The 72,089-nt window shown below is 39.4% G+C and overlaps 1 protein-coding gene across 1 annotated transcript; it reads right to left on the reverse strand.

Annotated features, from left to right (window-relative positions):
- Window positions 1-10,482: 10,482 nt before the first annotated feature.
- On the reverse strand, window positions 10,483-43,662 carry hs3st2 (heparan sulfate (glucosamine) 3-O-sulfotransferase 2). The gene is made up of 2 exons (XM_085454619.1): window positions 42,696-43,662; window positions 10,483-11,833 (listed from the first exon to the last, which is right to left on the reverse strand). Exons 1-2 carry the CDS (start codon window positions 43,202-43,204, stop codon window positions 11,215-11,217), a joined length of 1,128 nt encoding a protein of 375 aa, XP_085310745.1. The 5' UTR covers window positions 43,205-43,662; the 3' UTR covers window positions 10,483-11,214.
- Window positions 43,663-72,089: the final 28,427 nt, after the last annotated feature.

A 72,089-nucleotide genomic window follows, 5' to 3' on the forward strand; every position in this document is an offset into this window, starting at 1 on the left:
TATTTATATAAGAGCAACTGCAGAGCAAACATGATAAAATAAATCAATTCTCTGCTTCAGTCTCAGAGAAAATCCAGTACAAAACTCTTCAGTACAAGCTCTGTTTTCTGTTAAATATTTACATGCTGGGGAGTCGAAAAAGGTCCTGAAACTCATGATTACAAATTGAACTCTCATCTCAGAGTTGTTTCATCACCTTCTGTTACTATCCAAATAGTACGGCCATTAATAGAGGAGATTCTTGCCACGCTTTTCTGTCTTTTTGTGTACAACCAATGTTTTATTCAACTGAATCGTCTTACACAACTTTGATACTATAAGACAAAGGCTGACAATTGCAGTGGAGCTCACTGAAAGTCCCAGTTATGTCAGCAAACAGTAATCCTCATACATTTCGAACCCATGTAGAGTAACTTGTCATGCATTTCACATTGATTCTTTGTTGCTTGCATATAGCTGTAAAGCGCCTCTGCCAGCTACAAGCCATTAAGCTGCACCCATTTCACAGGCAGAGAGAACAGATGAGCCTTGTTATGTCTTTACCTTCTCTCTCAAGATTTCGAGGGTGTGTTTGAAATCATTCAGACTTAAATAACTGTACTTCCACACGAGGAGAACTGATGAAATCTGACATTAAATGGGTGATTTTCTCTCATTTGCAGAGAAGATTGTTGTTTTAAGTGTGCATTAACATATCATTTTAAGCTCTTAGCACGTAGTGTTGAAAAAAATGCCAAAATGAGGCATGCATTAACACACACTACCCGTGTCTTCTTTGGGTCTGTTCTAAATTTTTCTCAGCGTGGGGATATTGCCAAAGTTTAAATGCTTTCTATAAAATCAATAACTGTGCTGGAATAAGCAATGGATTGCAGAAAATCCTAGATGCATGAATTAATAAAACCATAAACATCCACATTAATCATATTCAGTCTTTAGAAGCACCAGACTTGTTTAATGATCAAAATACTTAAATCTTCGGGTTATCTGTCTATGATGAGCTGAAGAAAGTCTCATCTCGCTATAACTTCAACCACTTCTAATTGAAAAAGTCTCTGTGTGCCATAGCTTAATTAATTTTAATTCTCCTTTTCTTTATTTTTAGCCCTTATCTACGTACTACACTTAAAATCAATTATATATTTTTTAAATGGTCTCTGTGACCATTTCTTTGATGTATTTTTGTGTCTTAGTGAGCTGTTGTTCAAAGCAGTCATAATGTTTGAAAGTTGCTATTGATATAAACTTACTTTGGATGGCTGTAGCTTTCTGTTTGTGCCAAGTTTGTCATCTTTGAGGTTGTGTGCTTAATGTTAGAAATTTCTGATGAAAAGATCAATACTTCTTTCATATCTGTATTTTACAAATTCATAATAAAAATATGAATAATATTAATAAATGTCTGGCTTGCAGCTCCTCGTTAGCCCTGCTATTAGCACATTTTCTCTATGTAACCCAAGTGTAAAAACAATAATTTTAGCTATTGTCACTGAGTAATGTTTCTGGGCTTATACCATGAATCAAGTTTAACATACCTGTAATATCTGAAATATAATTACAATTGCTATTCTATTAAATTAATTAAATATGTTCATTAGTTTCTGTAAAACTGTTTTGGCCTTTTTCTTTCATCTGCAACCCAAGAAAACATAAAAATGGCAGCAATTAAAAGATGTGGGTGCCTTGTTTTAGGATGATGTCACTGTATTAAGGTTTATAGAACAATATTGCTTTAAACAGGAAAAAAGCATGAATAATGTTGCTGCTTAAAAGTTCTGTTTGTTGATTGAGGCTCAACAGAGAAAGACAAAAACTGTAGAATATCTTTCAAATGTATACACTCACTTACTGCCTGCTCACTGACATCCAGCGGCTTTTCCAGGAACGGACACTATTTTCCAGAGAACTGATTGATCTGTAGGTGGTGATTTCATACCCCTTGATCTCTTATCTACAGTATTACCTGCTCCTGAGTAGGTCTGCTGTGCAAGTTACCACTTCTTACCTCAGTAAGAAGTGAAACACCTTTGTAACCTTACGTTTTCTCAAATCCTGTTTATAATGCTGTGTTTCTTTTACCTCAGAAGTCGGATGTAGGAGCTGCGAGTAACGTCACTCCCAAATTGTTCACTTTTGAGAAGAATAGCAAAGAAAAGAAAAAATACAGATTTGTTTTGCTCCCTAGCAAGGTGAAGCCATTCATGCGTCACTAGAAATACAATGCCTCTTCTTTTTTTTTTAACAGATGCTGTATAGAGCCTTCTTGGAACTTTGGACTTTTTTCAGTTCAGTTCAATTCAAATTAGTTTCATTTACATAGCACCAAATCACAACGACAATCACCTTAAGGTGTTTTAAATTGTAAATAACGATCCTACAATAACACAGAAAAAACCACAACAATCAGACTAACCCCTCCAAGCAAGAGCTTGGCGACGATGGGAAGGAAAAACTCCCTTTTAACAGGAAGGAACCTCAGCAAGAAACCACACAACCAGGATCAGGGGAGGGGAGGCATCTGCTGCGACCAGGTGGGGTTGAGGGGAAAGACAATGTGGACGAGACGCAGAGATTAATAACAACTAATAATTAAATGCAAAGTGATGTATAACCAAAGTGAAAGCAGAGAGTGAAAAGATGTGAATGAAGAAGAACTGCTCAGTGCATCATGGGAAGCCCCCAGCTGTGCAGGCCTATTGGAGCATTAGTAAGGGAGGGCAGAAGAAAGTCTGAAAACTGAAGGCTCAAGCTTGTCTACTGTTTACATGCACTGCGGCCATCTTGGATGGTGATGTTGGAGATGTGCGACTTCTCCAAATTGGGACTTGGAAGTCTGGATTTCCAATTTCAAAGCAGCAGTAGTGCAGACCTCAGTGAGTTCTGTTTGTCAATCAGACAATCCTTAATTTGTCCCTAAATATGTGACACAGAGTGTAATACTTTGTTTGTCATGACCATTGTATGTGCGCGGTTTTAATTCATTATGTCTCTAGATCTATTTTAAATAACCCTGTTTGTCTGTTAGTTGTCTTCAGTGTTTTTTGGTACATCTTAGTTTTTCTTTGCATCTTTGACCTGTCCCTGCCTCTGTGATACCCTGATTATTTAAACCTGCTCCTAATTACCTTGGTATATTTACCCATTTATTTTCTTCTGTGTCCTTAGTTTGTTTTTCTCTCTCTCACCATTTAGTTGTTTTTAAGTCTGTCTTATCCTTTTTTTTTTTAAATCTTCAATTTGCTTTAAACTTGTATTTTTTTATTATTCCTTTCCTCTTTGTCTCAGCATCTACATTTATGTCCTTACACTGAACTACATAAAAAGCAGAATAGTTTGAAATCCAGATAGATGCCTCTCTCTCTTAAAAAAATAAAAAATCTTAAAACCAGTGAAAAACATTGATGCCCATTCTCCTTTGCATAAAGAAATATACTGCGCAGTCAAACAATCAAAGGCTATGAGGAAGAGTAATCGGGGCAGAGAGCTGGTTGGAGTGAGCAGCAAATATCTTAAAATATTTAATATGTGGGTTGGGGGTTGAGGGTTGCTGAAAGGCGAGACGGTAAAAGATAAGAGAAGGAGTTGGACTGAAACTGACTGAATGAGCCCATTTTCTCTGAAAGCATGAAAGTAATGACACAATGGAAATGCTTTAATAAGTCACATTACGCTAAAGCAGAGCCAGTGTGATTGCAAAAACCTTTGCTACAATCTAAGCTAATTTCTCTCTAGAATTCATCCCAGGCAGACAGAGGCAATCTCAGTGGCTTTGCATTTGCTCTGATTATTGTCTCCTGTTCTCCAAAGTAAGGCCATTAGTTCCACAATTACAGAGAGTTATATTCAAAAATGATTCCCCATTCCCCCCCTAAAATGCCTACACATTAAGGGTCAATGAGGCATTATATCAACAGAGCACGTCCTCATCCATGTTTATGACACTGATGGCATTTTGCTCATACCCTGAAAACAATCATGGCAGCTTTATAGTTCCATTTCATTAGAGATGCCTTCATAAATCTCAACCTTACATTAATAATTATGTCTGAACAAGCAGCACAAATATGCAGTATCATTCAAACAAGTCAAACACAAGTATAATTTTTATAATTTGTAATTGTAGTATAGAGACTAAGAGTTTAAATAGTGTACAGTTGTGCAAGCATTGTACTCATAGTGGGAGCAGAAGTGGTTGGGAGCGTTTGATAGATCACCTGATAGTGGGTGAGATATGTAAAGGAGCAAGTAAAAATGCTGTCCTCAAAGTTGTTGTTTTAGAAGCAGGAAAAATGGGCATGCATGAGGATTTAAACAAATTTAACAAGGATGGAACAACGGTGGTTCAGCAACAGACTCATGGGTGGCCAAGGCTCACTGATGCATATGGAGATTGCAGACTGGCCCCTGTGGTCTGATCCAACAGATGAGCTTCTGTGGCTCAAATTGCAGAAACATTTAATGCTGGTTATCAGAGAACATTATTTGAATGCACAGTCCAGAGCAGTTTGTTGTGCATGGGGCTACACAGCCACAGACCAGTTATGGTACCCATGCTCACCCCTGTCCAGCACCTAAAGCTCCAACAGTGAGCATCAGAACAGGACTATGGAGCAATGGAAGAAGGTTGCCTGGTCTGATTAATCATGGTTTTTTTTCATGTCTTTGGCAAGTACTACCTACCTAAACCAGACCACGTGGACTCTTTCATGGAATGGCTGTGACCTCTTTCAGCAGGATAATGTACCCTGCCACAAAGCTAAAGTGATCCAGGAATGGTTTGAGGTGCACAACAACACGTTTGAGGTGTTGACTTGACCTCCAAATTTCCAAGATCTCAGTCTGATTGAGCATCTAAAGGGATATGCTGGTCAAACAAGTCTGAGACCCATGGAGACCCAACCTCACAACTTACAGGACTGAAAGAATCTACTGCTAACATCTTGGTTCCAAATATCACAACACACCTTCAGGGGTCTAGTGGAGTCCATGCCTCCACTGGTCAGGCGTGTTTGGCAGCAAAACCAACGCAATATTATCGCAGATGGTCATAAGTTTATGCTTGGTATGCTTTTATCATATTCCAAAAGTATGAAAAAAGAAAAGGCACTATATAAATTATCATGCAATTCATACATTATATATTAGGACATAATAAAAATCATCTGGTCTTTAGCATGTCTTAAAATTACTTGAATACAATCTCTGATGAACACAAAGCACATGGCATATTACACACAGTCATTATTTATTGTACTAGGTGTATGTGAGAAATTATTGGCCAGCAGTAACAGTATTGAGATTACTAGTTCAGATGTTCTTTTTTTTTTTTTACTGGGAGTTAAGTTTATGTTTTTTTAAAATGATATTTTATTCATTTTCACCACCTGCTCAGTCTAAAAAAGTTTTCCGAAACTATGAGCTTCTTGTAACTGAGGCTGATGGGCTCTGGGATTTAGTAAGAAGAAGAAAAGTAGTGGAAGTTTGGGTCAGTGGTGGTCATTTGGCTGAGCTCCTTTTTTTTTGCTAAGCAATCTTGAACATGCTGCCAGGCACATTCACATAGCTGAAAAAGGTCTTAATTAACTAGTTCCAGACTACATTTATCAGGGATCCTGGAGAGTCAGTCTGTTATCATTGCGTACCTCTGCTTCTCCTTTGGGAGGTCCCTTGGGCACAGTCCTGTACACTGAACTGACTTTGTCTGTGATCCCACTTTTAAATGGAGAGCAGCGGGCAGAGCATATTCCTCTGACAACCCTGAATAGTTGCTCGTCTTCCAAAGCTGCCGCCTCTGTAACAGTTTGTCATGTGTTCTCTCAATGTTTTTATCAAAAAAATTAAAAAATAAATACAAATGGCAGTTTAGTTTTGAGCAGATTATTTGCAAATTTTAAATATTGCATTATATACTGACTTAAAGTACAGATTGTTGCTAAAAGACCGTTTACCAGATCTCTGTAAAGGAGGGGTTCAATGTATTTGGCAAATATGCTTTAGAGATTTTGAATTTCCCCCATTTTGAATTAAGATCAAATTACGATTTTTAACAGTATTGATACCAAGGATTCTATCTTTGTCTCCTCCAGCTGACACAAACTCAGAGATTGACACCTGGTGTGGTTGTATGGTACTGTATCCCATCTCCTTCAAGGTTCAAAAATGTGCATTTCTAGATGTATTGAGTTGCTGCCATGTGATTGGCTTATTAGATATTTGGGTAGCACTTTCTATCACAGCACAGTAATAAAGTGGTAATAGTAGATTAACAAGGAAGAAACACAATTTGATAATGTGGTATATTCTAAATTGTTACCATGCATTTATCAAAGTAGTAACCAAGTAATATCATGGTAACAGTGGTTACAGTTGATTTTATGTAATTGGATAATGAGGGCCCAAGAACTGGGGGTTATAATGTGGAAATACAGCTCGGTAATAAAGTGGTAATAGTAGGGTAACAAGGCCGAAACAATATTGTAATAATGTGGTAATTTCGAAGTTATTGCCACTCAATTAACTGTGGTAGTTTCTGTGTAATAAGCAGGAAACAGACCAGCAAAATGCAGACCTGCCTGTTTCTATTTAATAACATACTAATAACCTAGCAAACTGTAAATGTGTGTGATTATTACCTGGAAGCACAGGCATTCCTGATAAAGTAGCTGGTGAATGTAAATTCAGCACTGAACTAGTACCTATATGCATTTTTGTCTTATTTTTCCAGTAAAAATATCATCCAGAAGAACACTTCTGCAATGCTGTTGGCTGGAATGCAGTAGAGGTAGTTTCTTTTTGGTTGTTTGTTTTTTTCTCTTTCTTTTTAAGGAACATTTCCTTTCAATGATAAAGCCATTGATGGATAAAAATAAATGACCAAATCTTTTAATCAAATAAGCATTTTGCATTTACATTCTCATACTATCACAATTAAGATAATATATATATATATACTTGCATTTGTTTTATGGTATTTAATAATAAGTAATGTTTTAATGATTTGCATTAAAAAATGGGAATAGCTGAGTGATTCAGACATTGGTTTTTGGGTTTTTTCTCAATGTTACCATAAAGTTGATTTCTGTCCTGATATATAATAGTAGTGGTCTTTCATATTTCACAAGAGCAGTGTAATGCAAATCCCTTCTGTGCTTGCATTCGAAACAATATATTCGGTAGCCTCGAGGGTGGCTACCGACTGCAGCGGTCTCCTAGGAGCTGGTACGCATCTTCCACCACTACTGCTTAATTAGTTGAGTGTGTGCCTGGAGACCAGTTCTGCACTTGACCTTTCTGAAGGTAAGGCAAGCAGCACATGTTCAACAGACCAGAGGAAATGAGGTGAGGGGAAAGGTTTTTACATTGGTTAGTGGTGTGTGCATGTACATATAGTAGTTGTGCGTGTGTGGCTATGTTACTCCTCTTTCTCCCAAGAATGTGTAGTGCTCTTAATGGGAAGAATTTCATTAGTGCGGCACAAAAATTTGTCAGTGAAATTGCAGAGACATTTGAAACGTCCTCAGAAAATCCTAACATGCATCTGCAGTGGAAATAAATCAGTTTTGTACATCCTTTAATTTAGAGGAAAAGCTTGAAGTACTTGAAGATGCACAGTGATAGAACATATTCTAGGAAATACCTTGGGGAATGATGACATATTCAAACAGCGCATCGATGCAGGTAGAGGTTACCGCGTATGCCATTTTAGTATTTAATGAGATTTCATCTAGAGGGGTTTCTGGCTGCCAAGTTTCAAATCATCTAAAAGAAAGTCTGCTCTTCTCATTGTCCATCGAGAAAAGGGACATCCTCATTATCCTCCATGGCTTTGGCTCATTAAAGGGGACAAGGAGATGTATCCATATAAATACTGTCACACTATACCCCAAATGAAAAAAAAGACTTTTTGGGAGAAATTATACATTCCACCAAGAAACAAGGTGGAGATCAGTTTCCACTGCATGTGGAAATGTCAAGAAATTGAATATAAAACAAGGCACACTAGAGAGAACAAGTCTACAAATATTCTAACATTTTTTAATCATTTTATTGTTATTTATTTATTTATTTTTAGACAGGGTATATGAGCTAGAGAATATAAATAGCTGTTTTTCTTTAGATGTCTTACCTAAAATACAGTGGCACACACGCACAGATGATTGTGAAGTGTGTGAGAAGTTTCGAGGTTGAAATACAAGCTCAATAGACTTTTATAATGGCAGTTTCAAAAGCACTCTGCAGCTTTAGAGTCCACAAGAGGTGACTGTAAAAGACATATTTGAATTCTGCTTCGTTATTTATTTTTATTTAATAAAAAGGAAAATAAATGGACTCCATGGTAATGGATTTCAGTGTGTACGGCCAGACATTTCTGATGAGTAGCAGAGGTGTATTTTACCTGGGAGTCTTTCAAAGTTCATGACATTTACAAGAGCTTCTTTGGTATTTACTTTGAAGGTTAGAAAGGTTAGTCAGACAGCTTGTGAACCTTTGTTTCTTCATAATGAGGAGTTAATACAATATATACATCAATGAACTGTGTGCTTTGATCGCCGCAGCTACATCTGTGACATTGAAGGCGTAGGTTGTCTTAAAAAAAAAAAAAGAAGCAACAACAACAAAAATATAAATGTGGAAAAGCTATGTGGCCCAGTGCAATTTGTTGCATTTGGTTAAGGAAGCATGAATATTTCCAAAAAAGTTTATTATCTTTTAATAGAAGTCACACGGGGAAAAAAGTCATATTTAGGACTGATAACACATGAGAGTATTCATTGGGTATCATATGGTGGCAATGATGTGGGAGCTTTTCCTCAGCGCCATGTCATCAAGCTCTAAGCATTCTTGGGGAAAAGTTATAATTAACTGAGCAGAGATAAAGTTGAGCTTGTTGCTAAACTGGTGTGTCTGCTGATGGCTCACTAAGTAGCAGGCAGCTGAAGACAGCATTGGCAGGTTAATCAAAAATTAATGGGGAATATCACAAATGACAGTTTAAATACTGCCGTTGGCCGACGGACATGTACTGGTGGAGCACAGTCGGAATGCAAGTGAATATCTAATTTCCTTAATATGGAAGGTCACATTGTCACATTTGCACATTAGTCTAAGTGTGACTAGATAGAACTCCTGAATTTAAAGCCCTGTATCAGGAGATTAAACAATGAAAGTGAAACACCTATAGAAGAATTTACTGCTTTTCATATGCTAAATATGCAAGAACTAGTTTGAAAATTAGTACAGCAAATTGGTTCAGCCAGGATGTTTTCCTTGTATATATATATATATATATATATATATTCTATATTCTATATTCTAATATAGAATATTCTAATATGATCTACACTTTCAAGATGAAGCTATCCCGTGTCATTACTGTGAAACATCACTGAAAATGACACTGTGAGGCATTTTCATTTGTAGTTTCTATTAAGTTTAGCTGATGTCATGAAAAGTGTGTGTAATTTTTATTTGTAAAGTTTTAGATTCAGATATTTTCTGATTACATACAGCTGTGTGATAACACAATGCCCTAATCTTGCCCCTAGGAGTGGACATCCCACCAAATTCAGCCCAGGACCAGAGTGTGCAGTACTTAGAGAAACTGCAAAAAAACAAACAAACCCAAGAGCTATCTCAGACTCTACAGTCAGACTCTTTAAGCTCATCAGTACTTTTGAAGATTGACTTTTGTTTTCATTCATTTTCTCCTTTTTTTCCTGAGAATTTTGGAGTCATCAGTGGAAATCATTAATGACCACTCTGATTGGCTTCAGAGTGAAATTTATGTGGTTAATGTGGCCCTTGCATGGTATGTACCACCGGCAGATAGAGGAAGAGGCTGACATCCAGAAGTCCCACCAGTGGAACGGCATAACTAAGTGGCCGGCATAGTGTACAGGAACATCTGTGCCGGAGACGCCTCATAGGGTGGTTGAGAATGATCGATCTAAGATCCTGCGGGACTTCCAGACGAACAAAATGGTGGTGGCTAACCAACCAGACGAAGACGGCTGTAGTGATAGATGCAGCGATACTGAATGACAGCAATATCTGGAAGAAGGAACACAAAAAGCTGAAGAAGTACCAAGGGCTCAGAGAAGAGCTCGAGAAGATGTGGAGGGTGAAGATATCAGTGGCCCACTGGTAATCAGAGTACCTGGTATGGTGACTTCCATGCTAGGTGAGTGGCTCCAGCAGATCCCAGGAACAACATCGGAGATCTCTGTCCAGAAGAGTGCAGTCCTGGGAACAGCTAAGATACTGCGCAGGACCATCAAGCTCCCAGGCCTCTGGTAGAGGACCCGAGGTTGAAGGCAATACCACCCGCAGGGGCGAGAGGAGAATTTTTTTTGTTTTTTTTTTATCTCAATAGATAAGATGGTTGTGTATAAGTGATCTTGTGCTTTCTAACTGGGAAAAATGTCTTTATTATATCTCTATTATAAGATTATTCACACCAAGAATTTAAAAAAGATAAAACCTTGAATGCAGTCTTTTATTTTGATGATCACAACAAAAATGTAAACACAGCAAGAGCTGAATGAGTTCAGCAAATTCTAACCTTTATCAGTAATACAGAAGCCATTTTAATAAAGATGATGATTTTTATTCACATTTTATTTTTTTTATTCACACATTCTTAATTTTCCTTGCAAGCTTTTGTCAACAGTAAGGCAATAAAATGCATTGCAGAATAACTGACAGGCTGGTTTTATTATCGGTTTGGCGGTTTGCTGCGACATCATGTTGAGTGCTTTTTGACAGTAAAGACAGTGGTTCAGTTCCAGCAGAAATACTGAATAAATAAGCAATCTTGTTAATGAATATTCAAGCAATGCAATCTTTTTATGTCTGGTGTGACTAAATGACTAAGCCTTCTAATTCATTAAGAAGGTGTTGGCTACTTCTTAATGAATTAGTTAATGGAGAACTATTTGCATGTTAATGAATTCCTAATGCCATGTATGACAAGAAAACCGTGTTTGTATATATTAAGTGTTTTCTTAAAGAAATTTTTGTCCCCAGAATGATCGGGAATGTTGTGAAATCATTTCTATATTTAAGCTTTGAAGTCAGAGTTCTATATCATTTCTTTTAGATCTTTTCTTTAATCTACATATCTCAATAAACTTTTCTTTCAAATATTTTGTTAAAGATACATTTCTCCAGTGGTACAGACATTTTAATAAACAACACTCTCTCAATAAGGTACATTCAATCCCACTTGAAGTCTTGTCCTACAGTTTCATAGAATTTGATGTTAAATGGTCTATAAAACTCCTGCAGCTGTTCTATGACCTCCTCCTCAATCTGTACATGAGTCCTACCCTTGGATTTACCGAGGCATCGTGGCTGGCTGCTGCTCTCTGGTTTCTTCAGGCAGGGGAAACCTTTGGTTCGATTAAAGTAGAAGTGTTTGTCCGTAATAATTCGTTTCAGTCCCAAAAAGTCCTGGACACGTCCCATTTCCCCTGCTGGATCTGTTATCAGTCGCTCACCGCTCACAAAGTGCATTTGCGACAAGCGAAAGTATTGCAGCCAGTTCTCCAGGTGCACAATATACATCCCAATCCGAATGGCATTCCAGGAAGTATCAACAAGACCTAAGCTTCTGTTCTTAAAGGCCAGCTCTTCAAACGTGGGAATGTCAGGCTTCTTGGAAAGCGTCTGTGTGTAGTCAGAAATGGCTCTTGTGACTGGGTTACGCACCACAACGATCAGCTTGGTCTCATGGGACATGCTGGAAATGCGTCTGGGAGCCTCTCTGGTAACAAAGTAGCTGGGAGTCTTCTCTAATGTGATCTGGCTGTCTAGTGTACGTGGCATTAGTCCCCTGGGAAGAAAGAAAAAAAATAAAATTCACATGAATGAGTCACCAGGAGTTGTTATTTTCATGTCCAGGAATATTTCCACATGCTTTTATGTTTTATGACTGAACCCCCCCCCCCCCCACACACACACACATCTATCTTAGGTGGAAGTTTAAAGGCTGTCAGTTGGATCACAGAGCTAAAAAAAGTGGGTGTTCAAATATTTTTAGGCAAGCAGCAATTCCACAATGAGGAAGATCCAAAATCTTTAGTTAAGCATATTGTCATTAATAACAACCAAAATCAAAAGCACAAATTATGCATAATGGCAAATTGAAATTTAAACTTAGTGTGTCTCTAATTCTTTTTATTATAGTTATAAAGTTATTACTCACAAATATGTCTATTTTGGTCTTGCATTGAAAATATTAATTAATAATATAAGGAAAGAAGAAACAAAAAAAGCATTAATTAAATGTCAATGTCAAATCTTACTGACTTTTGTATAACAGCAAGAGAAAAATACAAAATATTTAAGAGCTAACAAAGAAAGTTGTCCGTCTTTTGCACTGCATTGTTAAAACAAACACCCAAATAAACACGGTGTGGATGTATTTGTTAGGCATTCGGTGCTGACAGGACAGCTTGTACAACCAAAACATGCATCATAATTATCATCATCATGCTGCCAAGATAATGGCTTTGCACATCCACAGGCAAATGATTTTATTCGTCCTATTTGTCACAAGAGTTTCCCTTCGCAGTGTAATATGTCATTCTGCTTTGGCACTTTGGTTCAATAAAAGTTGATTAATAACCATCTGGTGTTGGCTGTTGAGACAATGGATCCCCTGTTCACGATTCAGAGATCATCCATACTTCTCTATAGTTATGTCTTTGCTCTACATATTCAAGTGACTGCTGTAGCTTTGGCAAAATAACTCACCAATTTGATAGGAACAGCTCCGAGACAGTTCTTTTAAAATAGCCTTTTATGTTTATTATTACAGATTACAGAGTACCTGAAAACATAACATTAATATTTTGTGTCTGCAATATGTTTGATATTTGGTGGTTAGGACAAATGCTGGGTTGATGGCATGTTAAAAAGAATGCTTAAATGTCTGTACTGTAAATGTCTGTGAAGGGTCTCAGTCATCCAGGTCATCGTAGTCTAAGGAGCTTGGGGAAAAAAAGCGTTTGGGCTTATCTAAGTTTCTTGAAGACATTTCACCTCTCATCTGAGAAGCTTCTTCAGTTCTAAGAGCAATTGGTGGAGAGTCCCAGATGAAAGAAGCCATCTACGTCCACTGTGAACGACCCTGCTTGAACAGAGGGGGTGGCTCACGACACCAACTGTCTGCCATCTATGTGGAGATAAAGTATCGAATTTCAGGGGTGGGACCACGCCTCCAAACATGTTTCTTCCGGTTCTTATCTATATATGTTCCCCCAGTTCTACAAGCTGTTCATTCTCGTTTATGTGCCAATTCTTTAACTTCTTCGCTTCTATTTAGTACATGGGGATCTGCTAGGCCCGGGAGCCACCAGCAGTCCCCTTCGAGGCCTTCCCCAAACCGCTGCTCAATTCACGTCCAAGCCATTCACCTTCATCTACTAAAATGCTGTCTAACCTAAACGGAGGACGTGGGCCCAGCTAGTGAAAATCCAGCTTTGAGATCCCTTCCCAGACACCTTAACAGTCACTCACACATTGGGTCATTTGTTCTCAGTAATTCACATGATAGGGTGGGGCAAGGTCTCACAATCACCTGAAACCTTGGCTGATTGTGACCAACACCCGTTTTTACACCTTGGCTGTGATTAGGCAGAGGGACAACAGGGAGTCCAAGACCCTCTTAGTGACACTCCCAATAGGGCTTAAAATCTGGGACTCGGCACCAATTGCTCTTAGAACTGAAGAAGCTTCTCAGGTGAGAGGTGAAACTTCTTCAAGAAGCTTAAAGAAGTCCAGACACTTTTCTTTCCAGCTCCTTAGACTCTGTACTGTACATGAAATCTCAAAACAACATACACCCAGATATAGTGTATGCTGTAGTAGACTGCACCGGGACACCTAAACCTCCAGGAGCTGCTCGTCTATAGAAACCCATGCTGTGAAGTTCCTGGCATGCATTTTTTTTTAATCACAGATGTTAATGCAAGAGGAGGTTTCAAACTCTGCAGTTGCTGGGCCAACAGAGTACTATGTAACTTTATGCTGTCTCTTACTTTGTTGCTGAGTTACTGTGCTTCCTTACACCTCCCAGTTTGCAATAATACCACTTACAGCTGATTGTGGAACAGCTAGGATGGAGAACATTTGATGGACTCACTGATCACAATGATGGCATCCTATTCCAGTATCACGGTCAAATTCAGTGAGCTCTTTAGAATGATCTATTCCTCCACAGGGCAGACTGCATGGTTACTGGCTTGATTTTTGTACACTTGCTGCAATAGGACTGAAAACACCTGAATTCAAAGATTAGGGATTCTGGCCCAGTACTCTTTTATCCACATAGTTTATCTAAAGTTGGGGTTGACACAAAGTTCACACTGAAACAATGCTGAAACATCAGTAAAAAGTTTAAAGATTGTAAAGTGTCAAACCCCAACTCCCTTGTGTAGCGCTAATTAAAACAAACGACAGGTAGTGAGAGATGTTCAAAAAACACTGACATTAACTTCGGATGTTGGCGTGTCAGATGAGCCTTGAAGCCTTGGAGAATGCTTTCTGTTTGCTAGTCTTCAACATTCATTTGCATGAGTACTTAGAACACACACATAACATACTGATATGCTTCATGACTGGATCATATGCATCTGTGGAAAAAAATACTATCTATGGTATTGTGGTTAGTAATTAGCCACATTTAGTGTCCATATAACCTCAGTAATTAGGTTCTGGACATGGCAAAAATAAACATTATACTTTTGATCTGCAAGTCCAGCACAGTGCTGGGTGACTTTAAACCATGTTACATAGCTACATTCTCAGCATGTGAATTGGTTTCTGGATATCAGATACATTACTACACAGTTCTGATGATAAATATCAAACTTTCTTTATTATTACCGGAGGAAGGCTTCGATTAAAACCTAACCTTTCTGAAAGCCTTTTCTTTCAAGGTAGGGGTAGCCATAGGTTACCTCTACAGTCTTGGAATTATTGATCCATTTAGTTTTATTTATGAATCCTTAGTTGTTGGCTCGGGTGCCTCGGGGCCACCAGGGAACTATTAATCTTTTATAAGAACAGCACCTTCCAAGCAAACAGCTTTGCTACACACTGGAAAAATAAATAAATAAAAATAAAAAAAGGCGGTGCAGAACCTAAAGAGATCTTCAGTTGTCTTCTCGAATAAGTGTTTTTGTTATCTGATTTGTCAATTCCTTACGTTTTTACCACCCTCAGAGATGAAGATTGTGTAGTTGCAAAGTAAATTCAATATGCACTGGTTAAAAACTGCAATTTAATATTACACAAAGCTTAACATTAACACATACAGAGAAAGGGCACATAGTGTTTACTGTGCAAGCATATACAACTCTTTTTCTGTAGAGAACATGTTAACACCTTTGCAGTGCAGGGAGAAGAGGCTGGGACTGTGACATTTATGAAAACGATAAGGATGTCAAATTTAGAAGATATTTGACAGGGATTCCTAACTCCCACTGGTAGTGAGCCTGTCTTTTAAGCTTGTTTATTCCCAGTGAGGCGCAGGACTAGACATGGATATTGTATTGACAAGATCTCCTTAAAGAAAAAGAACAAAAAAACCCACGAATCTCAAATACATTTCTATTTTTAAGTTAAGGGAGGAAAGGATGTTATAAGCTACTGTGTTAATAAAGCCCAGTTGTGAAGCCATCATCATCATCATCATCATCAAAAACATCTTGGTGTTCTGAAGCCCGATGAGGCACGGCTGAGAAACTGAGGCGCACTGTGCTTTAATACCATAGCAACATGTCAATCACAGTCTAAAGCATACCTCCCGTATCTGCTGTTGAATCGTATGTGAGGCTGGACCAGGAAGTTGTTTTTTGTGAAACTGATCAAGTGTGGCTTGGAGTAATTGTCCTGTTTCCATCCTGATGGTATTCTACAAAGCACAATTAAATCATGTTATGTTGAACTTAAAGTTTTCAGTGTCACAAAGTTGGCTCCCTTTGTCCCTGATGCCAAACACATGAAGTCATCTGAAAATGTCACATTGTCTTTTATTTACAGTTTGCTTTGAGTTTCTTCTGAAGGAATACATTTATACACACAATTTTTAAACTGTCTTAAAAACACTACTTGTAATATTACCAAATGAAAACTAAGTTGCAGTATTTTATTTTAATAATTAGTCCTTATGTGCTGCACTAGTGTCTTTTACACAAGTGGAATGGCAGCTCAAAGCACAGAAAATTGATCAGTTATTTTTGTAGGCTATTTATCACTCAGAATACTCAATCAATAACAGTAATTTCACATTGATCTGCCATTTTCTTTATTAGTCAGGAGGGTGTCAGAACTCAATGGTCTAAAAATCTTGCTGTTTTAAAATTATCAGAAAAAAACAAAAAAACAAAAACTCTGATATGTTCTAAATGTTTTAGAGACAGGTGTGGGTTATATATGTGTGTGTGAGTGTGTGTGCTACAGCCTTGCCTTTTTTACGTGTCTGCTTACATCTTCAACACATTCATTGTTATGTGTTCATGGTGGAAAAAGAAACTGTGGCAACAGAACCAAAGCATAGCTATCTGCTGCCAAGGAGAGAGTGTAAATTAAGATTTTTTTAAAAGTGCTATATCATTTAAAGTTTTAAACTTAACACTGATCTATGACTCACTGTCACTAATATGTACGGAGGAGGTCAGGAGAGCAGTGCGTGTCTCCAGCCATGTGTAAAACATCAGAGGCTCTGTCATGGTTTGGGGCTGGATTTCATCCAGTGGAGCTGCGACTCTTGTAGAAATTGAGAGAATTATAAACACAAAAAAACCCTGTCAGATTTTGATCCACCATGCAGTACTTCCTGGATATCATCTGACTGCCAAATGCTTAATTTTTCAGAAGGGTGATGATCCCAAATACACTGTCAGTGGAAATAAAGCACACCTGGATACACACAATGAAACAATAAAAGGCAGCCAACATCCAAAAAAAGAGCTTTGAATGTGCTTGAAGAAGCCTGGAGAACTATTCCTGGAGACTATGTAAAAAATTACAAGAAAGCTCGCCTAAGAGAGCTCAGGCTGTGTTGAAGAATAAAATTGGACAGAGCAAATATTGACTGTTAAGCTTGTTAGAATTATACAAACTCTGTTTTCACCTTATATGCCTTATGTCATTCTATTTTTGCAGATGTTTAAGTGTTTTCTGATATTTTTTCATATTTCTCAGACTTTAACAGTGTTGGAAATCAGCCATAGAGCTATACTTATCTACTTATAGCTTGTAGACCAGGTTGACTAAATCCACAAAGAGCGCAGAGTACTGGAGTACAGCATAGGCCAGCTGATCACAGTGTGCTCACAAAGAAAAATCTACTGGAGCTCACAAAACAAATTATCATGTGTCTTATAAGTCATTTTTTTCATATATGCACTGTTACACCCAATCTTAGATGCTCGATTCCACTTTAACCTCTCGTGATGCTCAAAAGAGTGAAATGGTATGTCACATTTTATGCGAACCTGAAGCAGGAAGACCAGGTAACGAGAGAAACATGCTAAATACTTTTTATACTGTCATTACCTCTAAATGGAGTTTGAGGTTTTTGCCAAGAACGCCCAACTACATTAAACCTGCTTTGTAGTACACCGCTATGCTTTTTGTTTCTAATAGGAGTAATCCACCAACCAGATTAAACCACATGGTCTACTGGCTTTTTTCATTTGTGACCTGCTTCTCCTGTTCTGGTCTTTTGTTCAAGACAAAAGGTTTTTACTTGAAAATGCACGTAGTTTTTTAAATAAACATGTCCACAGAGAAAACACTGCAGTCAGCCGCATGTTAAAATCACATTAACATTTGAAAGGTGCTAATGCATGCAGCATACATTTGAAATCAAATGCATCTAAAACACATCTGAAGGTGGTCTGACTCACAGTGATAGGAAGGTGTAAGTGTAATCAGTGTAGGTTTAATAGATTCTTCAGATATCACATCCAACATTATGAAAGAATTAAAGTAATGGATTATTTCCTTCCAGTATTAGAAAGTAATGACCAGTGAGCACAAAATAGCAATGTATGATTTCTTTACGTTACATACACTTGAACAAAATGCATTTTCTGCAAATGCAATCATTGGAAAACTTTGAAATAATGAATACATGTTTAGAATTTTAGGTTTTAATCTATTTAGTCCAGAAAGATTTATAAAATCTAGATTGAGTGGTAATAGTTCTATAAATTTTTCCCATCAATGTGTGCTGGGAGGTGTTCAGTTGGTTTAGTTAATCTCAGACATGGATGCTTTCTACCTCAGCTTTTGTGTACATGTTCTATGAGCCCAAAACCAGGAAAATGAGACGAGGCCATTTAAAATATATCTTCAGGGAACATCTAGAAATCTATTTCAGAATTGAATAGGGCTGATTTCCCAGCCTGTACAGGATATCTCCACCAACTTTTCTCAGGCCTGAGTGGAAAGCATTACACCAGCAGTGAGTGTGATTCCTACTAAAACTATTCAGGTGTTTACAGTAATTGTCATTAATGGATGAATAAATCTTATATGAGTTAATTATTGTTTTCTGAGGGAATTTCTTGAATGAAGCACAATTTGTTACCAATTATGAAACAAATTGTGTTTTTTCTTCATTATCTGTTTACACATAAATTATTTTTACATTTATCTTCGGCTTTGCATCCTCCGACTCTCACGTTCTTTTTATGATTCTTTAAATAATTACCTGATGTTTCATCATATTGTTTAACTAGCTATAACTTCAGCCAGGGAGCAAAAAGTAAAATCCAATAATCAAACAATGATGGTCCTCTTTTATATATTAAAATCATAACCATTTAACAGGGACACTTTTATATTAGTGAGATATTTAGAGAGATGTTAATCGTGAACACTGGAGCAAAGGTTTATGTCCAAGTTTATTTGTCTGGTTATCACACAATTCGGTCGGGTATGGCTGATTTTTAGCTGAAACAGACTGAATATTTTATTTTAATAAATCATACACCTTTGCTCACTTAAACACACAGTAGTAGCAGCCTCATTTGTGTGTCTCTTCATTACCGAGATAGCAGGAATCAAGCCCGAAGGAGAATATGCAATACCTGAGGCAGGTGTCTGAACCCATCATCAAAAATTGTGCTTTTCAGCGTTTTTGTTTTTTCCCCCCCCCCTCACCATACCAAGAAACTATCAGCACTGCAGACGGCATCTGAAATAAAAAGATAAAACTGAGGGTTCCTGCAGCAGCAGGTACGCAAAAGCTGCTCACGAACTCTGTGGATAATAATTATTTGTTACAACAAAATATATAGATTTTAATTCCCCTAGACTTGTTTGGGGGGCAGTCACCGTTTCTGAAAGTTTGAATCAAAATGCTTCGAATTAAAATACACTCCCATTTGAACACTTTGCTTTTTGGACCTGCGAACACAAACACATGCACAAAAACCCAGACACACACCTTGATTAACTGACATTTGAGTGAAGTGCCTTGATTGATTACCACCTTCTCACTCAGAATAAGTAGTAAATTCTTTGGGGGTAATTTGCAATCTACTTCACAATTCTTGGTCAAACTTTAAGTCAGGATGCATTACAGTCTTGGCTCTGACATTTTAATCACTTCAAGAAAATGAACTCATGGGTGGAAGATCTGCTCAATACAGTAAATGAGGCCGGCTCCTGGAGAACATGGATGAAAGCTAATTTGTTCTGGATGCTTCAGCACTGCATTTGAATCTGCAATTGCACTTTTTTTTTTAATTAATTAAAACATTCAACAGCTGATTTAATGTAATAATGTCACAGTGACACGTTTTCACTTCTTACCAACACACTTATAATTTTAAAAACACTGACTTAAATGATTGAAGTGGTGACATTTAGAATTTGTGCTGGAGTTAGTCTTAGAATAACTACTCTGACCATTCTGGTAATAATTACAATGTCGGTATGAGCGTCATATAAAAATGAATTTTGAAAACATTACACTGTGGTAGAATATTAATGAGAAAAGGAAGAAAACACAGAAATGAACATCCTTTTGCATCTCTTATCTACAGCTTTGTTGGGGTCAACTGCAGAAAGCACGTCAGTCCTTGCCTCTCATTAATGAAGTGTAGTATGCTGAAAGATAGTCTAAATATTAAAGTGAACCTGAAAAAGCTTGCTGGCTAGTTTGCTCAATGATTTTCTCTGTTGGCAATGTGGAAGCAGGGGGTTTGGACTCCATGCTGAGTTCCCCCCAGATGCTGCTATATCATTACAAAATTAATAACCTACAAATATGAACATCTTCATTTGAAGTACCAAGGATTCCCTATTAAACCCGGGTACAGCATTTTGCTTGTTATTATCTGTTTTTTTTATATATATATATATATATATATATATATATATATATATATTTATTGGTCAACTGCAGTAGGCCGGTGGTGCAGTATAGGTAAGCACTGCCCTGTGCAATATGCAGCTTTGTTGTTAAAGTTTATTATGTTACAGTTATTAACGTATCTATTAAAAATGTTATTACCCTTATTACGCCCTTATTACGCCGGTGAGGTCAGCTGCCGTCACGACTGCTCCGACCACTTTTTCTTTGTCTTTGTTTTTTAAGTTAGTTTTCAGCGTTTCTAAATCGGCAAAATCACCACCATTGGGTACATTAGGTATGACAGTGACACTCTTGTTTCTATTGGTTTACAATGTACTCACAATTCGAAGTTTTTAACTCCGGATCCGAGCTGGCCGAGTGAGATCTCGAGGGAGAACAAAGGGAAGCGGCGGCGGCCTAGAGGGAAGCGAGCCGGCGTCAGGAACAGGCTGAGAGCTCGTGCACACCGCACACCTCTGCCTAGCATCCTGCTCGCCAACGTCCAGTCACTGGAGAACAAGCTTGACGACCTCAGGGCCAGGGTAAAGTTCCAGAGAGACATTCGGGACTGCAATCTCCTCTGCTTCACCGAGACATGGCTGAACCCAGCGGTGCCGGACCACGCCATCCAGCCGGCCGAGTTCTTCTCGGTTCACCGCATGGACAGGACACGGGACTCGGGGAAGTCAAGGGGAGGCGGCGTGTGTTTAATGGTGAACAACAACTGGTGCAACAGTGCGAACGTTGTTCCTCTCACACGCTCCTGCACACCAAATCTGGAACTACTGTCCATCATGTGTCGTCCTTTTTATCTACCTCGGGAATTTACATCGGTCATTATAAGTGCCGTTTATATTCCACCACAAGCGGACACGGTCACCGCCTTATGCGAGCTGCATGAGGCACTCACACAGCACCAGACACAACACCGGGACGCTGCGCTTATTGTGACGGGGGACTTTAATAGCGCCAACCTCAAACGCGCAGCGCCGAACTTTTATCAACACATCTCCTGCCCCACCAGAGGTGAAAGGACACTGGACCACTGCTACACTACGGTCAAGGACGGCTACAAGGCACAATCCCGCCCTCCTTTTGGCAAATCTGATCACGCCGCCATCTTCCTCATCCCAAAATACAAACAAAGGCTGAAACAGGAAGTTCCGGTTCAGAGGAAGGTCGCGCGCTGGACGGATCAATCGGTGGCCGCGTTACAGGACGCACTCGATGACGCAGACTGGGGCATGTTCAGAAACAGCTCCGATGATGATGTCAACGTGTTTACGGAAGCGGTTGTGGGATTCATCGGGAAACTAGCGGATGATACCGTGGAGACAAAGACTATCACAACGTTTCCCAACCAGAAGCCGTGGGTGGATAAAACCATCCGTGACGCTCTGAGATCCCGCACCCCTGCCTACAACACGGGACTCATGACGGGGGACATGGACCCGTACAAAGCCGCGTCATATAACGTGCGGAGGGCGGTGAAAGAGGCGAATCAGCGCTACGGGAGGAAACTAGAGTCACAACTCCAACAGAGTGACTCTAGGAGCCTGTGGCGGGGACTAAGGACAATAACGGACTATAAAGCACCAACAACCGGTATGACGAACGCGGCCGTGACTCTGGCAGACGAGCTGAACACTTTCTATGCTCGCTTCGAGGCTGCAGCTAAGGACTCCAACAATGCTAGTGTTAGCGGCGCTAACGGCTGCAGACAGGAAGATACTGCCAGCACCGGAAACGTGCTCGTCATCTCCGAGCATGAAGTAAGGAGAGCCTTCAAGAGAGTGAACACCAGGAAAGCAGCAGGACCAGACGGCATCCCAGGTCGTATCCTAAGAGACTGCGCATACCAGCTAGCTCCTGTGTTCACTGAGATATTCAACATCTCTCTATCTCAGTCGGTGATCCCCACATGCTTCAAAGAGTCCATCATTGTTCCTGTCCCGAAGAAACCCCACCCTGCTTCTCTCAATGACTATCGCCCTGTAGCCCTCACCTCAGTAGTGATGAAGTGCTTTGAACGCCTGGTCAGAGACTTCATCATTTCTTCACTACCAGACACACTGGACCCACTACAGTTTGCTTACCGTCCAAATCGTTCCACAGACGATGCCATCTCTCATCTCCTCCACACATCACTCACTCACTTGGACACTAGAAGGGGGAATTATGTTAAAATGCTCTTCATAGACTACAGCTCTGCATTTAACACCATAATTCCCTCCACACTCACCACCAAGCTGGAGCATCTGGGACTCAGCTCATCTATGTGTCTGTGGATCTCCAACTTCCTAACTGGCAGACCACAGGCAGTAAGGATGGGCGGACATGTCTCAGCCTCCACCACTCTCGGCACTGGAGCCCCCCAGGGGTGTGTTCTGAACCCCCTGCTGTACTCTTTGTACACATATGACTGTGTGGCCACTACCAGCTCCACCACCATCATCAAGTTTGCTGACGACACCGTCGTGGTGGGCCTGATCTCTGATAACAACGAGACGGCCTACCTGAAGGAGATTAGGAATCTGGAGAACTGGTGCCAGAGGAACAACCTCCTTCTAAACGTCAGTAAGACAAAGGAGCTGATAGTGGACTTCAGCACTAAGCAGGAGAGGAACTACCAGACCCCTGTCATCAACGAGTGCCCAGTGGAGAGAGTGGACAGCTTCAAATACCTCGGAGTTCACATCACGCAGGACCTGTCATGGTCCTGTCACATCAACACCGTGGTGAAAAAGGCCCGTCAGTGTCTCTACCACCTCAGACGCTTGAGAGACTTCCAACTGCCCTCCAAGGTGCTCAGGAACTTTTACTCGTGCACCATAGAGAGCATCCTGACGGGAAACATCTTAACCTGGTTCGGGAACAGCACCATGCAGGACAGACGAGCTCTACAGAGGGTTGTGCGGTCAGCTGAGCGCACCATCCGCTCCGAGCTCCCTGACCTGCACTCAATCTACAGCAGGCGGTGCTGGACCAAGGCCAGGAAGATCGTGAAGGACCTCAGCCATCCCAACAACAGACTGTTCTCTCTGTTGAGGTCAGGAAAGCGATTCCGCTCCCTGAAGACCAACACAGAGAGACTGAGGAGGAGCTTCTTCCCGCAGGCGATACGGTCTCTCAATCACACCACCACACAGTACTGACCCACACATACAGTTCTTACACACACTGGACATTCTGGACATTGTTTTCACTTCATTACTTAAATCACGCTGCTGTTATTGTGTATATGCTGCTGTTATTGTGTATATATTTATTTGTATTTCTTCATACATTTTTATATAGTTCTATATTGTGTATTTTGTTGTACAGTTATTTTATTTTCAACTTTAATTTATATATTTTATCTTATTCTTTCCCAGTTAAATTTACCCTTCATTCTAATTTGTGTTGTACAGTTATTTCATTTTTAACCTTAATTTATATTTTATTCCTTCCTAGTTAAATTTACCCTTTTTAATTTTTCATATTTATTTCCTATCTTATTCATAGCCTTTTCCTTTTTTGTTTTCTTTAGGTCACGAGCAGTTGTCCAAGCATTTCACTACATATCGTACTGTGTATGACTGTGTACGTGACAAATAAAATTTGAATTTGAATTTGAATTTGAATTAGGTTATCCCAGACTGCTTTCTATCAATACTGCATAATTCGGCACCAAACGATTACAAACATAACCTCTCTGAAGTCTTTAATTGGAAGTTCAATTTTTCAACACTACTTGGATTTTGTCCCAGTATTGTAAGTTCTGAATTTTCTTAGTGTTTTTGGTTTCATTATTATTCATAATTTCTGATTAATATAAACATATATAAATATAAACATTTCGATTTCCTGTTGGTCCTCTTTCTCATCTAGTATTTTCAATTTCATTCTTGTTATTTTAGAAATATGTTAAATTGTTATTAAAATATTATATTTCTTTGCTCAGTTTCACTGTGATTCTATGTGCTTTTTTCCCAATTGTGAGCCTTTAGTTCTTGTTGTAGTTGAGTCCCAGTTACTGTTACATGGAGTTTGTTATTTGTGTTTAGTTTCCTCAGTATTCCTTCCTTCCTTCCATTAGTTTTTTCCTGTGTCATTGTCTTGATTGTCTACACCTGTGTTTAGTTTGCCACAGCTGTCGCCACTTCCCTGATTGCCCTTGCGTGTAAACAGGCCTGCCTTTCCTGAGGCTTTGTCACAATATCTGTTGTTATTTCTGTGTGCCACCTGAGGGGTATATATTAAAGATGATTTCATTCTGTTAGCTGCTTTGAGAAAACCGAAGATCCCAGTGAGAGATAATGGGTATAACAACAGTGGTTATCAGCTTTCTCACTTAAACTGCGTTTTCTGTTTCAGGCCCTGAGCATGCTCACACAGAATAGGGGGTTTTCCACATTATTATATGACTCTGACGTTATATGACTCTGGTTTCTATGAGTGCCACCTACTTCAATCAGAGATATTATCACATGATGATAAAATGGTAATAAAATTCTTTAGAGGACACAGTAAAATGCAAAAGTGTTGACAGGAAATTAATGCCGGAGGAAGTCTTTAATCTTGGGCTTTAAAACACAGTGCAATTTAAAAGAAAGGAAAAACAAAAACATGTTAATACTAGATAACCATTTTAATCCTGACTGTTTTCTCTGTGCTGCTGTTTCTTTCTAAAGTTATGCTTGCACATTCAAGCTCTGAAACTATAAACTAGATACTCTTAAACATTAAAGGTGAATGCTACTGACGGAATAGGAGTTCTTGGTGTGTTCTAGCAGCTGCAATGTGAGACTTATCACAAGATTAGAATCAAGTATACAAACCTTTACACATTCCCTGCATCGTTGGCTAAATATGTACAAATCTCACTAATAATGTGACACAGTTTTTGCAGGTGTAACTTTACAGGTAGGCTTCATCCCTGATGTTGATGGTTCAGCTTAGCAAATTAACTATATATTAAATCTATATTTCGCTTTAAACACACTGTAAATTAAAAAATTAATGAGAACATGGCGCATCTAGCCACATGTAGTTTTAAACTGAAACCCTGAACACACAATCTCCTCTCGACCATATTATGTGTATAGTATAGGATACCCTAGTCATTTAGCTAGGAAATAAAGAACACATATGAGACAGAAAAGTCACACTAGCAAGCTATATCAAGCTTTAAGCCATTCAGTCTTCCATCTTAGTACCTCCCTCTGCCAAGTCATGTTTCTTTTTTGTATTGTTGTATGTTTTGTACTTTCACCAATTCTATCACCAATAATACCTATTCAGATAGTAAAAATTAATTCCAATATTGTCTCCATTTTATCATCATCATCATCATCATCATCATCATCATCATCATCATCATCATCATCATCATGTAACCTCTCTGATTGGAGCAGGTGACATTAGGGATCATTTTGTGAAGAGTATGAGTCATGTAAAGAAAAACATCCCTTGTGAAGCAGAAAGCCTAGGTTAACAAATGGTTAGATAGCGCTGATAAAATTCAGCAGAATTTAATTTAAAACTGTTAATGAGGAAGCAGGCCTTTATGTGTGATCCTGCATGTGTGCTATACTGTTAATAGGCTACAAAGTGTATAGCTGCAAATTGCTGTGTCACTTCCAGCACAGAAAGACTGAGGCGAAGAAAGAACTGATCTTCTCCAGATGCGCTTTGCTGAACAACTTAAACTTCCAAAGAGCAATGCAGGTTCATCAGGGATGCAGACCATCAGAACAAGTAAAGGTCAGCTTTGAATCATCTCCTTGTGAACAATCAATGAACTCAGAATGTATTACTGTCATTTTACCGTGGCTTGGACTTAAAAAACACTACTGCATTTTGCCAGTTCAACATAAGTTCTCTGTTCATTCTCTCAGTGAAAATAAAAGTGCATCTGTAACTTGTGCATTACTCATATATACCGTAGTCAGCATACCAGATGGGAAATTCAGAAAAATGAAGCCAATGCAGAAGTTTCTTTAGTTTATCTCCGACTTAATTAAGATAGCAATAGTTGTGCTGTACCTACTCAGTCCATATTTCTCTTCTGCTAATGGAGTTGACTTGGATTGTACTTAACAAGCCAACCTTCTTTTCTGGCTAAAAGCACACCCCTTTGAAGTGGGTGGAAGGAGCACTACAGCCACAAAAATCGCAACAATCAGTTGGGCATGACAACCTGGGAAATTGCTGCAATTGCTGCTGTCTTGGATGCAGTTTTCAGTAAAATACAGTTACTTTTGAACCGGTTTGGTTGAACTATTCTGTATTCTAGAGTTGACCTTAAAGATTTTTTTTCTTCTTTAAAACTCATACCAAACTGTTGTTCCTGGCTGGCAGCTTCATTTTCAATCCTTTCAATCCCACTGAGTGTGGAGATCTTTGTCCAACATATCCACTATCCCTCCTCTGCACATTTCAAAACCATCTCACTCTTGCCTCTCTAACTCTGTCTCCAAAACACTCAACCAAAGCTATTCCTCTGAAACTCATTTATATTCAAATCTCGTCGCTCCCAGTGCTCCCAGTGAAAACTTTAACATCTTCAACTCTCTCAGCTCCAACTCTGCCTCTTGTCCTTTTGTCACTGACACCATCTCCAAACCACACATCACTTGTAAACCTTCCCTTTCACTCTTGCTGCTATTCTTCTGTAACAAATCACCCTGACACTTGTCTTCATCCAGTCCACCTTGCTTATATTCTCCTCTTCACCTCTCTTGTACACTGTCCATTGCTTTGGATGGTTGACTCAAGGTATTTAAACTCATCTGCCTTCACTGCCTCTACTCATTACAAATTCACTGTTACAGCTCTCTCCCTCACGTATTGCATTCACACATATATTCTGTCATGCTTCTACAGACTTTCATTCCTCTTCCCTCCAGAGCATGCCTCCACCTCTCCGGGTTCTCTTCTACCTGGTATCTTATTACTCTCACTACAGATCACAATATCATCTGTGAACATTATAGTTTGAGAACTTCTGTCTGACCTCAACTGTCAACCTGTTCATCAATATTCCAAATTAAAGGCTCAGAGCTTATCACTGTTGTAATCCAATCCTCACCTTGAGCCCACCTGTCACTCCTACCACACACTTCACCACAGTTTGGTTATTCTTATACAGTACTTGACATACTTCTGTCATTCTTGACTTCCTCATACAGTACCTGTTACGGCCCTGGGCCTTGGAGAAAGTGAGACCGCCTTTTCCCTTCAAGCAAAGCCAAGAGTGCCAGGACTCTCTGACGATTGGCTAGCTGGAGACTCATGCCAGCCCCTGTGCATGCAGATTGCACTATGGCAACCTACATAGACGATTGGCTGCCTGGGGATCCTGTGGCACTCCGTGAAGCAATCAGTGGCTGATCGTGCTCACCTGCCGCTACAAAACACTGGAAAACCTTCACTCGGGGCATCTGTTTTGGAGAGTGTGCAATTTGCCCTTCCTGCCTCCCTCTGTGAACTGTGCTCGCTCAACTCTATTCAAAGTGGTGAACTTTGTGGGTTAACCCCGGTGTATGGTTGAGCTTAGCCTGTTTAGACTTGTCATTTGTTATTCTCACCTGTGTTTGCCTTATGTGTTAATTGGTTGCCCAGTGGCGTGTTGAACACAGCCCTGTCAGTTTTCTGTTTAAAGTTTGCAATAAACCTTTTTTTTTTAAACTGATTCCCCTCAGGGTGGCCTTGTTTGTGTTCGTCTCCTTAGTTATGTTGCGGCTTTTTATGTTGTGGCAGTTCTTACTTGGCACCCTATCTTACACTTTGTCTAGATCCGCAAAGAAATGATGCTCCATCTGACCATCTGTAGTACTCTTTCTTGACAGGAACTGATCATCAGTTCTCTTCTTAACCTAACTTCAACTCTTTCTCATAGCTTGACATGGCTCATCAACTTTATCCCTCTGCAGTTACCACTGTTCTGCACATCACTCGTCTTCTTGAAAATTTGTACCAGTACACTTCTTCTCCATTTCTCGGGTATCCTCCCCTAGACCCCATCCCTAGACATCTCCATATATGCACAGGTATGTCATCTAGACCACTTCTCTTCCTCTTCGTAGCTACCAACACTGCCTCCTTAAAATCGAAGACTCAATGTGAGATCTTTGCTACATTTCTGTGCTTTGTAGTGTTGCCCTATTAATGTGAGATATGTGCCATGTTTGTGGGGTATTAATGGCTGCTTATTAATGATTTTTGTATCACAGTTGAGCTTATGGAGCGTGAACATTTTGCTTCACTATTTAGATGTACCCATTAAAACAATGATTCCAGTGGGGCTTTTTCTCCTTTTTAAAAAAAATTTAATCTAAATGATCATTATTATATTCCATTAACAACTATTGTTTTCGACCTTATTTTTTATAATTAGCAAGAAAACACATTTGACTGTGAGAGCTAAGGAACTAACCAGTGTTTTCTGCACACCATTCTTCCTATATCTTTTAATCAATCAAGGTGTTGCAACAGAGTATGACTAATAAATCAGTTTAATGAGTTGGCAAATCTGTTTGGGATTTAGCTTAGAAACCATTAATCACATTGTGAAGTGTTTCTGCAGGGGCAAAGAAATTTAGTGAATGTCTTTACCTCCCATCGGACAACCAGTGTTTGCCATTAGAAGGAGTAATAATGAACCCTGCCCATTAAACAATATGCAAGCTCACAGACTGACCGCAGAGACGCCCAAACTAAAGTATCCATTACATGCCGTGTTTATCCAGTCTCAGGAGTAATTTAACAATGAAACAGTTACCCAATAAATTACAAGAAAAAGTTACTTGGGCTCTCATTGCCAGTGTGTTATCAGAATAAGCAGCATGCAGAGTAATGATAGTCATACGCCTTAGCAATGAACAAAAAGTTGGGTGTAAAAGCAAAAACATGGCATTTTCTAGAATGAACTTAAACTTGTATGGCAGTAGTGCATGGAGAAAAATGTTTATTACTGAGTCGAATCATTTACCTAATGTTAAAATCTGTTTAGTGTAAACTCTTATATAATTATGGCTGAACAATGTACTGTTTCAGTGCCCTGTTATATAAGGATTGGTGTAATTTTTTTTTAATGTCTTTGGATACAATGTTTTTAAACAGTCTTCATCTACATTACTGTTTAATTTAAGATCCAGCAAGTTAGATATGATGAATTTACTTGCATCATTTAATCACTTTTTAGATTGTGAAGTCCGAGCTAGTTCAGATAAGCAGCTCAAGATGCTGTGTGCCATACATACTTTAAATTCTTCACTTTCCTCATAATGGATTGTATTGATATAGCGCTTTTCGGGGCCCTCAAAGCACTTTACAATTCCACTATTCATTCACTCTCGCATTCACACACTGGTGGAGGCCCTGGGGCAGACTGACAGAAGCAAGGCTGCCATATCGTGCCATCAGCCCCTCTGGCCATCACCAGTAGGCGGTAGGTGAAGTGTCTTGCCCAAGGATACAGCGACCGAGACTGTCCGAGCCGGGGCTCGAACCGTCAACCTTCCGGTTACAAGACGAACTGCCAAGTCTTGAGCCACGATCGCCCTCATGTCATATATTGAATGCAAGTATCCAGTTTCGCAGATTGTTTAAGTTTCTTCTTCATACAACCCCTCCACCACCACGTCATCTACCCATAGGCTACTCTCTTCAGTTTTCTATGCAACATATTTATGGAACATGAACACCAAACTAACAATGTTCTGCTACTGATGTAAATTAATCAGTTCAAACTTGAGTTGTCCAATTGGAAATAATAAAAAAAACAGGTTCCAGTGTTTTCAGATGTTTTTGTTTGCATGATTTCTTTGAACTGTACAAACCATTTGTCCTGAAATGTCCTGAAAAGCCAATACCACAGATGCACAGACCTGCTCCATGGCGTCTAAATCCATTAGCACTTTGTATTATGCAGGTAGACTGTGCAGAGAAAATGTTCTTATGCTGCGTGATTCTCATAATGTCTGTGACAATGCGCTTCCTAAAAATGGCATCTTCCTTTTTCCTGATATGACAGCACAGATCCAGTCTCCACTGGTGAGGCGGCTCTATTATTAAACTATCACTCACTTCGATTACAGCTGTGATGACATCTGATCATTAATCACCAGCAACAGAAGCCTGCCACCTCAAAAGTCTATTAAGAGTTAACAAAGGGCAGTCAAGGCGATTACAGCAAACCTGCGGCCAGCTCCGGCTACGTGAGGCAAAGAGGTGAATAACAATTCAGTGTCCTGAGAATCAAGCATCTACTTCTCTAATTTAATTGGCTGAAAACAGCAGACTAACTGAGTCAGATGTGTTGCAGCAGGGGTTCATTGTGACACCAGGCATGTCGTCAGCTACATTATAAAATCAAAACATATCTAATGCTGTACAATGCAGTACTGCAGCACTGGAAAAAATGCATGAAATTTTTAGCCTTAAACAAAATCCCATTGAACTGCTGTCATTTCAACTCAAGACCCTTGTTTTCCTTGAAATAACAATTATTCATGGTTTGGCCTGCAGAGGGAAATGACTGACACTTGCTCTCCTTGAGCAATAACACGTTCAATTGAACTGAGTTACGAGCTGTCACATTAACATGTGGCAAGGCAAAGTATCCATGGACACTGAAAGACACTGAGACAGACAGGAAAGCCTCTGAAATCCTAAACTGCATATTCTCACCGGAGGATTACAGCTCATTCCATATATTTTTAAAACTCTTTAAAATGAATTTAAAGCAGTTGGGCTGTTGCTGAAGTTCCAGCTGATGAACTGCTATATTCATATTTTTGCGTTATTTGTATATCTGCATTTACATGAAACCCACATTATGACATTGTGAATGTCTTATTCACTGATAAGCAGATTACATTTGTCCCTTCACACTTCCCCTCAGCTTCTCACCCAGTTGTTCATCTTTACAGCACCATCTTAACTGACATGAATCAAGATGCCATGAATTTACATCAACACAGAAGCCCTTAGCAGTTCTCTCTGAGTTTACAGTATAGCCTCTAGCAATGTGACAGTCAAGGATATTTATAAATGACGAGAAGCACATTCCACACCTTTAGAGCTTTTCGATGTTTACTTAGATGATGGGAAACTACAAAAGGAGAGAGCAAAGGCAGAAGAGGAAGCTCAGACAGGATTTGATCCCTGCTCAGCAGGGACACGCTGGGTTAGCCAAGAGGAGAAAGTTAACAAGCTGACAATTACTAAAAGTGAGCTAAAGATTGCTGACAGCAAAATATTTCCACAATCATAATGTCAAATGATAGTAATTTGAATCTTACTATTTAGTAGAGGGATGACTGAAACGAAAAATTAGAATATATATGTATTGTTTTCTATGCATCTAACGGCACAGTCACTGTCAGACATGTGCTGCTTGACAAACAATATATTTACAATATCACTACTTGTTTCTTAGAACAATTAATGGTTTTGCTGAAGTTTATGTTCAAATTGTCTAAAAAAAAGTAGTGTGTACCAGTAAACAACAAGCTTACCTGATTATTGATGGGTAAATGGTGGGTGCACAATATATAGGACGTTGACTCTGGTGACAAGGATTCACATCCAGGGTCATGCCTTCAGATTAAGCCTAAGAAAACTGCTTACATTATCGAAATGACAGCATGAACTATATGAACAACATTGTTCACCATGTTTAGCAAATTTTTTGGCTGGTTTGCTTGACCTGTGTTGAGTCTTCCCTTCCCCTACTGGTTTATCTGTTACTTATGATCATCCCACAGGTGTATCTGGTCTGATGAACTGCAAACCTATAAATGATGAGCAGGAAGTTGTCTTTGTCTCTCTCTCTCTCTCTGGATTAAATTAGAGCGGACACCAAATCCCGCAACAATTCTCAGGTTGTTTTGAGTCATTAATTTTGGTCATTTCTTTTGTTTCTTAACAAATGTGGTGATATTTCCAAGAAATCCTAGACTCTTTCTAGTTATGTTAAATTTCGTTTGTAGTGATACATTCTGGAAGCTTCTGCCACAAAGATAGCCAAAGGAAGTTATTAGAATTCTTCTTGAGGATCATGTGAATGAATTTCACAACAGTCTATCTTACAGGAAAGCCGGGGTTTAACTAAAGTTACAATACATTATCTGGGACTGAATCTGCAGAAAATGTCATGGTAACAGATATTTCTGTCTGGACCAAAAGCTAACCGGTCTGGGGCTTGATGTATGACTGAAGTATGTGCACAAAAAATATGCTTTTAATTCTTCCAGTTTCCTCATGAACTAGGAATATTGAAAAATGAAGAATGTGTGGACCTTGGATGTCTAAGACCATGCCCCCCCCCCCCATCATTTTCTTTACCTCTGCCAGCATCCTTCGCTCAAAACTTAGAGAACTGATATCCTCCATTATTTTTTTTTTTATCCTTCAGTAGTTTTCGTCTGTCAGGGAAGCAGCCTGTTTTAATTGCAGTAACTGTGCAACAAATTATATAGTTATTTGCAAATAGTATAGGAGTTTCTGCAGGCATTTCCGACTAAAGACAGGAGTGAAAATCACCTTTGGGCACTTGTGTAAAATTTCACAACAGCTGATATTATAAAAATTATTATTATTTTATAAAACTGATGACACAAATAACACACATCTGATTCTAACTAGTGAATCTTCACATAGTTTTATGCATCTTGCTGCAGGTTGAACTGATTTACTCGTTACTAATCAATAATTAATAAAGTTGTGGTGGAAAATGTGATTTTTCAGCACAATACCTTGATCTATGCTGAGTTTATGCGTGATCAGATTATATCCTGAACTTTTCTATAAGGATAAAAGTGCACTCTCTTGGTTCAGGCTGTCTACGCAAAAAAAGTAGTTTGGTAATTAATGATAACCACTGCATGTCTCTGAGCTGCGCTACAATAAAGACAGCTTATTAATAATGCAGAGTTAGACTTGACCATCCCTCAGTCTATAATGCGTAGTTTTCTGTGTTAAATGAGAACCATCTAACTTTCTGTCCTCATCAACCTTTCTGATGATACTGTTCCAGAGTTCCCTGCCTCCCCGAGCCAATTAATGTGGACCAGGAGAATATTTGTAGATGCAGCCTCTTGTACAATTTCAACACTTTTCAGAGAAGCAACTGGAAGTGCTTCTGACTCCTGTGAAATCAATAGAGCTGAGATGCCCTTTTAAGTCTTGATGGTGTATGGCAAGGTTTTTTTGTTTGATCTTTATGATTCTGCGAGAATGGAGAAAGTGGTGAGAAACGTGTGAGGAAATTGGTGGCAGAGAAATGTCTGTTTCATCAGGTCCTGTATGGTTATGCGAGTACCCTCACACAAAATAAATGAGGCCATGTGTGTGTTCTGTTCAGGAAGCACAGTAATGAACACTGAACCATTTTTCTTCTGAGCCTAAATGGTCTGTCACATGCTTAATGTAACAAGACAGACTGTGCAAAACAACTGGCCACTCTACTGAAACTTAGGGGAGTTAATTTCGTCTCACATGTTCTATGTTTTTGACTGTTTCTCAGTTATAAGCTGCTGAGAATGAATGTAAATAGAAGAAACAAAAGAAAACGAGCTATGATTTTCTTTTGAAGCATCTTCAAAAAAGGATGTTCCCAATTTTAAAGGCATTTTTACATATACATGTACTGGCTATTTTACTAGGTACACCTCTTTGCTAATTTGTACAACTGCTTATTAATGCAAATAGCTAATCATCCAATTAAAAGCAGCAACTCAACGTCTTTAGACATGTAGACATCGTCAAAATTACCAACTGAAATTCAAACCAAGAATCAGAATTTGGAAGAAAGGTTCAAGTGACTTTGAACATGGCAGAGTTGTTGATGCCAGATGGGCTGAGTATTTCAGAAAATGATCTACTGGGATTTTTCTCATACAACGATCTCTAGGGTTTACAGAGACTGGTCTGAAAAACAGAAAATATCTAGTAAGCAGCAGTTATCTGGGTGAAAATAACTTGTTGATGCCAAAGGTCAGAGCCTGGCCAGATTACTTTAGGCTGAGAGGATGGCGACAATAAATCAAATAGCCACTTGTTAGAACAATGTTATGAAGATGGGGATCACACCAAAAAACAGGAAACTGAGACTAAAATTTGCACTGGCTCACCAAAACTGGAAAATAAAAGGAAAAATGTTGCCCCGTCTGATTAGTGTCAATTTCTGCTGCAACCTTTGGAAGGAAGGATAACACTCAACACATAACAGCTGATCTGTACCAATATCAAACCAAGTTTTTTGTTTTTATTTGGTATTAAAAAAATAAGTGGTTTAAACGCCACAGCATACCTCAGTGTTGTTGCTGAGCATGTCCATCAGTTCATGATTACCGTGTATTTATCTTCTGATGACTGCTACCAGAAGCATCTTTGTCACAAAGCTCAAATCATCTCAAACCGGTTTCTTTAACATGGCAGTGAGTTCACAGCACTCCAGATCACCAGATCAATACTTGGTTGAGATCTTTTAGGATATGGCAGAACGGATTACTCACATCTAGGGCTGCCACGATTAGTCGACTAGTCACGATTACGTCGACTATCAAAATCGTCGACGACTGATTTAATAGTCGATGCGTCGTTTGAAGCTTTGTAAGATCACAAAAGACGCAGGAATGAGTAGTAGGATTTAAGAGTGTAATAACGGACTGAAACAGAAGATGGCAGCACTGCATGTACAAGGATGCCAGCTGCCGTTAAACCCCGAAGAAGAAGAAGCTGTGTCCCAGAATTCATAGCGCAGCCCAGCTCAGTTTCCAACAATGGCGGCAGCTAGTTAGTTTTAATGTTACTCTTATTATTCTTTCTGGGTCACACAATAAACGTTTAACATATTTTCAGGCGAGAATGTAGCTGTGTAAACCTCAAATATCTGCTCAGTTTATCAAGACACCACATATTTTCAAAAGCGCTCCGACGTTTTCGGAGACGTCTGTTACCCACTAGCTCGATAGCTAGCCGGGGGCTAGGTCACTAGCGCCGTGAGAGCACCGGACTCCCAGCAAATCGTTTTCAAACTCACCGCCGTCTTTCGCTACTCAGGTTAAACATGATATATAAGTCACTTAGATAACTTAAAAATGTTATTGTTTGGCTTTTTTCAGTATTTTATTTGTTCCTGAGTGAATCGGTTTGGCTGAGATTAAAGTTATAGTTTCTACACAACTGAATAAATGTCAAGCAGACAGCTGATTATCAGAAGTGTGAGATGCTCGAGAATTTACTCCGGTGTCCTGTTATATTTTAGATAGCAAGGAGTTTATTAAACTTCACCGAAACAATCTGCAAATTTCATTAAAATTTAATAAACTATCATCTTGTCTTTATTTTTAGTTAGCACAGACCTTAAACACTTAAAGCTGTAAGCTAATGATAGTTATATAAGATCAGATGCTGCTGGTGCAATAAGCTGTAGTTTTACGTCCAATGGATGATGATCTGATTAGTCGACTAATCGCAAAAATAATCGGTGACTAGTCGACTATCAAAATAATCGTTTGTGGCAGCCCTACTCACATCATAGATGAGTCCAACCGCAACTGTGTGATGCTATCATGTTACATTACGGTCAGGTACAGGTACATTACGGTCCCTGACAGGACCATGATGGAAACCTGACCATAATGGGAAACCTGACTGTAATGACGAGGACGACATGAGTAGTAACGCCCCTAAGCAGTATTCTGGAAAAACTGAGGCACATTCATTTACAGGCTTGCTACATGAGCACTACTTGCGCAATAATATGTAGCACATGTGTGTATTTCTGGCAGAAAGATGTGGCGCTTTGTTCTAAACATTTCGATAGATTAATAAGGTCAGTGAAATGCTGCTGTAGGAGAGAACCACAAAACTCTGGCACTCTGCTTACGAGTCCCACATTAGTGGTCACAGTCCTGCCTGCATAGTCAAGTTGTCTGTTTCTTAACATATCACTTTGGTGATTTAGTTTAATACTCTACTCCAAACATTTTGCGCTGTGAAAGAGACACTCCAAATGCGACAATGGGTACATGTCCTGCCAATAAGTGTCCAACCTGCAGTCATTAATTATTTTTTTAGCTAGTTAGTTTTAAGTGAAATCTTCATGTGCTGAAAGGTAGGAGAGCAATAACAGTTATTAGCGATCAACCTGGTCTTAATGAGCGACTAAGCAAACAGCGCTCTCTGCCCCCAGAGAATATTATTATATTATTAACAGTTTGTCTTAAAGAGTGGATTGTGTTATCTTAACCGCCTGTTTTTGTTTTTAACTCGCCTTCCAAGTTCTGCACATCTCTGATAAATCACTGAGTGAATTTTAAGGCCAAAACTAACTTTTACACACAGGTAAGAGAGCGCAGACTGTCATTAGCATCTCAGTGGATTCCTTCATCACACATTACATTCAAACAGCTCTCCAACCCCTGATTTTAACACATGTAAATGGTATTCCAGGAATCTTTGACAGAAAGTATTATGACTGTTATGAAAACAATGATCTTCTTTGTATTTTGAATTAGAATTTTATTACAAGCTCAAATGAGGGATTTTTGCGTTTCTCATTTCATCTGCTGAGCTTCATTTCACCTGTTAATGATGTGAATAAGAGCCTTCTGCAGACAAGCAAACAGGAATGCACCATGAGGTCGCTTCTGTTTGGTCAGTGTTGTCCCACAATTCCAAAGACAGCTCCCACAAAACCCCAAAGTCCAAACAGCTGACAAGAGTTACACACCCACACACATATGTCAAGTTAACACTGGTCTAATACACTTTCAATTTTGTGGTTGCAAGTAAAAGTAGAGCTTGGAAAGACACCACCCTCTAAGGTACAGGACTGAAAATGACTTATAAAGTAGGAACTGTCCAAAGAACAGCTTTGAAATACATTCATAAAGTCTGGAGAGCAAGTAAAAAAGAAACTAGGTGAAAGTCGCTCCTCTCTATATGCAAAATATAGAGAAATTATGGGTCACTGAAGACTTTTGCACAATTTAAGGTTTTAAGAAACCTTAAAAGAAAAAAGAAAGAATACATCAAAATAATCATTTGCAACCTAACAGAAAAAAATGCTCCTAATCATAACAGAGGTCTGAAGAAGTAATAACCCAGCAAACAATAAGCTAAATGGAAAATTAAGTTTACCAGTCTCAGAAATGACCTCCACATCTGGCTTGGGATCTACGAGGAAGCTTGTATGCAAGAATAATATTTTTCTGTATTTCATTTTCCAGGAAATAGTTTTAGTGGTTTGCAGTATAAAATGTATAAATAGGCAAACTGACTGGAAAGTTTTATTATTTAATAAAACTTATTATTTTCAAAACATAACTTTTTGTATTATTGGGTGGGTTACAACGAAAGCTATCAAAATAATGTGAAATTCAATTGAGTTTTTTTATATACATCACCAAATCAGAACAGTGGCTTCAATGCACTTTCTTATAGAAGGTATAAACCATACAATAATACTGAGAAAATCATCTATAGCGAACGATTCAAGTCAACGTTTAAGAAAGAGAAATGACATATAGTGAAATGTAGATCCCTCCCAAGGGAAGGAGGGGTGACTCCTAGCTGCCAGCTGACCTCTGGCTATTTTGAATGGCTATATCTGTATTTCTTAATCTTTAAATTCAGGTGTTTTTCAGTCCTATTTGCCACAGATAAAAACATTCAACAAGTTCTGCAGTCTGCCTTTGTAAACATTTGTAAAAATAAATACATAAATAAGTAAATACAACAAAAAATAGAGTGGTGGTTCTAAGGAGATCAGTGAATTTGAGTACCATAATAGGGAGTCATGATTACAAGTCACTTTGTCTTCCCTTTTTAGCTAGTCTACAATCAACTGTAAGCAGCGTTACTGCAAAGTGGAAGTGTTTAGGAACCACAGCAACTCATTGGCAGACCATGTACAGTGTGTGGGTGTAACCAACGGCACATCTTTCACGTTAGAAAAATCACACGGCACACCACCAAACAAAAAGCATAATTTTCCTCTGCATATCTGGTATAGTGGAACTGGTTCAGCTTGTCCCCAGTATACCCTTTTTTCCTTTCTTCTGACCACTACTCATGCTAGGGCCTTCATCTGGGTCGGAATTTTCTCCAGGACCCAGGTCAGATTGACTACTTTTTCTTTTCAAATACTAATCTATTGCCTGTTGCATCTCACAGCGTGTAATTTCTTCTTCATCTTCTTCTGTTTTACTGGCAGTTGGTAACCCATTTAATTAGAGCAGGTAGTTGTACTGCCCTCCAGTGGAAGAGAAAGTAATCATTCTGCCCGTTACTCACGCCAATTGCTTAGAGTACTAATCAGGTGGAAGCAGATAATCTTCCACGGCACACCTGATCATTTCTTGCAGCACACAGTGATTGGGAAACACTGGTGTAACGTATACGTGGCTCAGTACTCTTGCCCAAATAGAGAACATTTGTAATGGAAAGTCAAGCAATAGCTTTCAAAATCCTTTACTTTAAATTAGCAATGGAGAGCCACATGACTAATGTGGGTAAAATATGTTCATTTACAACTTCTCAAATATTAATGATGGTTTATTTTCGCTTTTCATTTCAAACATGTCTGACACTTAAATTTTTTTCATCAAAATTTAATATTTTTTGAGTGAATCATTTGATTTCTAAGCAAACAGTGAAAATGGCTGTGAAATGTCCTAACGCCAAGAATGACATCATAAAATGTATTTTTAAAATAATTTTCACCAAAGTGCAAAATCCCAAACTAATTCATGACTATAAGAATTGAGCTACTTATTAAAGCAACTGATTATTATTATTATATATATTTTTATTATAAAAAAATCAAATGAGGTATGATCTATTCAATAAAACTGTCCAATATATTAATATATATTTAAATTAAACTGCAATGACTTATTAATATTCACTTGGATAGGCTAGAGTGGGCAGCTTGCTCTTGAATAAAGGGGATACCACAAGCTGTGGCATTTTCAGTTTGTCTCATTGTCTACTCTGAATTTGAGTGCTTTTATTATTACTGTGGATTTATAAACACTACTCTTAAAATTTTATTTTATGGATATTTAATTACATCTCACCTCAGTTTTTTTATTATTGCAAATTAGTTTGCTTGTTGAATTAATCATTGCAGGTATTAAACACGCAGATGTTTTGTATTGTATTTATTGCTTAACGAACAAAAGTCAGTTTAAACTTGTGCAGAGTTTATTTTGTTTAACGTCCTGGCTAAAGCCGGAGATACGATGACTCAGTACAACCTGTGATTGCTTGCAAAATTTTACTAGATGTTGTGAACGTCTGGTGTAACATTTTGATTAGTTGGGACCAGATTGTTTTATTGTTTATGATAATTACAAATTAATTATAATGTATTGTTTACTATAATTAAAAAAACAGCTGTTTTTGACACACAGTGATAAACAAATATGCCAGTTGATACGTTGTGTTACTGGAGAGCGCTCTGTTCTTTTCAAGGAAAATGCATTCAGCCTATATAAATGCATTATCTTCTTTGCCTTTGGAGAGAAATGACACAATTAAATGAAATTTGATGTGCTGCCAAAAACCTAAACATTGTGACACATAATCACCGAGGGCCAGTCTTACACAATGAACATCCCTCAGTAACTCAGTAAAATCCAGTTGAATAATAGTTGTTTTAGCCTTAAACAGTACCTTGGACACAAAGTTTCAATTAATTAAGTTGTTATCTCGTGTATATGAACTGTCAGTTTGCCACAAGTGTGCAACATTTTAGCTTTGTAATTTTTCTACAAGTGCTTCATATCACTGAGAGACCTCGGTTTATTTATGTGTAAATTTGGAGTGACTCAGTGACTCAGAAGCAGAACTTCTAGTATGGCAGTTTGCGTACTAATGATGTGAACAGTTACTGTTGTGTATCATTAAGCTGTATTAAATGCCATATTTAGACAATGGGAGGTTGCTGTAGTAAGCAATGGACTAGCAGAGGGTCAGAAGCGTCATTGTTTTGTATTGAAATTCAGATGTTTGGTTCTTCTGTAATTGTATTGTTGTTGTTGCTGTGTGGATGCTCGTTATTGTAAGGTCTGTGTATGAATATACTATGTGCGACTGGCTCAGTTGCATTATGTCTACACTGTGTTGTGTGCAAGTGTTTTCATAAATTAGCCACCAGTTTCAGCAATGAAAAGATGCAATCCTCTGGGCCTTTCTGAAAGTTTACTGGGTGCTTGCTGAAGTGTTTTGCCATCTTATCACCTCATGCTGTTTAACTGCTTCCAAGATTTTGCTCCTTTGTTTGTGAATGCATTGTTTCTAAATCAATTTGATTTGCAAAACACATAACAATAAAGACTCCATGTCCATAAAGAAACTGGTTAGAAAGTTCGACCCCACTGTTTCAAAATTAAGTTCCTTATTGAGCATGCAAACACAATTAAGTCACAATATAAGGTTCATAACAAATGAAAGCAAAAATAAGATCAATCTCAAAAAGTGGTAAAGTCTTTAGTAACGTGAAAATATTGTTAAAAATTAAAGTTTTACTATTTTAACATTGCTGGGGGTTTCTGTGTTACCTTTTATGTCTTTCTGTGATAAGTTTTTTAATATTAGCCTCTGGTTCACTAGATTGGGATGAAAAGGATTTTCAGTTCTCTTTGCATCAGTAGGAATCTGCTTTTGTGATAATTCCATTGTATTAGAAGTCTTTAGGCCATCATTGTGCGCACGTGTGTGTGTGTGTGTGTGTGTGTGTGTAGGTGTGTGTATATGTGTGTGTGTTGGCGGTTCTCTTATGTTTGCATCAGTACAATTTGTTCATACAGTATTCAAGAAAAACACATGTATTATAAATATGGAGTTCCAACATATTCTATGTGGAATCCACAGATGATGAATATTTTCATCAAAAATCATTTTTGGTAAGGGCTATATTTTTTTATTTTGCAACTTTATACACAACTTTAATTTTAGGAAGGGAAAAAAAATCTGGTGTGAAATGATGACCTAATAGTAAATTGGATGTACTGTAAAAAATAAAAAATAAAAATGTTGGTGTAGTAGTAATAGTAGTTGTAGTAGCATTAAAATTACAAGTTAATTCCAGAGATGTGAAAATTTCAAGTTAAAAGATGTTAACATGAGTTATTTTAAGAATTAGCTGCCAATCAATCAATCTTACAGCTTTTAGCAGCTCAAATTCAAGTTAAACAAGAGATTTTATTGTCCAAAACTTTAGCATGCAGATTTTCTGAATGTGCTTTAATCTTGCTGCTAAAAGCCAAAAAATGTCTCAAACTGCATGTCTGAAGACATCTGAGAAAACATGAACTGAGCCGTGATGGACAGATACTCATATACATGATAATTTGCTGCAGTCCGTGGTGTTCATTCCTGCAGTGCAGCCTGAGAACAGACTTCCTCCCTGTTTTGCAAGCAATGGCATGCACAGTGCTGATGCCATAGTAGGTACGTTTTTGGGAAGATGAGCTTCAACAGTGTGATGTGATGTGAGACAACAACCATCAAGCTGTTTTGGGGAAACACTTGCAGACTTCACGCTTTCATGGCAATTAGTGTGCTTTTGGTTTTGAGGATACTTTTTACTTTCTGCTATATAATCAATTTGTTTCTTAGAGTTTAAGATTTGGAAATGCTCTGTGGGTTAAAAACAAGTCAGAAAGGTGTCGTGTCAGACTTATAAAAGGCCATGCAGATGGGAATCTAGTGAACACAACACACCTGTAGGCAGAGATGAGCCCTGGGCTTGTTGCGCTTGTGGGTCCTTTCACCTGCCAATGCAAGAACATTCTGTGCTCTGGTGCAGCCTGTTTGAAAGGAGCTGCGGGCTGCCTTTGTCAACTGTGGTGTTGACTGTGATGTGTGTGTATGTGTGTGAACTGCATCAGTCTACATCAGCCTCATGGCGCTGTCTGCTCAGCACCATGGAGCTGTGACAGCTAACATGTGCATGGCTGAAAAAACACAACATTACACCTTGTAAAAAAGTAGAGCCAGTGTATGTCCTTAGAAGCTGTGTTTGTAATACCCAACATGTGTATGTGTTTGTGTGTGTTGTAGTCCCATCAACTAAGCTCATTCAAATAAATTTTAGCTTATTTAACAGAGAGTAAATGATAAGTGCTTTAATTACGCAATTTTGCTTTCCAGAAATCCACTTTAATGGACCTGGAAGAGCTCCCGTATCATAAACCAAGTCATAAAGACAAAATGAAAGATGTGCGATATTTAGCCATATCGATGACAACAATGTAAACGTGCTTATCTTAGTGAAAGAACAATTAGTTTTCAGTGTTTGCTTCGTTTTTCTCACCTGTACCAATCTAATCCTCTGTCATAGTTTCTGTCGAAAAAGTGCGGCTCTGTTCCAAGTGCGCGCACATCTGGATGTATCCGGATGAACTCCAACACCGCCCTGGTTCCTCCTTTCTTTACACCGACTATTAGCGCGTTGGGCAGCTTCTTGTTCCCGTATTTTTGCGCAACACTCATGTTTTTCAACTTCGCGTCAGTCCAGTGACTGTCAGAAGAGGGGGCTTTACTTTGTTCGCGGAGATCGCTTGCTCCTCGCTGGGCAGCAGACTCATCCAGTGTGGACCTGGCTTTCAGCAAAGCGCAGTGGTCCAATTTTCCAAGAAGTTTCTTCCCTCCTGCGTTCTTGCCTGGCGGACACCGTTTCCCCTCGTAGCCCTGATTTGTCATGATTGTGCCGCGACAAAAAATGATATTATAGCATAAATAGGTGCAAGACAGTGACACGGTGAATATGAAGGCGAATCTGGCGCTGAATCTGTTCGCAGATGAAAGGAACCTATGTGCCATGTCTCCATGGGTTCAAAGTCCTGCATGATTTTCCATGGAGCTTGCCTCCTCTGTTGGTCTGCGGTCGGAGTCCGGTAGTAATGTGGGTTCCAAAGTCAGACAGGCTGGCATATGAGGATAGGGGTGGTTTCTTGGAGGCATCAGCTGCGCACAAGTCGTGTTATTTCTTTTCATAGGCTGCTCAGCCGAATATGATCACAGCAGAGAGAGAAAAAATGGGTCACTCCTTTAAACAACTTGTTCTTAAGTAGTTTGAAGAGAGTCATTTGGATCAATTACTGATGGCACTGTCTCGAAACGTATACCGAAGGAATTCGACGCCCATCATTACCCTCCTTCTCTTTTTCTCTTGTGTCAATTGTGTGAGAGAAGAAAAAGTCCAAGGCGTCCTCGGTGTCTCTGAAACTCTTTGTAGCGCGAGCGTTCTGCTTGCCTTCGTGGGGATTGTGATGCCTCTCCCTTTCATAATGAAGTTGTGAAGATATATGCACTTAGACTACCAGGTATAAATATTTAATCAACCCTCTGACGTCATGCACAAGATCATAATTCTATATACGTTTATCTTTTAAAGGAACATCCCAAATATTTCAGGCAGGGGAACATTTCAACGTGGGTTTCATTATAAGTGCGTGCAAAAGGTTGAGCCTATTGAAACTTGAGCCCATGATGACGTGTAGCTTCATAATATCTTGCAAATCTGCCCTAAAAGTTTGACACTAAGCAACTTGCGAAAAATATTTTATATAATATGTGGAACATTTAGGCGAGGAAAAAAGAGTTAGAGGAAATTAAAAAGTGATGAAGATGGGTGGGAAAGACTTGTTGCAGCCATGGTGACTCACAAAGTTAATTTCATGAAATTATTTTGTGTGCTGCTTAAATCTGGGTTATATTTTTGTGCTCTTTCTTTTCACCACCCCATCCTAGGCAGCACACACCACATACTGTGTGGAATAATGCAGCCATAGCCCCCTTCCATTTGCCAGATCTGGATGACAAACAAGCTGTAGCAATTTTCTTGTTACCCAAAAATGAACCAAATAAACTGAAACTTAATCTATTCTGGGCCCGAATTAATGTGTATGGTGGCTCAGATCTCTTAGAGCCAGCACTTTGACTTTAAAGCTGTTCTCAGCTGCTTCTAAAGCCATAAAGTAAGTTTCCTGTTGTGCGTTACAAATTTAACTTCTACTTTAAGCAAAATGACTAATCAAGGTTGAGTGGAATTCTCTACATGTCGAGTGTTTTTTGTACGCACACCTGAACATTAGATCATGTTTCCTCAGTGTCGCTACAATGAAAAACTGGATGTGGGGTGGAATGCAAAGATATTTGTCTCTTTCAGTGTCATGGTCAAAGTTTGTTTAAATATGTAGGAGTGGATAGATTTCTAAAGCAAAAATATCAATGTAATATATTACTATTCTGTTTGCGTCTCCAGCCTTGTGCAGATGCATCCCTGCCTTTTTCATGAAGTTTGGGATCCATTTGTAGCAGCTGTGTGTTGTATCGGTGTCCTCTGAAGCACAGTCTAAGCAACAGAAAGGGTGTGAAATGGTTGGAAGGGGAGATATTCAGAGCTGAGTTATGTAGCAACATAGAGCTGCTGCTTCAAGGCACAGAGTCTACAAAAGAGTGAAGCACGAAAGTGAAAAAGTTAGTTTTATAAAGGATTTTAATGATAAAAGTGTACTCAAACCGTAATACATAAAACTAAATAGCAGCTAGGTGCATGGAGGTGAAGGTGAAATTCCTCATAAACAGAATGAGGCAGAAGCTTAATATTGAGTATATGCATTTTCTAACTCTTAAACTGCACACAGAACTAAAAGGTCACATTTAGTATCTATATGTGCATATAGTATATTTTCCCTTACTTAATCATTAACTTGCTGCTTTAATTTAAAATAAATATGCAAATAGGGATCATGTTGCACAGAAAAACAGCCAGTTTTTATTAATTAAAACACAAAGTGGTTGAATATACCTCCTGCTCACATTGCTTACAGCTAATAGATTTAGTCAATGTGGGATTGCCATTGGGTTTATATTGTTTGTTGCTACCTTTGACCTATGCAGAAAAAAGGCTATGTGTATTTATGATTAGCATTGTTAAACTGATGTTTTCGTCTGATTAATGGTGTATAAATGTATTAATCAACCAGTATGGCTTGATTGGGTGTGTGTGAATATATGGACACGGTCTTTGTACGGTACCTTTTTAAATACACGTATCAGCAGTAAGTGAGAGAGTGTGTTGGAATTATATTTGTTCTTTGGAGCTTTTCTTCCAGTGCACCTGTTGCCCATTCAGAGATTTTTGCAGAGATTTTGAACAACTTGCTTATTAATTAATTCAGAAAACATCCACATACATTTTGGAAATATTGACACACAGCAGACTCAGTGCTGTTTTATAAACAGACTGCATTCAGGGCTCCTTGGGGTTTTCCACCATGCTGCTTTGCTGTGTTTTTGGAAACAAACAAGTGGCAAGTTTTTACTTCTACTGCAGCTGAACAGTTTTAATGAAATAATCTGTCAGCCCCCCTGTGCTGCTTACCAGACAGAATCAGTTCACCTGAAGCTGATGTTGGATGGTGTCCAGGGATGTAACCAGCTCCAAAACATTTGCAACTCAGAAATGCATTTGCTTTTGCCTTTTTTCCCACATTTGTCTTTCTGATTTCAGCTCAAATACGGAAAAATAGTTAATGTTGTTCTTGGAAAACAGGCAGTAAGATAGAAGTTTAAATTTTTTTCCCCCTGTAAATTCCTAACTCCTGACACATACCTGAATGTTTGACCGGACCAGTCTTTCATGTTTGTCTTCACCAAACATATGCATCACTTCTATAGAGACACTAATAACTAAAGAACAAAATTGACAGACTGAGTCAAAAACAGTTCAGTTACTGTCACTCAAAAATAAAACATGAAAGAATGGCTCTAGTATGCAAGGACATTCATACTTGTAGCTGCTTTGAATGTGTACTTGGAATTAAAATTCAAGAGCAAAAGGAGGAAAAAATTTAAATATATTCATGCTTCAATTTTGAAACACTATTGACTTTTTACTCAATGCAGGTAAAGCTTCAACTTCACTCCACAAACGCAAATAAATACACACCTTCTTTAGGAAACCTCCTTCTCACACTTACACAGACATAAGGTATTAAAAGGATCTTTATATAACACTTGAGCTCCTGTTTATCTCCGACAGTGGAGTATAAACTGATATAATAGAGTTTTCCAATAATGCTCATGATATATAACCATACACAGATCCATAACAGGAAATAAAAACAGACACAAACACATTTATTTACAGGGCTATGTAAAACAACACAACACTTTAGGAATCATGATGGTTATTTTTTTGTTTTCTGATCACATAACTGCAATCCCATTGAGTAATGAAGCAGAATATTATAAAGCTGTTGCCTGATATGTGCTCGTATCCCACAGATTGCTTCTAAATACAAGTTTCTACAATATCTGATACTTTGTTACACAGATTTCAGAAAATGACATTTGCAGGGCAGCATGCTGACTTTCATGCTGTGCCTAGTTTTGCTCATACTGATCCTGTAGCAGAGCAAAAGTAACACACTATTTCCCTGTTGAATTAATCTGAGTTGACCACTTGCCACTATGGCCCAATTAACCTCAAATAGTATCTCTTTGCTGCTATACCATTTCTGCTAAACTGCCAGCTGGATCCTGGGTGAAACTTCTGTTTCAAACAGAGAATACTATTCCAGGGGATTCAAATAATCTTCTGTTTTTAAAAGTTGATATAAACCACTGAGAATAAGCAACCTTGCCAAGAGCACCCTGTGGTAATGAAACACCTTCCCTTTCTTCTTTCCATCTTTCTATAATGCCAGGGATATCAGGATATCTCACTTCTTCATTTAGTTTCTTGCTTTTCAGAGATTATAGGATCAGAAGTATCTGTGTGATATCAGGACTTGACAGCATTAAGTTATTCCACCCACTCTATGTGAAAACCTGACATTATGTGGCAAATTATGTGGCTTCCTGTAGACTGCAGGTTTGTAGATAAACTGAAAAAACAAAACAAAACAGTGGTGTAAGGACAATAGCTGTTGTTCCCTTAGGGGTGGGGGTGACAATGACAGTGATGATGGATTTCAGACCTCAGGTTATACAGCAAAATATGCCATGTTTATTTCTGGTTAACTCTCACCCAGCAGTCCCCACTCCAGATCAAGAGTCTTTACTTAATATCTTCACAAAAAAAAAAAAAAAAGAAAAAGAAAAGTTTGTGACTCCATGGTGTAGTGGTTAACACATTCTCCTTATACATAAAAAATCTCCTGTTTGAGAGTGGGAGGAGACAGATCCAGACTCAGGGGGCCACAAGCTAGCGCACTTCTCGGGCTAGTCCCAATCTCAGAGAAATAGGAAGGGTATCCAGTGTAAAAAAAATTCAAACATACTGATCCATCTACTGTAGTTACCCCTTGGGGAAATAAGGGAGCAGCCAAAAGTATTAAGAGAAGATATTTTGACAAATAAAGAAGAGTTTGCAGAACCCGAGCAGTTACAGCAATGTCTTGTGTCACTTCGACTGCGCTAATGTTTCAAACATTAAAAACAAAGATGCATTTCTCTCTGTCTTCTTTTTTTCCCCTCTCACTGAATCCATAACATGTTATTATATAACTACCGAACAACCCTCATCATAATGTTCTGGCAGTGATGCAAGTGCGAGCTGCTGTAAATCATTGGTGTGATAAGACTGGAAGAAGCGACAGTTTGCTTCTTCCTTCTATTTTAGCTAAGACCTTTCTTTTTCTGCCGCCTGCACAATTTAACTAAGGCATTTCTACCCCAATTAGCCTTTTCTACCACCATTATGGTGCCATCAAAATTCATTTAAAGATGCTTAATAAATTTAGTGGCACTCTATGGGGTTTTTTTGTGGTCCTTTCGGAGGATTGTATATGTAGTTTAATTATCTACATGTTGGTGTTTTAAGGTCAGAGAATTACGCTTGAATTACCAACTGGTGGTCATTTAATGGTCTATTGAATGTATTAATAGTTTTATATTCATTACTTAATTAACAAATGTGCTGGAGCTCTTTCTGTGCTGGGCAAAAAGGGAGGTGTGTGTGTGTGTGTGTGTGTGTGTGTGTATATGTGTGTGTGTGATTAACAACATAAAATTTCCTGACTGACTTGAACCTCTAAAGATATGTAATTAAATTGTGTCACTTCTACTAGACTGCTGGGTGTACAAGTGCAGACCATGTTATCTCGTGCATGAGTCTGAGCACTATACACATGCACTGCCTAATAAACATATTGTATTAAAATGCAGAGGGTAGAAGAAGCTATGTGTTTTGTTTAATAATTAGGGGGGAAAGTCTTCTTTTTTTCTCCAATAGCCACCCAAAAGCTTTTGCAATAAAGACGCCTTGACTATGAAACCTGTTATGTGCTGAACTTCTGGAAGCAAAATCATCACTTTTCAGCTTTCTCATAATTGAGTTTTGGTAACTTGTTTTTAAACGTGTATTCCTTGTATCTGCAGTTCAAACCAGTTTCTAATTCCACTATAACCATGATTATAACAACTCCTGTTTTTTTTTCCTAAAAGTTCTTCTTCCTCTGAATTTGCCATGGATTTATCAAGAAAAGACAACAAGAACAAAAGCCAAGCATCGACTAAAGGCCGTTGAACAGCAGGTTACCTCTCTCTTTGTCAGCTGCGGTGTCTGTTAATTGCTGCTGACATTTTGCCCACGTTGTTTAAATCCAAACTATTCTGATGCACCGCTTTCTTTTGTTTCTTCCCGAACGGGGGACATAGTTTAGAAATGCCACCTTCTCCGCTGTCTGCTGAGAATCTCAATATTTGACAAAATCTTCTAATTATCACACCGTTTGTTTTGACAGTACTCAGCAATTTTCCTAGATGCAGCAAACATTTTTGATCCTCTTGCATGCAGAGTGAAGTTAACACCCACAGATTTTACCCACTAGCAGGTGAAAAAGACTCTTAACTGTCGAGAGGAATCCTGAAATTCCAATTAGTTACAAATTTAGCAACAAAAAAAAAAAAAAAAGAAAAGAAAAATCAGATTTCTTTTATCTTTAACACTGCAGAAATCTGATACACATTTATTTGATAAAGTAAGAGACACTGATTCTAAGCAGTCGATGCTCTTTTTAATTGCACTGGGGAATAGTTTCCAACACTGACTTTTTTTAGAAATGGAAATCTTGCCATCGCTTCTTTTCTTAACCATTTGTCAGTTCATAAAGTTGTTTGGGTTATGGAGAAGCTACTCAGTCATGCTTTTGATCAAGTGTATCTGCATCATTTTCTAGCACCGACCACTCCAGTTTGATGTAGCAGCTGTCTGACGGACAGCTGCCTCCAAAGAAGGACATCGGTGTGGTTAAATATGAAGCAGTCGCTTTGCTGCAAGCACTTCTGAACACAGTTGCTTATTGATTTAGACAGACCACATGGCTGATGGATTTTGTGCACTTTATTTGTGTCTCAATGACAGAGACAAAGGGTAGCTTTGCTGAATGATTGATCACTGTGCAGAGGAGGCTACACTCCTGTTTCTGTTACCTAAATGCGACAAGAGTCAATTGATGGCTGTGAAGAGGATTTCGATGTCCTTTCAGTATCTCTCAGATTTGTATTCTCTGATTGCATCACAGCCTCTTTATTCTGGATGACCAGCATCCTGTGAAAAACACACAAATGGGGAGTATCTAATCCCCTCTGTTATTCTGGGGCTCAGCAATTCTGAATCCAGACAAAATGAGAACTGTCTTTCACTGGGCCGTTGTATCACAGAACAGAATCAAACTGGGGGAACAGTGAGAAAGTCCGATAATGACACAGACCACCACGAGTCTTTCTGTGAAAATTAACTGGCTGCTATTGCTTGGTTAAGAGAAGTTTTTGTTGCACAACTTTACTATCCAGTAAAGTCATTGTACCTTTTTTTTTTTTTTTTTTTAAATTAAAACATTGGTTCTGCAAAGTTAAGAATGAATGCTTTAGATGTTATTTCTTAAGACCCTACATTTCGGTTTTAGCTGTTCCACCTGAGGAGAGAATTAACAATGACAAATATTGGTTGGGAAGTCCAGCAGAATTTCATGTCCAGCGGAGATGAGAATGTTTAATTGGCTCATATTGTGCTCCGAGCAAAACTGTAGATTGTTTAATTCACACACACACACACACACACACACACGGCTGCATGATTAGAATATTATATGAAGCGTTTCTACATTTCCCACTCAAACAGTCTCTACATGAACATGAAGAGCAAAAATTAGGAATATGATCACATGCTACATGCATATTTAACAGCAAAAAACCCACACATACACACGGATAGATCAGTTGATATGTAGGCCTGAACCCCCTCAGTGAGATCATTAACAAGACTGGCTACAGATACCGACTACTACAGGATGAAGCAATTTTCAGCCACCTCTGCTACATGGATGACATCAAGCTGTATGCCAAGAATAAACAAGACTCTGAATCACTGATCCAAGCCACCAGGATCTACAGCAAGGACACTGGAATGTCATTCCTGTTTGAGAAGTGTAGTCAGACGGTAACAACGAGAGGGAAGGTAGTCAGAGCTGAGGGGATCCATCTACCAGAAGGCAACATTGCAGACATCAAGAACAGCTTCAAGTATCTGGGAATCCCTTAGGCAAATGGGAACCATGAGGCCACTAGGAAAGCTGCAACCACCAATAACCTGCAAAGGGTCAGGCAAGTCCTGAGAAGTCAGATGAACAGTAAGAACAAGATCCAGGCTGTTAACACCTACGCCCTGCCCGTGATCAGGTACCCTGTTGGGATAATAAGTTGGCTAAAGGAGGAGATAGAAGCCACTGACATCAAGATGAGGAAGCTCCTGGCCATGCATGGAGGGTTTCACCCCAAATCCAGCACCCTGAGACTGTGGTACTGACACTCACTAGTCCCCGCCCTCTTTCCTTCTGTTTAGTATACAGTCCAGGATGAGACAACGGACATCCATGATGTCATGGTTGGCTGTGTGGCAGGCGGGCAAGCAGGAGTGGTGGATCCAAAATGCAGGACTCAGACACAGAAATTCAACTTAAAGCGCAGCTTTAATGCTGGAAAACCTCTTACTAACTAAACTCACCAAAAGACAAACAAAAACGCTGGTGGACTAAAACACTGAAGCACAAAACACTGAACTGGAAACAAAACACTGGCAACACGGAGGCAAAACACACACAGCTTGTTGAGGGTACGACGCAACACTGACTCAGAGAAACACAGGGACTAAATACACTGGGAAGTAACGAGGAGAATGAGACACAGAAGGAGAGCACAGCTGGGGGAAATTAGAACTGACGAGACAAGCAAAGCAGGACACATTCACATAAGACACGGACCTTTAAAGTAAAACAGGAAGGATCACACAGAGACGCGAACTTGACACAGTGGAGAGACAGCAACTAAGAAACACAGAGACATAAACCATAAGGCAGAGGACTCTAAGAACCGAGAGACACAGAGGGGAAATCAAACATGCAGACACAGACTTACACAGAACAGAGGGGACATAGAGAAACATGAAGGGCAAGGGATCGAAACTAGAAACTCACACCAAGTACAATAATACAAAAATCACAAAGAACTAAAACGCTGGGTCAGGAGACCCAGGACCCTGACAGTACCCTCCCCCCAAGGGCTGGCTCCCGACAGCCCAACACAAGAAAACGAAAAAAAAACCCAAAAACCGCCCAAAACAGAAAACAACCCGACCAGGGCGGGCGGCGGGGGCCCAGGAAGGAGGGCACGAAACAAAAACACCAAAGCACAAGAAAGCCCCAAAACAAAACACGAGCCCAGAAAAAAGAACAATGCAGGGGGCTGGCCAGGGGGCCGACAGCACAGGAGTCCAAACAGGTCAGGGGGCCGGCTGTGCGGAAGCCAACGGCGGCGACGAAGGAGACGACGGAGCAGTGCAGGGGGCCGACCGCGCGGAAGGCAGCGGCGGCGACGAAGGAGACGACGGAGCAGTGCAGGGGGCCGGCCGCGCGGAAGGCAGCGGCGGCGCCCCAGTGTCAAGCGTACTGGCTGAGGCCCGGTGGGCACAGGACCAGGCGGGGCAGGACCAGGCGGGGCACAGGCAGAAGCTGGACCAGGCGTGGATGAAGACACGGAGGCTGGGCCTGGCGAGGCTGAAGGCTCTGATGAGGCTGGGCCTGGCGAGGCTGAAGACACGGAGGCTGGACCAGACGAGGCCGAAGGCTCTGATGAAGCTGGACCAGACGAGGACGAAGACTCGGATGAAGCTGGACCAGGCGACGACGAAGACTCGGATGAAGCTGGACCAGGCGACGACGAGGCGGCCGCAGGTGGCGGCTGGACAGGCTCCTCGGGCCCTCCAGCTGACGCGGCGTGAGGCTGAACGGGCCCCTTGGAACCTCCAGCCGACGAGGCATGAGGCTGGTGTGGTTCTCCGGAACCCCCAGCTGACGAGGAGGGCTGCTGGACGGGCTCCTCGGGCCCCCCAGCTGAAACAGGAGACAAAGGCCGGAGCGGTCCCTTGGACCCTCCAGCAGAAACAGGAAACAAAGGCCGGAGCGGTCCGTCGGACTCTCCAGCGGAGACACGAGACGAAGGCTGGACGGGCCCCTTGGACCCTCCAGCAGAAGCCATCAAAAAGCCAGCAGGCATGGAGTCCACTGGCAGACATGAAGGAAATGGGTGCTGTGCTGAGCACTGGCCCTGCTCAGACAGCACTGACACGGGGCACTTCCCAGGTGGCTGCTTAAACTCCAGGGGTCCAGCATCAGCTGAGGACTGGGACCTAGCCTCTGGGGAAGCCCTGGAGCGGCAAACAGTGCCAATGGCGGCTGACCCATGAAAAGCACCTTGAGTAGGACTTAGGCTTTCTCCCTGCATGGAGTGAACGAGTGGAACCGGTAATGCTGGAGCCAGAGCTACTGGGGCCTGCGCTACAGGTGGCACTGGAGCTACTGGGGCCTGCGCTACAGGCGGCACTGGAGCTACTGGGGCCTGCGCTACAGGCGGCACTGGAGCTACTGGGGCCTGCGCTACAGGCGGCACTGGAGCTACTGGGGCCTGCGCTACAGGCGGCACTGGAGCTACTGGGGCCTGCGCTACAGGCGGCACTGGAGACTGAGCTGAGGGTGGCTGCGGGGGAGCTAACTGGGCTGAGGGTGGCTGCGGGGGAGCTAACTGGGCTGAGGGTGGCTGCGGGGGAGCTAACTGGGCTGAGGGTGGCTGCGGGGGAGCTAACTGGGCTGAGGGTGGCTGCGGGGGAGCTAACTGGGCTGAGGGTGGCTGCGGGGGAGCTAACTGGGCTGAGGGTGGCTGCGGGGGAGCTAACTGGGCTGAGAGTGGCTGCGGGGGAGCTAACTGGGCTGAGAGTGGCTGCGGGGGAGCTAACTGGGCTGAGAGTGGCTGCGGGGGAGCTAACTGGGCTGAGAGTGGCTGCGGGGGAGCTAACTGGGCTGAGAGTGGCTGCTGAGCAGGCGACACTGGGAGCTGAGCTGCTGGAGACACAGGTGACACTGGTGTACTGGGGTGAAGGCAACGAGGATGCAGTCCCTCTCTTAAGGGAGGATGGAATGATTTAGTGATAAAGCTTGATGGGAACAGATGCTGATGCTGAGAATACCAGGCAGCGAGGGCTTCCAGGAGGGTAGCTGACTCTACCTTGCCTGGACCGCCCATGCCAAACAGTTCGAAGCAAATCCTGGCTCTCAGAGCTGTTATTAATTGTTTTAATCCGTTAATGTCCAAAAAACCAGCTGTGCAGAGGGTGGAAGACAAAAAGTTGTCGAAAAAGACCACCTGAAGGAGTCTCTTGGGGGTGTCCTCAGCGTGGATTACCTCCCGGCAGTAATTCCACAACTGCGCGAGATACTGAGACCGTGAGTCTGCAGGATCCATTTGATGGTTGCGTCATTCTGTCATGGTTGGCTGTGTGGCAGGCGGGCAAGCAGGAGTGGTGGATCCAAAATGCAGGACTCAGACACAGAAATTCAACTTAAAGCGCAGCTTTAATGCTGGAAAACCTCTTACTAACTAAACTCACCAAAAGACAAACAAAAACGCTGGTGGACTAAAACACTGAAGCACAAAACACTGAACTGGAACTGGAAACAAAACACTGGCAACACGGAGGCAAAACACACACAGCTTGTTGAGGGTACGACGCAACACTGACTCAGAGAAACACAGGGACTAAATACACTGGGAAGTAACGAGGAGAATGAGACACAGAAGGAGAGCACAGCTGGGGGAAATTAGAACTGACGAGACAAGCAAAGCAGGACACATTCACATAAGACACGGACCTTTAAAGTAAAACAGGAAGGATCACACAGAGACGCGAACTTGACACAGTGGAGACAGCAACTAAGAAACACAGAGACATAAACCATAAGGCAGAGGACTCTAAGAACCGAGAGACACAGAGGGGAAATCAAACATGCAGACACAGACTTACACAGAACAGAGGGGACATAGAGAAACATGAAGGGCAAGGGATCGAAACTAGAAACTCACACCAAGTACAATAATACAAAAATCACAAAGAACTAAAACGCTGGGTCAGGAGACCCAGGACCCTGACACATGAGTAGATTAGAAAGATGGCCACAACCTACCGTGTGCTCAGTGAATACCTCAGGCAGCAGAGACCCAAGAAAGCGGAGCAAGAGGAGGAACCGTTATGGAAGGACAGGCCCCTGTGTGGTATGTACCACTGGCAGATAGAGGAGGTGGCTGACATCCAGAAATTCTACTAGTAGTTGGACAAAGATGGACTGAAAGCACATGTGCATGACTATCAAGAATTTTTGCAGGGCTTTCATCATTAAATGTGGTAAAAACTCTCTGACTTCAATGTCCTTGCTGACCTTTTTGATTTTCCTGTAATAAGCAGACTGTTACATGACAGTAATAACACTTGGGGGAATATTCCTCCAACTCTAAACTTCTCCCTCTCTGCTGAAAGACTGAGCAGACTATTTTTTTGAATCATTCACTCATTATTATTTTCATTCCCCATCCTCAGTCACGGAAGCCCTTTCCATATTGCTGCCCATTCCTCAAGTTTGTGTTTTGCTAAAACCTTTTACATGTTTAATGTTTTCTTTCTTGCTATGGCCCACAAGCTATTTTTCAAACCTTCAATTTGGCCATAAGAAAGAAAATTGCTACTTTTTAATGGCATGAAAGAAACCCATACTTTGTAGAAACTCAAAGGGGTTTGGCTACGTTGCAGAGAAGTTGTTTGATATGTAGGCCTGTGAAGAGCAGAGATGAGATAATTCCTAAATTGGTGATTGACCAGAAACAATTTGAAAACCCTTCCATCTAAAAAAAACAGAAGAGGAAAAAAAAACATAAAGTTGGTCTTGTGGTCCCTTTTTTTCCTTCAGCCTTATTTGAGGTCCACTTTGTCAGCTGATGTTTTCTGTAGATGGTGGATCATTGCTGTTTTTCTGCAATTGTATTCCACATTATTTTTTCCTACCTGGTATCTTGTTAGAATGCACAGCTTATTGGGCCCTCAGCTCCTTAATTATCTGGGGTGATCATGGCTCAAGAGTTGGGAGTTTGCCTTGTAATTGGAAGGTTGCCGGTTCGAGCCCCGGCTTGGACAGTCTCGGTCGTTGTGTCCTTGGGCAAGACACTTCACCCGTTGCCTACTGGTGGTGGTCAGAGGGCCCGGTGGCGCCAGTGTCCGGCAACCTCGCCTCTGTCAGTGCGCCCCAGGGTGGCTGTGGCTACAATGTAGCTTGCCATCACCAGTGTGTGAGTCCTTAGGGACTAGCAAAGCACTATACAAATACAGGCCATTTACCATCTCCCAGTGGGCCTGAACATGAAATAAACATGTATATACCTTGCAGTTTGCCTGAAATTATCCTGGTAAGATGCCTCAAGAAGTAGTTTTTGCTTTTCTGCACAGGCATACCAATATCCTCCCATCCAAAATGCAGGTCACATTACGTGTTATGACTGAGGTGACTGAGATGGGCAGAGAACCTATCTGCCTCTATCCATGCATACATTTTTAAAGATACCTGGTACTGACTCCCCTAAAGCATGCTATTCCTTGAACAGAATTTTTTGATTTTCCCAAGAAGTCTTGCAGTTCATCAGACATCTCCGCATATGAAAGGTGTCAGTGCAGGAAAGAGCAGATCTGCTCTTACAGAGCATCCCGCTGTGAAAACAGAAGTGAGAACAGAAGGTGTTTGTAAAAAGTATCTTTTTATGATAGTGTATATGAAAAATGTGTAAATCTAGCACAAGTAACATGCAGCGCAGTGCAAAGATCTGGGACTTGTTAAAATTTAAAAACAGCTCATTTGTCTCAGGTAAGACACCTCTTTTTTTCCTCTCCAATAATGTGAAAGTTAAGAGCTTAAAGCTTATTTCATTTCTTCACAAAGAAAAACAAACAAGCCTGAAGTAAATGCAATAATTCAAATTTATAATATCGAATCCGATAAGTAAGGCTGTGCCTGAAAAGAACACACTGATTTCTGAGTTCATGTTTACTAAACAGGAAATGTCTAAACAATACTGGAAATCTCAGTCATCTAACGTAAAAAGGAACAACTGCTGTCATCAGTCCTGCAAACACTGGTGTATAAAACAGGATTGGCAAAGCACTAAACCATGTCTATTATTAAAGTGCGAAGGAGAATTTTTAGAGCACTCTGAAATTCTGCTGTATTCATAATTTATTTTTAAATCCTTCTTGGTCCCCACTACATATTCAGATCTCATTTACTGTCATCCGTGCAGACTCACCTCTTTTATCCTGCAGGAATCTAGTCTCAATTAATGTTCTTATTCGGGATTTCAGGGAGGATTTGAAAGGAAAGGTGCTCAGCAGTGACCATGGAAACAGGTAGCAGAAACAATCTGTGTGTTCAGACACAGACGGTGGAATAATGGAATTATTTTTGCCTTTTTTCTTCTTTACCAAGTTCCTGGAAAATCCTTGTAAATTTATCATAAGTTGGTAGATATAACCCTACACAATCTGAAGAGGGACTTTTAGAATCGCTACATAAATATTTTATCAACTTTTATATAAATTGGTTGTTGCAAATAGTGATGGAGGTGTTCAATTTTCTGCCTAGTTTGTCTTTTCACAGAGGGCTGACTCTGTATCCATACCATTCCTGCACTGCTCAGGAGAAACTCCACTCACAGACGGTGTCTGTCAAAGGAGATAGTGTAGCCACCACGCAGAAGAATGTGGAAAAAATGGTTGGGTGAGGGGGTAGGGGAATTCAATCATTTATCACCTTTTGCTGCACCAGTGTCATAGGGGTGGAGATTCAGAAAACAAAGAACAAGGGTGAGGGATGATAAAACTGCAGAAACAGAAGGTGGTTTAGTGATTTGTCATGTTTTGCATGGTAGACAGAAATGAAATGCTACATATTTAACTCTGAGGAAGAACTTGCAAGGCCACACGATCACAAGGGTCACATTTGTTTGCTTCTCTTCAGAATTATTTTTCCAGCTTTAAAGCCATAAGAATATGTGGAAATGTAACAGATAATCAAAACACAAACAACCAATTTTATGAGCCAAACATAAAAGCTCATAAAAATGATTAAAGTTTTTTTTTCTTCCTTTGTAGCTGTAGTTGGTTGTGGAAATGAGTTTTCTATTCACTTGCTTGCCACTTGCACCTTTCAAAGGTGAGGCTACCTGCTGAAACATATGTGTTACAGCTGCAGCCAATGTGCAACAACACAGCTTCCCAAAGTGTGGGGCCTGCCCCCTGGGGGGGGGGGGCGCAGAGCCATTGCGGGGGGGGGGGTATGAAAAGGGAAAAAAAAAAAGAACACTTGGACACTGCTAACAGAATGGACAGGTCTTTGACGGGGCTCCCACACAAACGCAAAGCAGGAGATGAAGCATCGCTGAATATGTTTCCAAATAAGCCAAAGACTAGAAAATATGGTTGAAGCATGTCTTCCCTTTGGCTTCACCTGCACAAGTGCCAAGGTAGGTCTCCCCTGCAGAATTAGTTTTCCTAGCACATGCTGGGCTCTCCAAATCACGGGCAAACAGTATCCCACATTCTTGATTTTTATTTCACAAACACTTGTTGTAATGACTAACTACTCCTGACATTTTGGAGATGTTAGCTCTTTATACAGTACAGTTACAGTGGGATACAAATAATCCTGCCACGATTTGTTCCCTCGGTTCAGATCACGGACAAACAGTATCCCGCAGCTATTTATGTTTTTAAACCCATTTTGCACAGAGAGGCATTTTTTGAAAAATGTATTGATAGCAATGTTGAATATCATTACACAGGAAAAAAAAACAACTACACGTAACATAATTGCACCGTGACGCCTCTGCCTTTCTAAATGGAGGGACAGTAACTGCGTGTGTATATGTAAGCGTGTACATTTTTTGTGTAAAACAAAGGGGGGCCTAGCAAAAAAAGTTTGGGAACCACTGTGTTATGCTGTCTATTGATAGACAATATAAATTATGCAGCTTCTGGGTTTAAAAAGTAAAGATGAGGCAGGGGTTCTTTCCTGATGAGTTTATGAGCTTTGCTGCTAGTTTGAGGTTTTTCCAAATAGAACATAAAGTCCATTATGTGAAAATATGGTCAGATAGGAGGAAAGGAGGTCTATTACAAATCCCCCCTAAAAACAAAACAAAAACAAAAAATAACATGTTGGCAATGGAGAAAACACTCAGCATGAGGCTTTATAATGAGACTTCATAAAACAGTGGGTGAAGTCCCCATGGCTACGTCCATCTTTAAATCTGTTGATATGTTGATAGTTGATAATCTACAATACTTTCCTCAATATGTTGAACACTTGCATGCAACAGCAAAATGCTATGCAAACACACAAGTGTAACATTTTAAAGATGTAAACTCAGGTCAGAGGCATAGCACTGACTAGTTTTCATTAACACGCTATAAATTGGCAACTAAAGTTAAGGTTAACCCATTAAGAGTCTGCAGGGATATCCTCTGAGAGAGATGTATGAGAGCTTTGCATACACTGTACGCTATGCGAAGGTTAACTTGAGGATATTTATCAGCAGAAGGTTAATGTGATTTGCGACTACTGAAATTACCATATGTGCTCTGGAGGCACTGAAATAATTCGTATAGCCGGCGGTATGGTGATATTTACTTTGAAATGTGCACAATTAATTACTTATACCTGTTCAGGATTCAACAGCTGAGGATGCTAAGAATAATCTTCTATTTTCCATTTAAACTTTCACTTGAGGTTTCAGAGATAAAAGCAGGCAGAGTAGGGATTATTGCTAAGTGGATTCATCATTTCAACCCATAGTTTATAGTTTAATATGAAGAGATTGTGAATCACACTGTAGATATAAAGGCTTACATATGTTCTTTCAGCCTGGCTTCAAAAGAATCAGAGCCATTACCATCAAGAAGTGATGACTGCACTGCTGTTCCATAAAGCCCCCATAATCAGTATTTTTATAATGACAAAATGAAATCACAGCATGAAAGGGGTTGCTTTTATTGATTGCCATCATGTGAATATGCACTAATATTCAGTGCTTTGTATAGCTTTAATTTCAGTGCTTTGGTACATTCATTGCTCTAAACAACCTGGTGCTGAATGCCCAGAAGACAGTGGAGATTTTTGTGGACTTCAGGAAGCACACAGCCCCACTCCCCCCCATCATCCTGACAGACACCCCCATCACCTCTGTGGACTCATTCCGCTTCCTGGGTACCACCATCACCCAGGACCTGACGTGGGAGCCCACCATCACCTCCGTCATAAAGAAAGCCCAGCAGAAGATGTACTTCCTGAGGCAGCTGAAGAAATTCAACCTGCCAACACGGACGATGATGCAATTCTACACTGCAATCATCGAGTCCATCCTCACCTCCTCCATCACCGTGTGGTACGCTGGAGCCACTATCAGGGACAAACAGAGACTGCAGCGTGTTGTGCGCTCTGCTGAGAAGGTGATTGGCTGCAGACTCCCATCTCTGCAGGACCTGTACACCTCCAGGACACTGGGGCGTGCAGCTCGGATCACAGCTGACCCTTCTCACCCTGGACACAGTCTGTTTGACCTGCTCCCCTCAGGCAGGAGGCTCCGGTCCACTCGCACCAGAACCTCTCGCCATAAGAACAGTTTCTTCCCCTCTGCTGTTGGACACATGAACAATAACCATATGACTGTTCCACCACTAACACATGACCCTACGCTGTGTTCACTGCATCATTCCATGTTTGGCACTGATCACCACCTGCACTCATGTATATATCTATCTACCTAGCACTTTTAATTCTTATTTTAATGTCTATTTAAGCGTTATATGACACTAAGTACCGAAGCAATTTCCTAATGTTGCAAACCTGCTCAACATTTGGCAATAAAACCCTTTCTGATTCTGATTCTGATTCTTTTAGGGTACAGCAGACAAAAAAGTTGTAAAATCCAACTGTACACATCTTGCTCATCACCAAATAGCTGGCAGACGCAAGAAGAAAGAGAAAAATAATTCCCAGCTCAAAATGATTTCCTGTTAATTTTAGTGCAGCATGCTTAAATAACTAAGCCTTTGGTTACAGGTCAAGTATATAAACTTAAAGTGTTAAGACTTGTCAGTGTTGTGTTTGTAGTTTGTTTAAAATCCCAGAACTATATCAATCAAATGCCCAAATTACACCACCGAACAATTAAATATGCTATATTGTATTAGTTTATTAACTTTATTTTGCCCTACATTATAGTGTTTTAAATTCTGGAACAAATGCTGCTCACCTTGATACACATTTAACTGTTCATACTTCTATATGCTGTTGTTTTCTCTTTAAAAGAGAAAGAGCACTAGTGAAGTGCACAAGTGAAGTTCCATGATCCCCAGGCTGAACAAACTTGATGTCCTAATGCATAGACTGAAATATAGTTCCCTAGTCCCTATCTCAGTCAAGCTGAACGCATCCTTTTTGAAGAAGATGGCAACTAAGAGGATCCAGATGATGGAGCTGACACATCCAGAGTGCAGGCTGTGATGTGACTGTACTGAAGCTTGAATTTTTGCCACACTATCAGCGTAAGACTGCTTTTGAAGTGAGTTGAAAGAACTTAAATCCAATGACGACCGGGTGCACTTTCGCTGCGGAGTGTGAGCGTAGGTACACAGCAAACCTAATGAGGATGCTAACGTATCACTTTTCCTCCAAAACAACCTTCAGAAATATTGATTATGTTTTCATCATATGTTTAGTATTTCAAGATTATTCAGTTGCAAAGGGTTCTATTAAAATGCAACTCTCACTGAAACAAAAAACAGAGAAAATACTGAATATAAACTGGTCCAATAATCTAAGAGGTTATTTTTGTTCATCACCCTTGGTTAAGTTTCTTTGTTTGGATCACAGATTTTATTCACGCTTCTTCTTTTAGAGGAGAGTTTTTTTTTTTTGTGCAAATTTCCATGCATCATTCATGCATGATTTAGGAAAAGAAGTTATAATTAAAGACACAAAGTATAGTACGTAGATGAAGGATGATCACTTTCCAAGTATCTGAGACAAAGGGGCATATAGTCAACTATGAGTCAGTGAACAAAGATGGAAGAAGGTGGTCGAGTTCAGAGTGAACAACAGAGCAATTACTCTGGCCCGAGGAGACAAAGAAAGCTAATCACACACTTGTTATAGTCTTCTAATGAGGAAATGAAAGTTAGCTTGACATTCATCAAAGCACACCATCTTGATATTTTAAGGTTCTTCAGGATATTTGCGCATTATCCTTAAGAGGCTTTTTAATTTTTACATTCAAACAATATTTTAACTAATAAGAATGCAACGGGCCTTCTAGCTTTTGTTCTTCCTTGACTCTTATCTTACATTCCTGCACCTCTTTCTGTGACCTCCTTTTTTATTCTTTTTATTTATTTTTGAAAGTGCTTCCACTAATATTAACCAGTCTGTCTATGACTTGAGGAAGGCCAGAAAGCCTGTTTCATATTTAAACAGTCTGGTTTCAGCAAACAAAGATGGACAAACACTCATGCCATAGTTTTTGTTTAACCTTAACTTTTAAAGAATGATATTTTGGATGGATTTATTTTGGATGGCTAGACACACACTGACTGATTGCTTGGCTCCAGAGGTCTTTGTTTTAAACAGAAAAAAACTGGCATTGCAATTTCATGGTTTTACATTAAATATTGAAAATGAATTGTGTGGAAAAAAGGTGCTCCTTGTCTGTTCAGTTTCACTGTTGACAGAACCCTGAAATTAAACCTGCCAGTCTACATGTTTCCCTCCTATTTTGCAATTTCATATTTGCACTAACGCATCTTATATGACTTAGATATTTAGGACATTGAAACCACGAATGCCTAATTTTTCCAAATTTCTCTCAAGTAAATGACATGTTGCTTTAGATTTTTGAATGCTGAGGATGGGAGCAGATGAAGGGCAAAGGTGCAAAGAAGAATTTCGGAAGGTGGAGTGCAGGAGCACAACCACAGACAGCTGAGAGTCAGTGGTGCTAATGTTGGGTCTGAATGTGTAACCTCACTCTCAGCGTGCTCTGATTAAAGAATGATTTATAGGCCTGCTGGAGAGCTCCTCAGCAATCCGTCTCCTCAATGAGATTTTTTTCCCCTTTCAAGGGGTTTGGTAAATCAAGCCATCTTTGAGAGGATCTCGGGTAGACAATGTCAATGTGTTACTGAGAGGGAGCCATTAAATGCTATAATCACGAAAGCATGGAGGGGGTTCACAGGTGCATATAGACACTTGTCGCATACAGTGTTAGATCTGACACCTTCACTGGAATACATCAACCCATAGAGACAGCCGCACATTTATCATTTCCACAGACAGATTATCAGACTAATTTTAGTGTCTCGGCTTTAGGGTTCATTTGCATCTGAAGATTTAAGATATTCTGTAACGAGAGGGTGGAAATATAATATAATTCACCCTCCTTCATACTCATGCTACACTGAGTTTTTAATATTGATTGTTCAGATGTAAATATATGACCCGTGAGTCGACAGCTGCGCAACAGGACTAAACCTCACTGAACTCCATTGTGTAATGTGAGTGTCCCCCCTGACATTAGTGAACCCTAAATGTCATGTGTATCTATAATAGCTGACGGCCATGCAAGCGGCTAAATGCTAGATGTCGATTCCACTCAAAAACAAAAAAAGGAAAATCTTGGTAACAACAAGAAAGTAGTATCACCTTTTGGTGATTGAGGGATTATTCAGGGACCCTGAATGTTCCCTAATTACCACGAGCCAAATGTCACAGAATTCCAACCAATGCAAAATAGCAATTTACATTGAAATCAAGTTCAGACCCTTTCAATGCTCTGCTCACAGACATAAGGGACAAGGACACAATAATCATCAAAAATAGAGCATAAGATTGAAATGTCCCTTCTGGTATAAAGACTTTGCACAGTTAAAAAAAAAACAAGATGACAAGAGTCACCATGTGAAGTCAGTGAGTCCTCTGACATTCCCATCAGTCATTAAGATATCATCCACAGGCTGAATGCTATCTATCAGATGTTGTCATGATGCCATTTGTTCAGTGTGTCCAGTAGGAAACTGGTCTGCATTAGAAATGCAACAGTTATTGCAACAATGAATAGCTTTTCATTTCCATATCATCTCCAAAGAATACAGTATGTCTGAACCGGGTCACAATATTAAATTTCACGTAGTTCGCTTATGATTATGTTGCATTAAAGTTTGTATTCAATGACCGTGACTCTTTTATTAACTAAAGCACACAACAGCTCTGTGTGATGCTTCCCAATTATCTCTTCCTGTTTACCCCATTACATTAATTAGAATGCATAGTATTTACATAACCCAGAACAAACAAGCCATTGAGCTAAACCTATTTAGCTTGAGTGAAAATAATTACTCCACCTACTGTTGCCATTGTCATACTGTAGCTACATTTGGAAACTACATTCGGAAACTGTTACCGCATTATTTACCAAGATGTAAAATCAGTCTATTCAGTGATGACAGGATGTTGATGATGGGGATCATAGCCTGTGATTTTGCCATTTTGAGCTCTTAGTTACTTTTACTTTTTATATTAGAGTTTATTAGTCCTTTCAGTTATTTCCCCTGCTTTTATTCTTTTCTCTGTATCAAGTATATTTTCATGTTTGAGTTTTCCAGTTTAGTTATTGTTACTTACTTCCTGTTTTACTTTGCTAATTAGTTGTCTTTAGTATTACTTCCACCCTTGTGATTGTGTTGATTGTGTGCACCTGTGTCTCATTCCTTCAGCATGCGAGTATAGTGGTGCTGTCTTCCCTTTGCACTTGGATATAACGTCTTGAGGTGAACACTACAAACTTTGGACTTCCTTACTGAACTTTTCTCCAACTTTTTTGTTTGTTCCACCTGCTTCTTGAGTTTGCAAACCATCACAGGGTGTGTGTTCTTTAATTCTCCAATACAACAATGTACCTGTGCATAAAAAGTTGGACTTATTGCGCTGGTAATCACAGTGAAACTACATTTTTCATGTAACGAATTGTGGCTAAATATGTTAGGATACTATGACATGAAGTGCTGTGAGCTCGTGCACCAAAATGATCCTACATCAGGCATCAGAATACCAAAACATTCCCATATTCAGGTCAAATATATTCACTGGAATTTTATTAATGCAAAACCATTTGTCCTCTGACTTCCCAGTGTGACAATGTCTTTTATCTACTCAATAACAATGTAAACAAAACCAGCACAGGGACAATTGTATCTCCACTGTGCTTCACTCTATATTTTCAGATTTGGCCTTTAACAATGTAGCCCACGTACAAAACTAACCTGCCTGAATAACAGTGATTAAACTGGCCAAACGGCTTGCTCATCATTATAGCACAAGGAGAGGGCAGTCAGAGAGTGCTTGAAGGTGCTTAACAGTCACAGAACACAATATTTTTCTCTGCTGATTAGCTTGCAGAGAGCAGAGGAGCATGGGCGATGATTATCCCTGAAGATGACAGAAGCAACATTTTGAAATGCGATGGAACTGTGCTAGTTCAACAAATGTTGAGGTAAGCATCGTAATTCAGTGTTTTCAGCACAAATCTCCTTTCTGTTTATACCCGCAAAAGCAAATGCACATTTCAGGTGAAAATATGCCATAGTTTACAATTACTCAGAGTAGCCTCAGTAAAGACTTGAGGGCAGGGCCAATTGCCAGCTGACAAAAAGTGGAAAAAAACTGTCACTACATTTGCAGTATATTTATTGTGTTATACATATTACAGCAGTGCTTTTGTGTGATTAACCAGGTAGCCCAACTTGTGTGCATATGGCAAAGCCTGCAAACATAATGCCCTTAATCTCTAAGAGATATTTCTGCAAAAAGTGTCTGTAACACCCTGAAACTCAGTTGTCTTTCTGAAAAAAGTGCCAATTATAACATTAAAGCTGTCTACTAGCGACCTTTTTGCATTTGCTCTGTATGCTATTACACTCAATCAAGAAAGGTCAGTGGAGGACGTGGGCCCCATGCAAAACATTTTTTTTTTTTATTGTTTTGGCTGTTTGTACAACTGGATGTCATCACTGCAGTGGGAAAGCACATGGAATGTGCCTGACTCTGCATTCGATTCAGTTTTTAATAACATTTACTTTATTGATTATGTTGGATTTTGAAACTGTGTGTACTGTACTTTTCTTACACTGCATAAAGAAGTAAAATAAATAAATAAATAAATAAATAATACTCTGACTATAAGAAGTCTAAACAAATGGATGTTTTCTTTTTAACATTTTTAAAGACATGATTTTTTTTAAATAAAAGATGGAAATATATGTTTAAATAAAAATTTAATAGGTTATTCTAATTTTGTGGTTATGATTATGTAACAGAGAAACAAATTTAGACATGTTCAGCTATGACTGAACATTAGAAATATAAGGACACTGGTCTAAATTTCTCTTGCATTAAAGAAAAAAAACCCCATCTACATTCAAAAATAAAATCTTTCCAACTTTCATGTTGTATTGAATATTCTGGTATTTATTTATTTGAGAGTAAAAAATGTGATTGTTTTCTTCTTCTTTTTTTTAACAAATAAAAAGAGCATACAGCACACTGTGGCTGACTAACATTCAAAAGAGTCAAGCTGCTTTGCATAGTTATATCAGAGTTTGAGGAGGGAGCCCCTTGGTGGGCAAACTCTGAATTTCTCCCTGTATTTTCCTAATAAAATAATACAACAAAAAAAATTTAATGATAATAATTTTTATGACTATGGACATCAATTTAAATTACTAATTCTTCACAAAGGTTAGGTATCAGCTAAAATTCCATATCATTCATTTGAAATTTGGCAGGACATTTTCTTTTTTTTTCACATTTGGTGTTTTGATTAAAGATGAAAGTTTTCAGCAGATTGATCATTTTGAAACCCTAAATGAAGTTGGAAATGAATAACAGTCCAGCTGTGTATGTCTCATGATTTTTACTGCACATAATTGTACATATCTTTACATTGTTTCTGCTAAAATATTTAAATGTGCAGTTTGAATCCCTGAAACTTAATTTATGCAACTTTTTAAAGTATATTCTTCCTGATTTTTAACAGTACTCTTGAGGCTGTTTCCCAGTTGTTTGCATCAAATAGCAAATTTACATCATACTAAATAAAAAGTATGATAAATAAAAAACCTGCCTCTTACCTTACAAGCACTGGGATAGCAATCAACTCTATGACTATATGTTGGAAATAGTTAAGACAACTCATTTATTTGGGGCTCAGTTCATCTGAAAGTCCCTAGTTAACAGATTGCTAGATAGCAAAGTAGTGATAACTCAAGCACAAAATGTAAGAATACTGTATTGAATAATAACTCAAACTTCTCTTTTTTTCAAGTGAAGTCTGTTAAAGAATAAACTCAGGTAGCTTCTGTTCTGCTCTGGAGCTACACAATTTCAGGGAAGTCTCCAGAATTCTCCACAGGTTTAACACCCAAGCATGCTTATTCTGCTCTAAGGTAAATTTCTTCAGAAGGCTTTGAGATAGGCAGGTTTTCCAGATCACATCTGTGATCTTCAGATGGACAGACAGAGTAAGTAATGTTAACTACAAAAGCTAAGGTAGCCTGAGTATTGCAACAGTCTAATAATGACTGAGGGGTAAAGACTAGGGAACTGAAGTAGCAGCAGAAGAGAGACAGAGAGAGGGATTCATACCTGGAGGACAGGAGGGACCTTGACAGTTGCACGTTTTGTATTTTCTTGTTTCTAATTACAGAGAAACTCCACGTTGTGGCAAAACAATGTCACCTAGTGGTGACATTCATTTTTAGTTCTATTCTGCCTATTCTAATAAGAATTGGTATCTTTAATGATCTGCAATATTAGTGTCACTTTTCTCTACCACTGGATGTGTCTGTCTTTTAGGTGCAGTCTATGATATCTGCTGATTATAAGCAAGTAATTATTTATTCCTGATGCTTAGAATAATATACATCAGAACCCATTTTTTTCTTTAAATGGTAAATGGCCTGTATTTATATAGCGCTTTACTAGTCCCTAAGGACCCCAAAGCGCTTTACATATCCAGTCATCCACCCATTCACACACACATTCACACACTGGTGATGGCAAGCTACATTGTAGCTTGCCATCTTAAGCCCCAAGCCTAACTGATCTCCTGCCTTTTGCCCCCGTATCAGGGGGCATTGCAGCTTAAGAGGTTAAAATGTAATAATAATAATGAAATAAAAATTCAAACCAGATGAAATAAATAAACTGCTTTCATTGTTTCCTCTCTCTTATTATATTAAAAAAAAAAAACTTTATTTAAATTCATGTGCATTCAAAAATATGCAAACAAAAACCATGACTTGCGGTTTGCCAGAAGGGACAAAACGTATCCTTTTATTCTGATTTGAGTTTTATCAAATCACTTACAAATGTTGTAATTTATATTCTGATTGAAATCAGCGAGAGTGCATTATGATGGATTTTAGATTTTCCTGCTAACCCTGTGAGTCTGAAAGTATCTGCAGCCCAGGCATTGTACTTACTTTGCAGTCAGTTTAGTACAATGACAAAGTTGGCAGGCTGCACTGTAAGTGTTACTGAATGAATATTCTACCACTATTGAAAATCTTTCATCTGTGAACATTTGGACTCGGCTCATCTATTTGTCGCTTGCAGCGGCATTATAATTCTGTCTTTTGAGAATACATTTTGTTAGTGAGAGGAGCTCTGTTTGTGGGGCGCTCCCTTCCTGTGTAGACAGAATGTTAAATCTTGATTCATCATTTCCTATGGGTGGAGAACTGTCTACTGCTGAACACAAGATTTTATTTTAATAAAAAGGGTGCATGAATTGGTCTCAGTGGGAAATCTGTGCTAAATTGCTGTTAAGGCACTATCACCACTGAATACATTTACAGTAAAGTCACATAATAAAGTCTGTCATTACAGAGGCAAAGTAAATGACAATATAAGCCAAAACTTAAAGGATGAAGCGTGTTTCAATCACAAATGCACCGTTTGTGTAACTGAAAGTGAAACAAAAATGTTTGATCACTTCTCAATTTAAGGTTTAATGATGATGAAATATCTGACAAATGTATTACAGCAGGCAGTTAAAAGCACATTAGTACATGTTTCATACATTTTCCCCCCAATTTAAATGAAATGCGCCAAATAACCAAACATACATTGACACCTACAGTACACTCGCATTGGCTCTGCTTAAAATCGGTCATGTACGTAATGCAGCTAATTTTCCTTGATTAGCTGAACTACCAGTCAAAAATATGATTTTTACATACTGATGTGACCTTTGCATGTTGAACAAGATTTAATAGTACTAATACTGCTTCCTGGGTTTTTTTTTCTTTCTTTAAACACATCTAATTAAATCTTAATTATAATACCTTCTGGCTGTCTATGTTTTGTTAGTCACTATCATTGATGCTCATGTTTAAAGTATGCATTTGAATGCTGTAAAAAAAACTGTTACAGCATTCTGTAACTGCTGTAAAAAATATGATAGTTGCAACAAAAGAAAAGTGGTTTTGCTTTGATGGATACACATTAGGGGGAGTTGGTGTATAAGCAGAGCATGGATGCTGTAATATCTAAACACAGATATAACAAAGTTGTAATAACATTTGTAATAAATCTTTATTTGAGGAGTTGAGTTAGAAACATGGGTGCAACTGATGGGCTGGAAGTATTAGTCCAATGGTCCTTGATGTCCCTGTACTGATTTCAGTGACCTCTGTAGGGATTCATTCACAGCTAATCAATTCACTGATCAGAGCAAGCTGAGCTCAAAATAGCTCTTGTAACCACATCCCAGGCCCTCACATTATACAGATGTCAGTATAAGAAAATGATCAAAGAAACCTCTCGACTGCTTCGTATTTCAGAAACTCTTTTAAAAATTGACTCAGAGTGCATACTACAGATATGTGATTCAAATCCTACAGTACATTAAAGTAAAATGCGTAGGCTCAGTATATAATTAGACAGGAAAACGTGGTCACAGAACTGTTAAAATACAGGCAACAGTGAAGATTAACGACATATTTCCAGATAGAGTTACAGATCAAATAAAGCTGTTTTAGTTTAGGGTCTTGCTCAAAAGTATTTAATTGGAGTATACACTGTCTTATGAAAGGTTTTAAACACAAGAACGTACATGTTTGTGCTGCTCAAAAGCCTTAGAACCTAGTGAAAAATTATACCAGTAACATACATTAACAAAGCTTTGGGCCACTAGAAATTAAATTATTGGATTCAGAGAGGCTTAATGAAGTGTTTGATTGATTTTTAATGAGCTACTATGCAACACACTTTACCATCTTTGTCAAACAAACAGATATGATGGGAAGCATAATAATGATCACCCATCCTTCTGCTGGTGGTGTTGATGTAGTGCCACCCATAGACAGGTCAATATATTACATCTTCACGCCACATAAATAGCAGACTGAGAAATTAGCAGCAGCATGGTATTTGCATCAGAATAACATAAAGCACTGACATGATGTAAGTGGTATTAGAAATATATTTAGACTTAGTATATTTAGGTATTAGGCTAAATAAATTAATAGTATTAATAAAATGTTCTCTAAAAACATACATTTTCTAATAAGTATGTAATAAATAAATATGTACACACACACACACACACACACACACACACACACACACACACACACACACACACACACACACACACACACACACACACACACACACACACATACATATATATATATATATATATATATATATATATATATATATATATATATATATATATATATGCATGCATGCTCTTAGGTCCTGTTTAATGGATATAGACATAATGTGTCTATATCCATTAATGGACACATAATGTGAAGACTTTCTTTTTAGGGTATCCCCTTTTAAGCTGGATGAAGGGTTTGGGAGTTTCAGCTTCCTAGCATTTGTTAAAAAAAAAAAAAGTTGGACAGTTGACTGAAAGGCTATTTCATGGGCCGGTGTGGGCAATTCCTTTGTTATATCATAATCAATTAAGCAGATGGAATTTATTTGGGGTGTGGCACTTGTATTTCGAAGATTTTGCTGTGAACAGACAACAAACAAGGTCTCCCTGCAGGTGAAACAAGATGAAAACAAGGCATCCTTATGCTGCAAAAACAGAAAAAAAAAACCATCCGAAAAATTGCTAAATTTTAGGGAGTGTCAAAATCTACAGTTTGGAACATCCTAAGAAAGAACTGGTGAGCTCAGCAGTGCAGAAAATCTGGACATCCATGGAAGACAACAGTGGTGGATGAGCACAGAATCATTTCCATGGTGAAGAGAAACCCCTTTACAACAGTCAACCAAGTGAACAACACTGTCCAGAAGGTAGGCGTATTGATATCCAAGTCTATCATGAAGAGAAGACTGCATCGCCTTGAGGCGACTTTTGTTGTGATTTGGCGCTATATAAATAAAATTGAAATTGAATTGCATGAAAGTTAATACAGAAGCATCTCTGCAAGATCCAAGCCACTCATAGGCGTAAAGTAGAGAAACGTTAGACTGGGCTTTGCTAAAAACCATTTAAAAAGACAGCAGAGTTCTGGAAAAACAGAACAGTCTTTGGACAGATGGAACCAAGATCAACCTCTACCAGAATGATGCCAAAAAAAAGTATGGAGAAGGCATGGAACACCTCATGATCCAAAGCATACCACATCATCTTTAAAGCATGGTAGAGCCAGTGTGATGGTTTGGGCGTGCATGGCTGCCAGTGGCACTACGACACTAGTGTTTATTGATGATGTGACACAGGACAGAAGCAGCCAAATAAATTCTGAAGTGCTCAGAGACATCCCGTCTGCTCAAATCCAGCTAAATGCAATCAAATTAATTGCATGGCGTTTCATAATACAGATGGACACTGACCCAAAATGTACAGCTAAAGCAATCTAGGAGTTTATTAAAGAAAGGAACTGGAATATTCTTGAATGGCCAAGTCAGTCACCTGATCTTAACCCAATGGAGCATGCATTTCACTTGTTGAAGACTAAACTTTGGACAGAAACAAACAGAAACGTAATGTCGCTGCAGTAAAGGCCTGGTAGAACATTAAAGAGCATCTGGTGATGTTCATGAGTTCAAGACTTCAGGCTGTCGTTGGCAAAAAAGAGTTTTCAACTCTTTTTATTTCCAGTCGTTTAATTTGTTTACTTTTGAGCCCCTGAAATGAGGGTATTGTGTTAAAAATGCTTTAGTTCCTCACATTTCTTTGCAATCCCTTTGTT

Source organism: Copadichromis virginalis, linkage group LG4 (genome assembly GCF_057382275.1).
Source record: "Copadichromis virginalis isolate Kocher_CV1m ecotype Utaka linkage group LG4, C_Virginalis_male_GT1.1, whole genome shotgun sequence".
NCBI lineage: Eukaryota > Metazoa > Chordata > Actinopteri > Cichliformes > Cichlidae > Copadichromis > Copadichromis virginalis.

Bases quoted from the DNA above. Each gene is read 5' to 3' on its own strand.
- hs3st2 (XM_085454619.1), bottom strand. From the start codon at position 43,204: ATGGCACATAGGTTCCTTTCATCTGCGAACAGATTCAGCGCCAGATTC. The intron at 11,834-42,695 runs GTGAGAAAAACG...CTTTCTTCCCAG, and splicing joins AGAGGATTAGATTGGTACAG to GGGACTAATGCCACGTACAC.